The sequence below is a fragment of the Camellia sinensis genome, chromosome 2 (genome assembly GCF_055761805.1).
Source record: "Camellia sinensis isolate YWXY chromosome 2, ASM5576180v1, whole genome shotgun sequence".
NCBI lineage: Eukaryota > Viridiplantae > Streptophyta > Magnoliopsida > Ericales > Theaceae > Camellia > Camellia sinensis.
In genome coordinates, this window is record NC_138962.1 from 98,629,326 (window position 1) to 98,701,414 (window position 72,089).

At 36.7% G+C, this 72,089-nt stretch overlaps 2 long non-coding RNA genes across 2 annotated transcripts; both read right to left on the reverse strand.

The window, feature by feature from the left end:
- Positions 1–38,678: 38,678 nt before the first annotated feature.
- Positions 38,679–42,272, reverse strand: LOC145820220 (uncharacterized). Its single transcript, XR_014361397.1, has 3 exons — positions 41,896–42,272; positions 39,185–39,296; positions 38,679–39,042 (listed from the first exon to the last, which is right to left on the reverse strand). It is a non-coding gene; the product is annotated as an uncharacterized LOC145820220 (long non-coding RNA).
- LOC145820219 (uncharacterized) lies at positions 39,390–41,692 on the reverse strand. Its single transcript, XR_014361396.1, has 3 exons — positions 41,407–41,692; positions 40,431–40,483; positions 39,390–39,664 (listed from the first exon to the last, which is right to left on the reverse strand). It is a non-coding gene; the product is annotated as an uncharacterized LOC145820219 (long non-coding RNA).
- Positions 42,273–72,089: the final 29,817 nt, after the last annotated feature.

Below are 72,089 nucleotides of genomic sequence, written 5' to 3' on the forward strand. Positions count from 1 at the left end.
AAAAAGACCACTTTTGGCGACTAAAAAATTTTAGTCGCCAATTCTATACTTTTGACTACTAATTATTTTTTAGTTGCTAAAAAATTTAACTTTTGTCGACCAAGATCGGATTTGGTCGCCGAAGATGCACTTTCAGCTACCAAAATTTTGGTCACCAAAAAATTTTATTCCCGCCTTAGGATTTTAGTTCTCCCGCGCTAAAAATGACCACTTTTGGTGACTAAACTTATTTTTTAGTTGCCAATTGTAGACTTTTGGGTACTAAAATTTTTTTTGGCACCACAAAGCTTTACTTTTGGCTACTAAAATTTTTTTAGTCGGTAAAACCCATATAATCAGCTACCAAACTTATTTTTAGTCGCCAATTGTAGACTTTTAGATACTAAATTTTTTTAGTCGCCAAAAAGCTTTACTTTGGGCTACTAAAAAATTTTTAGTCACTAAAACTCATATAATCAGTGACCAAACTTAGTTTTAGTCACCAATTGTAGACTTTTGGCTACTAAAATTGTTTAGTCGCCAAAAAGCTTTACTTTTGGCAACTAATGCTGTTTTGGTCGTTGAAAGCTATACTTTCAGCGACCAAATTTTTTTGGTCAGGAAATTTAGTCGCCGAATATGCTTTTTCCTGTAGTGTATATTGAGTTTAATTCATTTATTTTTAATCATTTACTACATTTTAAAAATTTTAAAAATATATTGGCATTTTTTATTTTTTCAAAAATGTAATTATAAGCTTGAAAAGTTTTTGGCTTAGTGGCATTTTTCAAAATGCTATACAATATTTTTTTATGACACTTTTCACCTAAGTACCATAAAAAGTAATTTCCACCTACCTAGTGTCCTGACATTTTTTAAAAAATGCCATTGCAACTAAAATTTAGTGACATCTGTTGGTAAATGTCACGAACATAATTTTTTGTGTCATTATTTTATAAAATGTCATAAAATTGATGTGACATTTCTATATTGAAATGCCACTAGAGCCTTATATGTTTTGTGGTTCTATGGCATTTTTCTAAAACATTTAATATCAATTTTTATTTTTGTGACATTTTCTAAAAACATGCTACTAGTGTAGTGTCACTAAAGCGTAAATTTGTTGTAGTGACATTTTTGTTGTAGTGACATTTTTGTTGTAGTGAAGTGACGCTTTTTTTAATTGAAATGCCACTAGAGCCTTGTATGTTTGTGGCTCTATGACATGTTTCTAAAAAATGCCACCAAATATTCTTTTTGTGACATTTTTTAAGAACATGCCATTAGTATGGTGTCACTAAAATATGTTTTTGTTGTAGTGTTGTGACACTTGTTCATTAAAATGTCACTAGAGCCTTTTATGTTTGTCGTTTTGTGGCATTTTTCAAAAACGTGCCACTAAATATCATTTTTGTGGCATTTTCTAAAAATATGCCACTAGTGTAGTGCCACTAAAGTATGTTTTTGTTGTACTTTTGTGACACTTGTTCATTGAAATGTCACTAGAGCCTTTTATGTTTGTCGTTTTGTGGCATTTTTAAAAAACGTGCCACTAAATATCATTTTTGTGACATTTTCTAAAAATATGCCATTAGTGTAGTGCCACTAAAGTATGTTTTTGTTGTTAAGCTTAACAATTTATAACAACTTATAAATATGTACTCAAGTGAGAATTATAATTTATAGTAGTGTTATACAAACTAAAAAATTAAACTCGCATTCTACACCTAATAATGTGGCAATTAATTAAAATATTTAAGGCAACTCTCTCTGTTATATTTTTTTAATTATCAACCAATTATCTTTCTTACACATTATTAGATCTATAAAATAGGTCTAAAATTGGGTCTGTATATTATTTTTCTTTTAGAAATTACATTAGTGGAGGAGTTGGATTATCTCCGGTTGGCTAGCTCAATTGGACGGTCCAGTTCGACCCATTATGAGCCTATTATTAGGTCTTGTAATTCAAATTTTTTAATATGTAAGAATCGTCGAGTACTTCATCTCTGTAAAAATTTACATTAATCGGATATCAGTAGCCACCTGATCATATCACATTTGTATGAACAATTTATTTTTCAAATCATAATTACCGTTGATACAGTTTTGATCTAATAAAGTAACTATCTATATCCGATCAATGTAATTTTTTACAAAGATGAAGTACTCAACGAGCTCTACATTTTGATAGTTCAATCATTGATGTGGGTTTTTGTGGACGTGGACTCTGTGGTTAGTCCACGAAATCCTAACAACATCTTCCAGTCCGATTTCAGACAGGAGAAAAACCACCACCGGTAGTGGATATATATGTTTTCATATAGAATTCAAGCAGATATTATTGCCTTTGCCTACCAAAATGGTTTTAATAAATATGTAAGGTAAAGGCTCATTTTTTTAAAAATAAATTTAGAATTGTGTTCTTGGTTCCCCCATTCGAGTGTAAATTAATCATCTAATCTGGACAAACGAGAGGGGCAAGTCAAATTTGAGTTAGACATGTAAGCAGACCCACTGCCACCTAGGCTAGTCCTAAAACAAGTTTTATTAACGAGTGTACAAAGAACATTGACTAAAATAGTTTAAAATAATTATATAATTTTTGTAACATATATATATATATATATATATTTGTAGAATGTTGTAGTTATGTTAAGTGGTAACCATTACCTTATAATTTATTTATTTTTTTGGACTTTTCAATAGTTATGGGTTGCATTTAACCTTATAGTTATATAGTTGGGACTTTCTCCTCATTGTTTGGAGTCTTGATTGATGAGTTAACATGTTGGTTGGATAAGATTAGACCAAGAATGTCAAATTCAATTTTTTTTATTTATTTATTTTAAGTAGTGTTCACTCTTTTGCTTTTTTCTTTCTTCACATTTTGAATCTTGATGTGAGGTTAGAACTATTGAAAAACTTATTTGTGGGACCTCAACTTAGACACAAAATTGACCATATTTCGTTTCCGAACAAGAGAGATACACCTATTTCAAGTCATCCAGCAAAAGCTGTCTAGTCAAATCTGCACAAGCGGATTTCGCGAGAAAGCCATTTTCTCCCTAAGTTGATCCGCACGAGCGGATTTTGCGCGTCCAAATATTGATTTCTATGCCCTTTTCACTCAAATAAGATCCTTCTCTCTCTTTTTGACCATTTCTCATCACTCTCTCTCTCTCTAACTTCTCTTTTCTCTGCCTTCCCTCTAAACTCTCACCAAATTACACATTTTCTTCGATTTATGAAGATCAAACGAGATTTTAATACAAAAATGGCAAGCGTCTCGAGAGCTATGTTTTGACTGGTGGAGACCAAATTCTGGCAAAGTTGATTTTTAGAGTTTTCTCCTCTTCTTTCTTTGAGGTAAGAATTTTTTTGCTCCTTTTCAATACCTCATTATAGATAAACATGTGATAGTTTTTATTGCATTAAAAAATTGATTTGTTGGATATTTTTGAAAAGCATGTGATGAGGGTTAGGATTTTATGATCTAGAGTTAAATCTTGTGTTTTATTGTCAATATATGAGATTGCATATTTGAGGAAAATGTTTAAAAGGATTAGAGTAAGCCCTAATTAATTATTTATGGGTTATGAGAAAGAGGGAAAAATTAATTATTTGATTTTATTTGAACAATATGGGGTATTGTGTATTACATTGTGAAAATGGGTATGTAAGAAAATAAAGAAAGTCATCATGAAATTTAATTTGTGTTAATTGTTATCTATGGTTTTATAATTGTTAAAAAAATGAAATTTTGGAGAAATAAAAAGGGTGTTGATAAATGTTGTGTGTATGAAAGATTTTTGGATTGGTTAATCTCATTTATGAGGATTGTGATGAAAACTCTCAAATCCTTTGGTTATTTATTTGTTTGAGAGATGGGATTAATTTGTCTTACATATGTGTTGGATTATGAAAATAAATGACTAGTACAATTTTGATAATTAATGAGAAAGGTGAGACAATTTGTTGTGGTATTGGGAGTTTGAAGAGAAGGTAATATAAATTTTGGAAATCAATAAAACATTTATATATACTTTTGTGAAATGAGAAGAGAAGCTGGCGATTTTTTCTTTAAAACAAGTGAATAATTGTATTCGTGATGAATTACTACTTGTTTAACCAAATTTGAATATTTTGAATTAAATCATAAAGGCGGGATGGTAGTGATGGAAGATACTTTAATTATAAGTTTTGAAAACAGCGTGAATTGCAAGTTGAATTAACTGGAGTTGAAAGATGAAAGTTATGTAATGTATAAATGTTGATAAAATCTAAATCAAGAGGATGAAATTGAATTCATAGACTTGGTACCTATTATTTATGAGACTGTGTCCTTGGCCATCTGTAAAGGATGGTATTAACGTTGTTAAATAATTTGTGAAACTTGGAATAATGTGCCAATTGTTAAGTTGAATGAAAATGCTCATTGATATGGGTTTCTCTCCCCTCCGGATTTGCGCCCGATAAAGTTTGGTGCTTTGATATGGGTTCCTCTCCTCTTCAGTTCGTACCCGGTAAAGTGTGAACGTGTTCCTCTCCCCTCCAGCTTGAGGTTCGGTAAAGTTTGGCGCTTTGAAATGGGTTCCTCTCCCCTCTGGTTCGCACTCGGTAAAGTGGGTTGTGATGGTTATGGCTTGACGAAGCCGGGGTCCGTTATGTGTTAATTACGCATTGTGTATTTTCATACTTAGGTTGTGATAAGAAGGGATGCATGATTGGTTTTCCGTGCTTGTGACTGGTAAAATATCGTAATGCGTGTTGACATGTCTATTGTTGCTTATATATATATATATATATGTATATGTATTTGTGAAAATTCATTTTACACTTGTGCTTAAGACCATAATATATAGTAATTGCCTTTGTAGCCATAATGAGTTGGAATGTAGGACGAGTATATTGTTTAGATCGATCTTAGGAAATTGTGGTAATGTGATGAATGGTGGAGATTTCTTTTAAATGCAAATGAAAAGTTTTGAAAGGTAATAATTGGCCTTTGTTTCTTGTTATGTTAAAGAGAATCTTTTGAAAAATTGTATTTATGTAAGTATATTTTGAAGGATGAAATGTCACATATCCTATATATATGTGTGTGTGTGTGTGTGGAGCATTCATAATTCTAGCTATCTATATGTTGCTATTGTTTAGGATTATTGGGATTCTTACTGGACCTTTGTGTTCATCCCACGTTGCTAATTATTTTTTAGGTATGGAGTGAAGAGTTGCTCGAGACTTGAATCATGTTAATTGTTGGCCATGGGGCCTTCTAAATACAGGCAAAATGCCAATGTGTTGTAAAAAGGGTTAATCCCTTTTATATATTTCATTATTTTGTAATTGATAACATAACGCCTGTGGGCGTGTATTGTATTTCATTACATGTATACGAGAGAGAACATTGTAATTTATTTCTTCCTAAATATCTTTGATAGTTATTATTATTGAGATAATCTGACTTAAAGAAAAAAGGTAATATTATCTGAATAACAAAAGTTGGGGCGTTACAATGTACAACTAATTTAAACTTAAAAACAAGTGCCAAAAGCAACAATGTTTAGGAAATCAGATAGGATTGACCGGTTCATCTAGACCTCTAAAACCGTTTAATGCCCAAAAATGGTCATATTTGTGAGAACCGAAAAACTCTCTAGTTGAACATGTAGTGGGTCATCACAACCGGCCGAATTTAAAGAATTGAAGATTCAATGCATAAGAAACAAGCACTCTAACTACTAAGCTATCAACACAATTGTTGACAATGTAATAAGTATATATATTATATATTCAATATTATCTTAATTATTTTTATTAAAAATCAATGTATAAAAACATAAAATAAATTCTAAGAAATATTTTTTTTGATAATTGTTTATTATTTATTATTTTGGAATTTTAATATTTATATTTTCTGTAACGCCCTCAAATTAAACCCATTATATGTATATCCTTGATGTGCATTATTTAAAGAAAACAATTTATTCATTCATTCATTAGAGTATTACTAAATGAAAACATTACATGTAACATCAAATTAAATGCCCTATGGGCTTACATCTTTCCAAGCCAACAATTGGACACGAAAATATGAGTTCTAACTCAAATACAATTTAAGCCCTAGGCTTGATTATTTAACAAATAAAAACAAACATCCAAAGATAGTCTTCAACATCCAAATCCTTCCAAGCTAAGTTCTGGGAGGTAGCTTATCACCTGGACCTGAAAATGATGTTCCCATAAAGGGTGAGCCACAGCCCAGTAGAAATATACTAAACCAATTATAAGCAATGAATAAAGCTAGGGTATTCAATAGACGGTTAACCAAGATAATCAATTACATCATTATACAGTTTCATGACACCAATGTCTAAGACATGTTTTACTTTCCAACATTATCAATATGGCTCAGAACCTGGCCAATCTTACAACAGTGAACCATACATAATATATTCACATTCATCCAGTGTCAACAAACAGTTGAGACTCAGGCTCAAATCAAACACTTCATACTTCCAGTTTGATACACATTTTAGTGCTGTATCAATAAAACACTTCAATATAGATAAGCACACACAAAAGTGTGGCTAATGGAGTTCATCCCCTATCTCCTCCCAAACAAAATCCGGTTTAGAGGTCCATCACCTATCTTCCCCTAAACCGTGGAGTACATCCCCTATCTCCTCCCACACAAGCAATGTATGCAAACACATAACATATACAACACACAATCAATACACACAATGTCTGTATTAATTCAGCAGTCAAAATTGATGACTTAATCAATGATTAGTTTCAGTTATCCCTAATCCACATGCAGTGTCTACAACAAGCACGACTATCCTCCACCGATAGCCCAAAACAGTTATTTCTAGACTTGGAAAATAAATATACCAACAATTCAATAGGCGAGTGATTTACCTTATCCAACTACACCATTTAATCGATAAATTCCCCAATTTCATGGATTTAACCAAATTCCCCAATTTCCTTAAATTAATTACTCAAATCAATTTATTAATTCAACTAGGGTTTTTCCAAAATTTCCAAAGTGTCCCCAACCTATCAAAATACCAAAACTTAGAACAAAGCGTATAAAATGGAGTAGGAAATCCCTACCTTGAAGAAGATAACCCGAATGGAGAAGACGGAGATGATGACCCAAAGCCCAAGTGCTCCAAAACAACAAACTCTCAGATTGAAACGAAGCTCTCGACTCACTCTATCTTTTTAATAAAGCAACTAGGGTAGAAACACCCTATAAGGTGATGAAACCTAAGAGAGAAGGTGTGTAGGGAGAGAGAGAAGACGGTTCTAGGGTTTTAGAATCAAAAGGGAGATGAAAAATGATCCAGAAAGTCGTTTCTCGAATTTTTATACCAGTCGCCTGCTCGAGCGTGGAAACCCCCGCTCGAGCGCCACTCACAGACTCCCGCTCGAGCGGCCAAACTCCCGCTCGAGCGGCGAATGCACACTCCCAGAAGTTTTTGCAGACAGGTCCCCGCTCGAGTGCCCAATTCCCCGCTCGAGCGTCACTCACGACTTCCCGCTCGAGCGTCCAATCCTCTGCTCGAGCGGCCAACACTACACAAGACATACTGGATGGGTGTATTCCCCGCTCGAGCGTCCAAGCCCCCGCTCGAGCGGACAAGCCAAAATCTGGGTAACTAGACTTGGTTCCAAAGCTCAACCAACCTGCTCCAAATCTTCCCAACACAGCCCAAGACTCAAAATACAAAGAGATTAAAGGACAACAACAACCAATAAATAATGACAGGATCCACGGAACCTAAGTCCGGATACAATAATCTAAAGAGAAAAGACCGGGGTCGCTATAACCTCCCCTCCTTAAAAGAATTTCATCCCCGAAATTAAGCACAAGGTTTCGAAAACAAGTTTTCTCAAATTCCAACAATATGATAACTCAATAATAAACAACTTGACCCAACACCGGCCATTCCATCTCTTAACAAAGAGGCATGTCACAATATGCAAAGTATACATATATTTCAACCTGCATTAACACTATGCAATTTTCTTTCAATTTCAACGATTTTCAATATATTCAATATATACAATGTTCTATTAAACTTCCATTTCGAGGCAAGTTCCAAAATATCTCCATTAACCAAAACATTCTCATGTTTTACAGCTTAAGACATATATATAAAGCTCTAAAGTTCGACAATATTACAAAATCTACATACAAGATTACAAATCGATAAATATGTCCGGATATTTCTCGCGGACTTCCAACTCACGTTCCCAAGTGGCTTCCTCCACACCATGATGTTTCCACAAAACTTTAACCAAAGGAATGGTCTTGCCTCGCAAGACTTGTTCCCGCTTATCCAAGACCCTAATTGGTCTCTCCTCATACGAGACATCCTCGTCAACTACTAAATCGGTCCAATCTAACACATGTGATGGATCCGGCTCATATTTCCGAAGCATACTCACATGAAACACATCATGTACCCCGGACAACTGTGGTGGTAAAGTTAAACGATAAGCAGCCTCGCCAATCCTCTCAAGGATCTCAAAAGGACCAATGAACCGAGGGGACAACTTCCCGCTCTTCTCAAACCTCATTAATCCCCGCCTTGGTGATATATTCAAAAAGACATGATCAGCCACCTCAAACACCAAAGGTCTCCTCCTACGGTCGGCATAAGATTTCTGACGACTCTGGGCTGTAACAAGCCTCTTACGGATAAGCTCAACTTTCTCCGTCGTTTCCCTCACCAACTCCGGACCCAACAGAGGTGCATCACCCACCTCGGCCCAACAAACGGGAGATCTACACGGTCGGCCGTACAAGGCCTCAAACGGTGCCATACCGATACTAGACTGGAAACTGTTGTTGTAGGCAAACTCCACCAACGGCAAGTGCTTCTCCCACGACCCACTAAAGTCTAGAACACAACCCCGAAGCATATCCTCAAGGATCTGAATAGTACGCTCGGACTGCCCGTCAGTCTGAGGATGATAAGCCATGCTAAAGGTCAACTTAGTGCCTAAGGCACTCTGCAAACTCTGCCATAGCCTGGCAGTAAAATGAGGATCTCTATCTGAGACGATCGTCACTGGGACCCCGTGCAACCTCACTATGTCCCGAATGTACAAGTCGGCAAGATGTCCTACCGAATCTCTCACGCGCATCGGAATGAAGTGCGCCGACTTAGTCAACCGGTCTACAACCACCCAAATAGCATCACTACCCCGCTGAGTTCTCGGAAGACCCACAACGAAGTCCATAGTGACGTGTTCCCACTTCCACTCGGCAACAGGCAAGGGTTGCAACAAACCCGCTGGCCTCTGATGTTCGGCCTTCACTTGCTTACAAATAAGGCACTTAGACACGAAAGCTGCCACATCTCTCTTCATACCCCGCCACCAGAACTGGCGACCCAAATCCCGATACATCTTAGTGCCTCCCGGATGCACCGCAAGGCGTGAATGATGAAACTCTCGGAGTACCTCCTCTCGGTAGGACTCCGGCACAAACAGACGGTCTCGGTATCTCACACTCAGGTCGGAATACACCGTCAAACCCTTCTCAACCTTCCCACCGAAAATCTTCTCACGGAGTGATTCTACCTCAAGGTCACTCCTCTGAGCCTCTAACACTCGATTCACAAGTGTTGGCTGTGCAACAACAGAAAACAAGGCCGCAGCCTCAACGGATTCGCCCAGAAGTAAATCAAACTCCCCAAGTGCACCCAACATCTCCCATTCTCGGATGGCTACACTAGCTATGTCACCAATAGGTTTCCTGCTAAGGGCATCGGCCACCACATTGGCCTTTCCCGGGTGATAATGCAACTCAAAGTCATAATCCTCTATGAACTCCATCCACCTTCTCTGCCTCAAGTTCAAGTCTTTCTGTGTAAACAAATATTTCAGACTCTTATGATCCGAGAATACCTCGAATCTCTCACCATAAAGATAATGCCTCCAGATCTTCAAGGCAAATATCACAGCTGCTAACTCTAAATCATGCGTAGGGTAATTCTTCTCATGAACTTTTAACTGACGTGAGCCATAGGCAACCACTTTCCCCTCTTGCATCAACACACAACCGAGACCCTCTCGTGAGGTGTCACAATAGACTGCATAACCCAACCCTCTCTCTGGAATAATCAACACTGGAGCGGTGGTCAGTCTAACTTTCAACTCCTGGAATGACTTTTCACAAGTCTCACTCCATACAAATTTGACTCCCTTCCGAGTCAATCTAGTCAAAGGCGAAGCTAATCTGGAGAAATCTTTCACAAATCGACGATAATACCCAGCTAACCCCAGAAAACTGCGGATCTCAAACACACTCTTAGGTTGTGCCCAATCTTGCACCGCCTCAGTCTTGGATGTATCAACGGACACTCCTTCCCCAGAAACTACATGGCCTAAGAACTTGACTTCTTCTAGCCAGAACTCACACTTCCCAAACTTAGCATAAAGCTGATGGGCTCTAAGTAAATCAAGCACCACTCTCAAGTGTTCCTCGTGCTCTTCCTCTGAAGGTGAATAGATAAGGATGTCGTCCACGAAGACGACTACAAAACGATCTAGAAATTCCCAAAATATCCGGTTCATCAAATCCACAAATACTGCCGGTGCATTGGTGAGCCCAAATGGCATCACGAAAAACTCATAGTGGCCATACCGCGTACGGAATGCCGTCTTTAGAATATCCTCCTCCCTGACTCTTAACTGATGATAACCCGATCTCAAGTCTATCTTTGAGAAACAACAGGAACCTTTCAACTGATCGAACAGATCATCTATACGAGGCATAGGGTACTTATTCTTAACCGTAGCCCGATTCAATTTCCGGTAATCTATACAAAGTCTCAAAGCACCACCTTTCTTTTTAACAAAGCGGGCCGGTGCTCCCCAAGGCGAAACACTAGGACGTATATAGCCTTTATCTAGCAACTCCTGGAGTTGGATCTTCAACTCAACTAACTCGGCTGGGGCAAAACGATAAGGTGCCATAGAAATCGGCGCCGTGCCGGGGACTAGGTCAATAGAGAATTCAATCTCCCGATGCGGTGGCAAACCAACAAGATCCTCGGGAAAGACGTCCGAGTACTCACAAACCACCCTTGGCAACACAATCGGAGTCTCACCATCCTCACAAATCGAAAGGTTAGCAAGTAGACCACTAAGCTCACTCCGTCCTCGCGGAACATACCCCGGTGGCAATACATTACCAACCCGGTCCCCCAGAAAATGAAAATACTCTCCGCTCACGGTACAACAAGTGACTCTCTGGCGGTAGCAATCAATAACTGCCCGGTATGACGATAACCAGTCCATACCCAAAATAACATCGAAACCTCTCATAGGCATAATTATGAAGGAAAATGGGATTCTATGATAATCAACCTCTATATCACAACCCCTAACACCTTGTTTCAAAATTAATTCACCCCCAAGAGGTGACACTACACAAATAGGAGATGCTAACTGTGCTAACTCCAACTCCAAAACAGATGCAAATGCAGCAGACACAAAGGAATGAGATGCACCCGTATCAATCAAAACATCAACAACCGAGTTGCAAAACAAGAAAGTACCTCTCACAACAGATGGAGCCGGTACAAGATCCTGCGCAGTAACAGCATACACGCGCCCAGACGACCTCTGATCAACCTGCTCACCCCTAGGAGCATAAGACTGCTGCACCGACTGGGATGATGAAGCCCCCTGATTGGCCCTCGAGGCCTGAACTGACTGAGCTGGCTGCTGACCCTGAATCTGCCTCAAACCAGATGCACCAGGTGTGCCACCCAACTGTGGGCAATACCTCTTCATATGCCCTGGCTGACCACACTGATAACACGAGAGTGGCTGGCCTCTACCCTGACTCTGGCTCTGAGATCGAGCCGAAGATGATGCTGTTCTCTGCACTCCTCCCCTCTGAGGAAAAACTGGAGACTTGTGGCCCAGCTGGCCACACTTGAAACAGGTAATGTCTCCCTGGCTGCCTTTCCCCGAACTAGCACTCGGCACGGGAAAAGTCGATCTAGAAAAGCTACCCTGAGACTGCTGAGGATTAAAACCCTTTTGTCTCCTACCATCACTCTGACCATCCTGACTCCTCTCGGAGCCCTTCTGTCCTTCCTCCTCTTCCTGCATCATGATTTCCATGTGGGCTGCAGCATCAACCAAACGCCCATAATCCCGAATCATAGTTCCCCCAACTCTCAGCTTGAGGCCACGCCTCAACTTCTTCTCAAACTCAATACAACGGCGTTCCTCAGACGCCACCAATTCAGGTGCAAACCTGGACAAACTAGTAAATGCAGCCTCAAACTCGGCCACTGAAGAACTCGACTGCTTAAGCTGGCAGAACTGGTCTCTCAGCTTCTCCCTAACTGCTGGAGATAAGAACTTCTCCTGGAAAGCATTCACAAAAGCCTCCCATGTACCTCCTATACGACCCTTAGTGAACTTCCACCACTGACCCGCATCCCCCTTCAACTGGAACGATGCCAAGGTCACCTTCAACCCCTCGTCTTCGATGCCAAGCATCTCAAACGTCTTCGTTGTCTGCTCGAGCCATTCATCTGCTTTAAGCGGCTCTTTAGGATCACCCACAAATTCATCCGGGTTAGACCGGAAGAACTCCCTCTTCAGAAAGGAAGGTCTTGCATCTGCAACAACATCCCGAGCTTGATTCTCAGCTCTGAGAATGCCTATTGACTCCCTGAACGCCCCTGCTATCTCTCGGGCTAGAGCGCCCATAGCCTGCTGGCCTACTGGTTCGGCCACATTGGCCTGGCCCATTCCCTCCTGAACTGCCGGAATTTCCTCTGGCACAGGCACCTCCTGCCTACCTGGCCTACCACGCCTACCGCGTCCTTGTCCTCGTCCTGACATCCTAATAAAGGAAACAAAGACGTTAGCACATTAATAAATGTGCCGAAGCTAAACACTCGCGTCCTAATGCATTGGACAACAATAATTCATTCCACGTAAGCACATAATCACATAAGCACCTACGAATTTCATTCCTGGATGATGATAGTCCCGAAGCGTTACTATAGTTCCGGTTGGAAGCAGCATTGATCAAGTGTCTTTCCAACAAGACTACTAGAAACTCAAGGGTCCAATCAACATCCTAGAAACTACATTCCATACCCACATAATCACATAAACATGTTATCACATAAACATATAACATTACACTAAGTCTCTATCAAACGAGACGAACCCAATGTGATACTAATCACTTCCCACGTACCCAAAGTATTCAAACCCGGTACGCTCTGATACCAAGTTGTAATGCCCTAAAATTAAACCCATTATATGTATATCATTGACGTGCATTATTTAAAGAAAACAATTTATTCATTCATTCATTAGAGTATTACTAAATGAAAACATTACATGTAACATCAAATTAAATGCCCTATGGGCTTACATCTTTCCAAGCCAACACTAGGACACGAAAATATGAGTTCTAACTCAAATACAATTTAAGCCCTAGGCTTGATTATTTAACAAATAAAAACAAACATCCAAAGATAGTCTTCAACATCCAAATCCTTCCAAGCTAAGTTCTGGGAGGTAGCTTATCACCTGGACCTGAAAATGATGTTCCCATAAAGGGTAAGCCACAGCCCAGTAGAAATATACTAAACCAATTATAAGCAATGAATAAAGCTAGGGTATTCAATAGACGGTTAACCAAGATAATCAATTACATCATTATACAGTTTCATGACACCAATGTCTAAGACATGTTTTACTTTCCAACATTATCAATATGGCTCAGAACCTGGCCAATCTTACAACAGTGAACCATACATAATATATTCACATTCATCCAGTGTCAACAAACAAATGAGACTCAGGCTCAAATCAAACACTTCATACTTCCAGTTTGATACACATTTTAGTGCTGTATCAATAAAACACTTCAATATAGATAAGCACACACAAAAGTGTGGCTAATGGAGTCCATCCCCTATCTCCTCCCAAACAAAATCCGGTTTAGAGGTCCATCCCCTATCTTCCCCTAAACCGTGGAGTACATCCCCTATCTCCTCCCACACAAACAATGTATGCAAACACATAACATATACAATACACAATCAATACACACAATGTCTGTATTAATTCAGCAGTCAAAATTGATGACTTAATCAATGATTAGTTTCAGTTATCCCTAATCCACATGCAGTGTCTACAACAAGCACGACTATCCTCCACCGATAGCCCAAAACAGTTATTTCTAGACTTGGAAAATAAATATACCAACAATTCAATAGGCGAGTGATTTACCTTATCCAACTACACCATTTAATCGATAAATTCCCCAATTTCATGGATTTAACCAAATTCCCCAATTTCCTTAAATTAATTACTCAAATCAATTTATTAATTCAACTAGGGTTTTTCCAAAATTTCCAAAGTGTCCCCAACCTATCAAAATACCAAAACTTAGAACAAAGCGTATAAAATGGAGTAGGAAATCCCTACCTTGAAGAAGATAACCCGAATGGAGAAGACGGAGATGATGACCCAAAGCCCAAGTGCTCCAAAACAACAAACTCTCAGATTGAAACGAAGCTCTCGACTCACTCTATCTTTTTAATAAAGCAACTAGGGTAGAAACACCCTATAAGGTGATGAAACCTAAGAGAGAAGGTGTGTAGGGAGAGAGAGAAGACGGTTCTAGGGTTTTAGAATCAAAAGGGAGATGAAAAATGATCCAGAAAGTCGTTTCTCGAATTTTTATACCAGTCGCCTGCTCGAGCGTGGAAACCCCCGCTCGAGCGCCACTCACAGACTCCCGCTCGAGCGGCCAAACTCCCGCTCGAGCGGCGAATGCACACTCCCAGAAGTTTTTGCAGACAGGTCCCCGCTCGAGTGCCCAATTCCCCGCTCGAGCGTCACTCACGACTTCCCGCTCGAGCGTCCAATCCTCTGCTCGAGCGGCCAACACTACACAAGACATACTGGATGGGTGTATTCCCCGCTCGAGCGTCCAAGCCCCCGCTCGAGCGGACAAGCCAAAATCTGGGTAACTAGACTTGGTTCCTAAGCTCAACCAACCTGCTCCAAATCTTCCCAACACAGCCCAAGACTCAAAATACAAAGAGATTAAAGGACAACAACAACCAATAAATAATGACAGGATCCACGGAACCTAAGTCCGGATACAATAATCTAAAGAGAAAAGACCAGGGTCGCTATATTTTCTATATTTATAAATTTTAATATATTTATGACATCATGGTTCAATTCTAATTCACCCACAATTGAACCAATGACTTGTTTGCTCGGTCACTTTTTCGGTTTTCTCACTAGTCTGATTTTCAAAATATTAAAAAGCAGTCGTTAACAAAATTCTTAAGATTATGATAATAGTTTAATTAAGGGTTTGTTTGAGAAATAACTTTTTTAGTGATTTTTTAGCTAAAATATAAGGTGTAAAAAATAAAAAATAATAATATTTGAGAATGACTTTTTGAATTTTCGAATCTTTAACTTTTTTATGACTTTTTGATATTTTTTAACTTTTTAATTAATTTAGCAACCTCTCAAACAAGGCCTAAACAATAAAGTTCACTTACCTAAATCAAACAATTTCACTAACCATTTAAAAAAAAAAAAGATTTTTGAAATTTTGACTGTGCTAGACTTACCCTTTAATTTATGAGGATTGACTTAATAGTGGTATGGTATTACCATTTTTGGGGGAAAACATTTACTAGTTAATACTTAAAAATACATTACAGTATGTTGACCAGCTCACATATGGTAATTTTGCAACAAAAGGCATTATTATAGTTACTTGTGTTTTTTAATGGATAAAAATGACTTCTTAAGTCTATAAAAAGAGCAAGAAAACCATTGTCTAATTATCTACAAACATGGGAAAACTTTTTGCCTTGTGCCTTTTGCTCTCCCTCCTCCTACTCTTCATCTCTGGTAATTATTTTCGATTTATTTCTTAGAAAAATTATCAATAAATTGTATTTTACCCTTAAAATTATTATCTAATTTTATTAAGTCTCAATATAGACAAGTCCTATTTTTCATAAAATATTTTTTAAAAATTCATTACTGCATAATGGTGTATGTTATGGCAATTGAACCCCTCATTTAATATGAACAACAATTTCATAAATTTTTTAATCCAAGTAAAATCATATTTGTAATTGTAAAAATCATGATATTGTAAAAAAGAACATTTATTAGAAAATCCTCTTTTAAGTAATCGTATCCCAGTAAGTCCATAAGATATTTTTATATTCCAATAAATGTTATTATTTTGGATATTTGATACACCAAATCCTAATCCTCATATTTAAGATATTTTATGAACAATTTTATCCTTACAAATATTTTTTTGAACTCTTAGTAACTTGGTGATGTGAACATTCACATTAGATAAATTTGGCAATGCGAATGTTCATGTGGACAGTGTGAATGTTCACATTGCTAATGTGAATATTAATACGCGCTTCACCCTATTATTATTAGGGATCTTTTGATAACTATGTCACCTATAAAACTTACTGAAACGTAAGAAAGTAATTTGGATTAAGTGGAACATAAGTAGATGAAGAGGAATTTATGAATAAATGCCCTTTAAAAATATCATAAAGCACAATAAAAAATTACTAATAAGTTCTATTTTATTTTCAAAATTACTATTGAATTATATCACGTTTCAATATTAATTAATAAGTCATATTTTCTTTTTTATTTTATAAATTGTTATAAAAAAAAGTTCAATTATTCAAAATAGTATGTTTTATTTTATTTTTATTTTTCTCAATAAAATATGAACCAAAAATTTTTCATAAATAATTTTAATTTATTTAAATTATTATAATAAAATATTTTTAATTCTTGAAATTAAATTAATTTTCATAAACAAAAGTATAAGTATAAGATTCATCAACTATCTCATGCAATGAAAAATATATAAATTTATCATAGTATTATTTGTTTATAATTTTTTATAATTTTAATTGAATTTAACCTTTTAGATTGTTTACACTACTACAAAAATTCATAATTTGAAATAACAAAAAATTATAAATTTTATACTATAATTGTTTTGATTCAATTGTTATTTATGATTTTTTAAACATAATAATAATAATTCTTACAATTAAATTTTTTTGTTTTAATTATGTTAAAATTGTTGTTCATATTAAATGAGATGGGTAAAATTGAGATAAAATACACCATTATAAAACAATGAATCTTTTTGGAATATTTTATAACAAATAAAACTTGATTGTCCATATTAAAATTTGATAGGACTTGATAATAATTTTGAGAGTAAAATACAATTTAATTGTAACTTTTCCTTATCTCTTTCATTTATCCTTTTTATATGCTTCATATATAATTTTATGCCCTCCATATATAATTTCAATAGTACACAAGATCACTTTTAGCACAAAAATAAAACAACAATGCTATAAATTCAAAAAAATCATTCAAAAAATATCTAAAATTTTAAATGCATGGTCAAGATTCGCTACATAAGTAGTCCCACAACAATTTCAAATATACATCATTAATCTATATCATTCTGAGTGAATTTCTAAAAACATTTTTTGGTACCATAACCAAAGAAGAAAAACATAAAACTTACATTTTATCTTCTCACACAACTCAAGCACTCATGTCGTAATAACACAAGCACACACCAACTTTACTAGCACACACATCACACTAATAGCTTAGACTCTATGTTAAATATTCACTCGCACAATTTATTTGTCTTCACTTTCACACATCACTCTATATATATCTATTTCTCACAGTTGTGAATTATACAGATGAAAAGATGGTGGTCATGGTGAAAGCAAAAAAATGTGATGCAGGTTGGCAATGCAAGGGTGAAGACCGTTGAAGGGAAGACTGTAAAACTCGTTACAATGGAATAGGGCGGTGCGATGATATCACTGCACCCCTAGTTCCGAAGCAATGTTATTGTGTTTATAATTGTTGATCTCTCATCTCCATATCAATGGAATGTCAAATTATTGGAATCAATAATAAGAACTTAATTTGGTAAAAAGTATTACAGTATTTCATGAACTTATGAGATGCAAGAATGGTGATATAAGTCAATTTTTTCAATTTTTCTAATTTTTTTTTTTGATGAGAATACTTTTTGACAATATTATTCATATAACTAACATGGTTAATAAACTGAAAAAGTGTCAGAGTCAATCATTTTATTTTAACTAGAAAGCAAGATAGATTAGAACTTATAGAATGGTTATTTAGTAACCAACTAGGCCTAACCTAGTTGGCCACCATGCTTTCTTTAGGGTTTAGTCCCTAGGAAGGTCATGGATTCAATTTCCCTTAGAGGAGTTAAATTAAGAAAGTGCAAGTATTTAGCTACTTTGCCATGAGTGAGGAGGTTTTCTCCCATAGGTGATAATCTAACAATTAATATTTGCCGATAAAAAAAAAAAGGTTATTTAGTAGTGTGATGACCAAATACAAGGTGGTGAAAACAAAATCAGTTCCTACTAAAGGAAAGAGAGAAGAAGAGGCATTTTACTACAAAACAAATCAACCTTAAAAGAGCAAGTCACAACATGAATCCACTAATGGAAAAATATATAAATATATATATATATATATATCAGAATTGAGACTAATGTATTTTCCTTTGCACAAAACCTAAATATATAGTAACCTATTTTGAGCATTGTATGCACTTATACAACTCTTTTCTAACTTACAATTATTATTATTATTATTGTACAATCGATAGAAGGGGGTAGAGAAAAGGTAAGTCACATTGCATAATAGTAAAACTTGAATGCAAGTAGCATGTCCTCAACCACCTGAAAACCCTTTGTCTTTTTTAACTCACAATTTACAAGTTCAAAAAAAAGGGAATATATATATATATATATTAATCTACTATTCAGTTGTTGAAAGGGAAAATAACGTTGTGTATGATGTCATTGGTTTTTGGAAAAATTATACTAGTAGTCCCTTTAATTTTTCCATTGTATTAATTTGATTCCTATAATTCCAATTACTCAATTTTGTGCTTTAATTTTTTAATTTGTGTCATTTTGGTCTAAATTGACGCAAATACTCCAAAATGACAAATATATATATATATATATATATGGGTTAGATAAGATTAAGGAGCTTTAGGCCAAGTTTGGGAAGACTAAAAAAGTGTACTTTTTGTCTTTTTGGACTAAAAAATTGAGGTTGAAAATATGGATGTTTGGGTTAACTTTTTGACTTTTTATTGAAAAATGTGTAATAAAAAATTGTAAAAATTGATTTGTAGGGAAAAAATTGAATTGGGAGTTGTGCAGCCGTAATTGTTGACTTTTGGTGAATAGTGTTAACTTTTTAGCTTTTTGAGTAACTTTTTGACTTTTTAGCTTTTTTGGATCTTCCCAAACTTGGCCTTAATATATTTTTGTGTTATTTCGGGAATGTAGGAGTATTTGAGCGGAGTGCAAACAGCTGCACCCAATTTTTATTGGGAAAGTAATTGAAAAGGTAACACTTTCATATATTTGAACATCCCAAATCTAGTACAGAAGCATGACAAACCAAGGTTCACAAGTACGTAAATAAAAGACGAAAACGGAAGTGAAAGTTACCTGAAGCATAAAAGAGGCAGCAATTTAAACAACCAAACAACTTTTTACATTTTCTCACATTTCTTCCCTCCTTTCTTCTCCTTCTTCTTTTTTTTTTTTTTTTCTCATTCATATCTGGTAATTTTGCATCCTCTAATGGAAAAAAGGGGTATGTTTTTTCAAGTGTTCAATTCTCACATGTGCATATAAGCACTCTTTGTTGAGTCTTCCCATAACAAACCTCCATATCATCGTGCAAAGTCATGACCATCCTCAAAAACTTCCTGCAATATAAGGAAACAAATCCATAAGTTGACAAAGGATTGAAAGTAAGATACATGAAATGCAATTGTAGTGGAAATGAGCTTGATTTTTATCCGAGAGGGAATTCATCATAAAGATGAGCTGGTGAATCATATCCAATTCTCACAACCTAATCTGTTAAAGAGGATTGCATTTCAAATAATTGTCAAACAGATTAAGATATAAAATTACTCGGTAAATGCTATCATTTAAAAACAGGATATATATGTCTTCAAAAACTTGGTGGTTGACAAAAATAACATAACCAAATTTCACTTTCAATTGAGAGCTGACATGTACTAAATATTAAATCTGAATTATAGCATTAATATGTAGGTTTGTAAATGTATCTGAACATTACAGAGGGTATTCTGTCTGCAACACGAGGCTATGCATTCCACTGAAGAAAAGAAATTGGGCATTCTGGTCAAGAAAATAAATTATATTCAAATAGAAGAAACAAATAAAGAAAGACACAAGTAAAGGACCAAACTTTGTGATTTCAATAACTATTCTCTAAAGTCTTGGCTACTTTATCAGGTAAAAGATAAAATGATTTCTTCAAGTGTTCAATTCCCTTCTTGCAAATTACACACATAAAATGATTTCTTCAAGTGTACATTGCAAATGCATAGTGAGCTGAGTTTGATTTTTACCCCAGAACTCATCATAAAGATGAGCTGGTATCATCCCAACCTTTCATATCCGATTCCCACAACTTAATCTGTTAAACAAAGTTACATTTCAAATCATTGTCAAACAGATTAAGATAAAATTCACTTGGAAAATGTTATCATTTAGGATAAATGTATTCAAGAACTTGATGATTCACAAAAACAGCATAACCAAATTCACTTTTGATTGAGAGCTGACATGTACTAAATATTGAATCTGAGTAGTAGTAGAAATATTTGGGTTTTTAAATGTATCTTTTAACATTGAGAAAAATATAAACCTGATTAGTAACATTTTAACATTTTTCTGGTACCGAGGCTATTCTCTCTACAGCATGAGAATCTGCATTTTCTGCCGAAGAAAAGAAATTATCTGCAGATACAATGGCGGAAATTTCAAAGAAGAAAATTATATTCTTATAGAAGAAACAAACAAGAAAATCTGAAAGTATATTTGATGGAACATACAACATATACGAGCAACAATATTCACATATTACATTTAAGTGGTAAAGATAGTCCTACATAACGATCCAAATCATCCATATTCCGATAGGTCAATATTTCGCTCTTAATTATAACTTGATAAACACTGTTTATTATCAACACCTCCCATCTCCCCTCCATTTCCCCTCCATTTCCCCAAACACACACACACAAGAAGCATGGATACGAACACGCGACACGACACGAACACGCTGACACGCTAATTTTCAAAAAATACAGAACACGACACGTGGGGTACACGCATAAAATATATAATTCTATAAATATTTATTATATTTTATATATATGGATATATCATTCAAAGATAATGAAAAATGCAATATAACACTAACTCCTATAAATTTATATGGTTTTTGTTTTATTTTGTATCTTAAATTATTTTGTTCAAACTTATAATTAGTTTAACCTGTGTCTAATTGATGGACATGTATGTTTAAGCGATAAACACATGTGTCCTCCAAGTGTCCAAAGAGTGTCCGGATCTTTAAGAAAAATTAAAAAACAGGACACGTTTTGAGGAGTGTCCGACACGTGTCGGGGAAGTGTCTGAAGAGTGTCGGTGTCCAACACGGACACGACACGGATACGTCACCTTTTTAGAAGTGTCCGTGTTCTTAGACACACACACAAACATACATACCAAAAAAAATAAATAACAAAAAACCACCCACAAAAGAAAAACAAAAGAGAATTATTTATCAAAAGAAGAAAACAAAACAAAAGTTGTCGATAGAATATTTGAATGAACATGACGGGGATGGCTTTTTAAAAATAGTAGCATTGGTCTCTTTTAATTGAGGGTCCTAGAAGAAGACTGGAGAATCAGATAGGCCTAACCTTCAGCATTATTTTTATAAAGTGGCTGCTCTCAATTTTGAACCTTCGTTCTCACACTTAGCACCCTGAGCATTTATCTCTGCACCAAGCAATGCCCCAATATTGGCTTTCAAAGCACCCAAGGCTGCAGGCAAGAGATTCCTATGCATTCGCAATGTACACTTGTTTCCTATGACAGAATATCCAGAAGTCAAGAGAATTTGCTTAATAACAAATAAAATGAAATTAGTAACCAAACAAAAGCTTTTTTAAATAAAAACACCAGTAAAGGATCAACCTTTATGATTCCTTTTACTATTAGTGTAAATTAAGCTACTCTATCAGGTAAAAGATGAAATGGTTTTTTCGAGGGTCCTGCTAATGATAGCCCTCAGGGCTGTCAATAAGAAGCACATAAGGCTAAAATATTTATAATCTCAATACATGTTTCACATATCTCAAAATTTTTTTACATATTTTTATATACCTTTTACACATTTCAATACTTTTTTTTATACATTTTTTAACATTAACAACAACCCAAGGTTTTTTTTTTTTTTTTTGCATTTTTTTTTTTTTTTTTGCATTTTTCTTTCTTAAAAGGTCCCAAGAGATAGCATGGAGTTGCAGACAAATAGGCATTGATGCTTGCCTATTTGGCCATAATGGCATTTTTTAAAGCATCATACAAGCTTCCTTTGTAGTTACAGCTACAAAAAGATTTGGAAGCTGATATTCTACCCTGTATTTTTAGCACAAAAATTGATCCTTTCGTCAATGAATGGCAAATATAAGAATAAAATTTTAATGAATATGAACAATAAGCAATCCAAGCTGGTAAATGGCAAATGATAATGACTTCATTTTTTTTTTTTTTTGATAAATAAGACAATTTTATTAAAACAACATCAAGACGATGTCAAAGAACACAAGAACCAAAACAACCAACCAAACAGCTAGCCATGAAGAGTGCCTACAAAATCTAGAAAAGAGTTCAGATCCAAAGCAACTCGCCCCGAGACCCAACTATACAAAATTCCCAAAAATCAGCTCTTCAAATAATATAATGACTTCAAAATTTTTATTTTTATTTTTAAAAATATCCAATAATCTAGTAAAATAAATATAGTCTCTCATCCCAAACATTTTTTTCTTACCATTTCATGTTTTGGGGTGTGCTAGAAGATTTTTGAATTTTATCAAAGATTAGAGACCACCTTTTACTGTTAAATGAATTTCCCCTTTTGATTTCTTCTTGTTCTTTCTCTACTGCCCACTTCATGACGAGTTTAAACAGATCAACATGTAAATTTGAAGAAATAAAAAAAAAAACCTATGAGACTATATGGTATAACAATTTCAAAATAGTTTCATCTCTTTTTTCAATATATGCATTGGATTTGAAATCTAAATAATACTCAAGTAGGGTGGGTGGCTTCTTAAACCTAAATCCCTCCAACTGCAACAAATTGCCCACATGGATTTTGACCAGACTAGGTGGCTTCCTAACTGTCAAATGTAGTCTAGCATGCAAGGACAAGGTATAAAAACACATCATGATACAAAGTTGTCCTTCTTGCAAGGCATGGAAGTTTAAATGATCAAAAGTCTTGCTTAAGAAGAGTGTGCAATGGGGAGGTTTTTCCAATTGTGGTTCGTGGAAATGACTTCTCAATTTTCTTGACAAATATATATATCTTATTCATTGATTACTTACGAGAGTTTTCATCATGATTAGATAAAAGCAAATCAATAAAACAGACTGTAACGCCCTCAAAATAAACCCATAATAACCATAACATTAACATGCATTTATAAAAGAAAATGAATCATTTGAGTTAGTCATCAGAGTATTCTTATTGACAGACTTTACTTGTAACATCCTGCAACATCAAAATAAATGCCCTAAGGGCTTACATCTTTCCAAGCTAGCACTTGGACACAAAAAGGATGAGTACTAACTCATCTACAAGTTAAGCCCTAGGCTTGAATGTTTACATGAAATCCCAAAAATAACAAAATAAAACATATAACTAAAGACAAGTCTTCGACATCCCAAACATCAAATCTTTCCAGGCTAAGTCCGTGGAGGAAGCTTATCACCTGAACCTGAAAATGATGTTCCCATGAAGGGTGAGCCACAGCCCAGTAGAAAAATACTAAACCAAATATAAGCATTGAATAAAGCTATAGCATTCAATAGATGGTTAATCAAGATAATCAATTTTATTATTAAACAGTCTCGTAACACTAATGTCTAAGACACATTTCACTTTCCATTATTATCAACATGGCTCAGAACCTGGCCAAACTTACAACAATGAATTATATAACATAATCACATTACTTCCAATATCAACAAAACAAATGAGACTCATGCTCATATCAAAACACTTCATACTTCCCATTTGATACACATTTTAGTGCTGTATCAATAATCATGTAGAAACACTTCAATATAATAAGCACACATAAAAATGGTGCTAATGGAGTCCATCCCCTATCTCCTCCCAAACAAAAATCCGGTTTAGAGGTCCATCCCCTATCTTCCCCTAAACCGTGGAGTACATCCCCTATCTCCTCCCACACACAAAACAATGTATGCAAATGCAATGCTCAATCAATACACGTATTTTCTATATTAATGCAATAGTCAAAATTAATGACTTAACCAATGTGATTAGTTTCAGTTATTCCTAATCCACATGCAATGTCTACAACAATCATGACTATCCTCCACCGATAGCCCAAAACAGTTATTTCTAGACTGGAAATAAATATATCAACAATTTAATAGGTGAGTGATTTAAATCATCCAACTACACCATTTAATCAATAAATTCCCCAATTTCATGGGTTTAACCAAATTCCCCAATTTTCCTTAAATTAATTACTCCAATCAATTTAGCAATTTAACTAGGTTTTGTTCCCAAAATTATCAAAGTGTCCCCAACCTATCAAAATACCAAACTTAGAACAAAGCTTATAGAATAGAGTAGGAAATCCCTACCTTGAAGATCACAACTAAAATAGAGAAGATGGAGATGATGATCCAAAATCCAAAGTGCTCCAAATCCTCTCTTTTTCAGATTAAAAGAAAGATCTCGTGAAGCTCTACCTTTCTTCCAAAGGAATTAGGGTAGAAGACCACCGGAAATAGATCAAATCTAGGAGAGAAGGTAAGAGTAGAGAGAGAGACTCTCAAGGGGCGGTTTTTAAAAGTTAAGAGATGAAAAGGTAGGTCAAAAAGTGATCAGAAAAGTGAAATCACGGACTGATGTAGTCGACTCTACGCTCGAGCGTAAAAAGCCCCGCTCGAGCGTAAGACACAGAATCATGCTCGAGCGTGAAGAAAGCCGCTCGAGCGTCGATTGCACCCTTTCAGAAGTTTTGCAGGCGCTACGCCCGCTCGAGCGTCAAACTCCCCGCTCGAGCGGAGGAACAAAAACAAGGGATCACGCTCGAGCGTAAAAACTACCGCTCGAGCGGAAGAACTGCAGAGCAAAATACTGGGAGATGGAAAATCCCGCTCGAGCGTCAAAACTCCCGCTCGAGCGGAGAAGCAACAACGAAGGGCCCGCTCGAGCGTTAAAACCTCCGCTCGAGCGTGAAGGCCAAAATCTGGGCATCACCTATTGGCATCACTATCAACCAACCTGTAACAGACCCGTCCAACACAACCTATAATTCAAATACTAAGAGATTAAAGGACAACAACAACCAATAAGTAATGACAGGATCCACGGAACCTAAGTCCGGATACAATAATCTAAAGAGAAAAGACCGGGGTCGCTATAACCTCCCCCCCTTAAAAGAATTTCGTCCCCGAAATTAAGCACAAGGTTTTAAAAAAAACAAGTTTTCTCAAATTCCAACAATATGTTAACTCAATAATAAACAACTTGACCCAACACCAGCCATTCCATCTCTCAACTAAGAGGCATGCCACAATATGCAAAACAAACATATATTTCAACCTGCATTAACACTATGCAATTTTCTTTCAATTTCAACAATTTTCAATATATTCAATATATACAATGTTCCATTAAACTTCCATTTCGAGGTAAGTTTCAAAATATTTCCATTAACCAAAACATTCTAAATGTTTTACAGCTTAAGACAAATATAAAAAGCTTTAAGGTTTGACAATATTACAAAATCTAACTACAAGATTACAAATCATTAAACATGTCCGGATATTTCTCGCGGACTTCCAACTCACGTTCCCATGTGGCTTCCTCCACCCCGTGATGTTTCCACAAAACTTTCACCAAAGGAATGGTCTTGCCTCGCAAGACTTGATCCCGCTTATCCAAGACCCTAACCGGTCTCTCTTCATACGAGACATCCTCATCAACTACTAAATCGGTCCAATCCAATACATGTGATGGATCCGGCTCATACTTCCGAAGCATACTCACATGAAACACGTCATGTACTCCGGATAACTGCGGCGGCATAGCTAAACGATAAGCAGTCTCACCAATCCTCTCAAGGATCTCAAAAGGACCAATGAATCGAGGGGACAACTTCCCGCTCTTCCCAAACCTCATCAATCCCCGTCTTGGTGATATCTTCAAAAAGACGTGATCACTCACCTCAAACACCAAAAGTCTTCTCCTACGGTCGGCGTAAGATTTCTGACGACTCTGGGCTGTAACAAGCCTCTTACGGATAAGCTCAACCTTCTCCGTCGTTTCCCTCACTAATTCCGGACCCAACAGAGGTGCATCACCCACCTCGGCCCAACAGAGGTGCATCACCCACCTCGGCCCAACAAACAGGAGACCTACACGGTCGGCCGTATAAGGCCTCAAACGGTGCCATACCGATACTAGACTGGAAGCTGTTGTTGTAGGCAAACTCCACCAAAGGCAAGTGCCTCTCCCACGACCCACCAAAGTCAAGAACACAACCCCGAAGCATATCCTCAAGGATCTGAATAGTACGCTCGGACTGCCCGTCAGTCTGAGGATGATAAGCTGTGCTAAAGTGCCTAAGGCACTCTGCAAGCTCTGCCACAACCTGGCAGTAAAACGAGGATCTCTATCTGAAATGATCGTCACTGGAACCCCGTGTAACCTCACTATGTCCCGAATATATAAATCGGCCAGATGATCAACTGAATCTTTAACACGCATAGGAATAAAATGCGCCGACTTAGTCAACCGGTCCACAACTACCCAAATAGCATCACTACCCCGTTGAGTCCTCGGAAGACCCACAACGAAGTCCATAGTGACATGTTCCCACTTCCACTCGGCAATAGGCAAGGGTTGCAACAAACCCGCTGGCCTCTGATGTTCGGCCTTCACCTGCTGACAAGTAAGGCACTTAGATACGAAAGCTGCCACATCTCTCTTCATACCCCGTCACCAAAACTGGCGACCCAAATCCCGATACATCTTAGTACCTCCCGGATGCACCGCAAGGCGTGAATGATGAAACTCTCGGAGTACCTCCTCTCGATGAGACTCCGGCACAAATAGACGGTCTCGGTATCTCACACTCAGGTCGGGATACACCGTCAAACCTTTCTCAACCTTCCCACCAGAAATCTTCTCACGGAGGGATTCTACCTCAGGGTCGCCCCTCTGAGCCTCTAACACTCGAGTCACAAGTGTAGGTTGCGCAACAACAGAAAACAAGGCCGCAGCCTCAACGGATTCGCCCAGAAGCAAATCAAACTCTCCAAGTGCACCTAACATCTCCCACTCTCGGATGGCTATACTAGCTATGTCACCAACAGGTTTCCTGCTAAGGGCGTCGGCCACCACATTGGCCTTTCCCGGATGATAATGCAATTCAAAGTCATAATCCTCTATGAACTCCATCCACCTCCTCTGCCTCAAGTTCAAGTCTTTCTGTGTAAACAAATATTTCAGACTTTTATGATCCGAGAATACCTCAAATCTCTCACCATAAAGATAATGCCTCCAAACCTTCAAGGCAAATATCACAGCTGCTAACTCTAGATCATGCGTAGGGTAATTCTGCTCGTGAATTTTCAACTGACGTGAACCATAGGCAACTACTTTCCCTTCTTGCATTAATACACAACCCAGACCCTCTCGTGAGGCGTCACAATAGACTGCATAACCCAACCCTCTCTCTGGAATAATCAATACTGGAGCGGTAGTCAGTCTAACTTTCAACTCCTGAAACGACTTTTCACAAGTCTCACTCCATACAAATTTAACTCCCTTCCGAGTCAGTCTAGTCAACGGTGATGCTAACCTAGAGAAGTCTTTCACAAACCGACGGTAATACCCAGCTAACCCCAGGAAACTGCGGATCTCAAACACACTCTTAGGCTGTGCCCAATCTTGCACTGCCTCTACCTTGGATGTATCAACAGACACTCCTTCACCGGATACCACATGGCCTAAGAATTTGACTTCTCTCAGCCAGAACTCACACTTCCCAAACTTGGCATACAGCCTATGGGCTCTAAGTAACTCAAGCACCACCCTCAAGTGTGCCTCGTGCTCCTCCTCAGAAGGCGAATAGATAAGGATGTCGTCCACAAAAACGACTACAAACTGATCCAAGAATTCCCGGAAGATCCGGTTCATCAAGTCCATAAAGACTGCCGGTGCATTGGTGAGCCCGAATGGCATTACCAAAAACTCATAATGGCCATACCGCGTACGGAATGCCGTCTTCGGAATATCCTCTTCCCTGACCCTCAACTGGTGGTAACCCGATCTCAAGTCTATCTTCGAGAAACAACGGGAACCCTTCAACTGGTCAAACAGGTCATCGATACGAGGCATAGGGTACTTATTCTTAACCGTAGCCCAATTCAATTTCCGATAATCTATGCAAAGTCTCAAAGCACCACCTTTCTTTTTAACAAAGAGGGCCGGTGCTCCCCACGGCGAAACACTAGGGCGTATAAAACCCTTGTCTAGTAACTCCTGGAGTTGGATCTTCAACTCAACTAACTCGGCTGGGGCAAAACGATAAGGTGACATAGAAATCGGCGCCGTGCCGGGCATTAGGTCAATAGAGAATTCAATCTCTCGATGCGGTGGCAAACCAACAAGATCCTCGGGAAAGACGTCCGAGTACTCACAAACCACCCTTGGCAACACAACCTGGGTCTCATCATCCTCACTAATCAAAAGGTTAGCAAGTAGCCCACTAAGCTCACTCCTTCCTCGTCGAACATACCCCGGTGGCAACACATCACCAACCCGGTCCCCCAGAAAATGAAAATACTCTCCGCTCACGGTACAACAAGTGACCCTCTGGCGGTAGCAATCAATAACTGCCCGGTATGACGATAACCAATCCATACCCAAAATAACATCAAAACCTCTCATAGGCATAACTACAAAAGAAAATGGAATTCTATGGTAATTAACCTCTATATCACAACCCCTAACACCGTGTTTCAAAATCAATTCACCCCCAAGAGGCGACACTACACAAATAGGAGATGCCAACTGTGCTAACTCCAACTCCAAAACAGATGCAAATGCAGCAGACACAAAGGAATGAGATGCACCCGTATCAATCAAAACATTAGCAACCGAGTTGCAAAACAAGAAAGTACCTCTCACAACGGATGGAGCCGGTACAAGATCCTGCGCGGTAACAGCATACACGCGCCCAGATGACCTCTGATCAACCTGCTCACCCCTAGGAGCATAAGATTGCTGCACCGACTGAGACGATGTAGCCCCCTGATTAGCCCTCGAGGCCTGACCCGACTGAGCTGGCTGTTGACCCTGAATCTGCCTCAAACCAGATGCACCAGGTGTGCCACCCAACTGGGGGCAATACCTCTTCATATGCCCTGGCTGACCACACTGATAACACGAGAGTGGCTGACCTCTACCCTGACTCTGGCTCTGAGATCGAGCCGAAGAAGATGCTACTCTCTGAACTCCTCCCCTCTGAGGACAAACTGGAGACTTGTGGCCCAACTGGCCACACTTGAAACAGGTAATGTCTCCCTGACTGCCTTTCCCCGAACTAGCACTCGGTACAGGAAAAGTCGATCTCGAAAAGCTACCATGAGACTGCTGGGGATTAAAACCCTTCTGTCTCCTACCATCACTCTGACTATCCTGACTCCTCTTGGAGCCCTTCTGCCCTTCCTCCTCCTCTTGCATCATGATCTCCATATGGGCTGTAGCATCAACCATACGCCCATAATCCCGAATCATAGTTCCCCCAACTCTCAGCTTGAGGCCACGCCTCAACTTCCTCTCAAACTCAATACAACGGCGTTCCTCAGACGCCACCAATTCAGGTGCAAACCTGGATAAACTAGTAAATGCAGCCTCAAACTCGGCCACTGAAGAACTCGACTGCTTAAGCTGGCAGAACTGGTCTCTCAGCTTCTCCCTAACTGCTGGAGATAAGAACTTCTCCTGGAAAGCATTCACAAAAGCCTCCCATGTACCTCCTATACGCCCCTTAGTGAACTTCCACCACTGACCCGCATCCCCCTTCAACTGGAAAGATGCCAAGGTCACTTTCAACCCCTCGTCTTCGATGCCAAGCATCTCAAACGTCTTCGTTGTCTGTTCGAGCCATTCATCTGCCTTAAGTGGCTCTTTAGGATCACCCACAAATTCATCCGGATTGGACCGGAAGAACTCCCTCTTCAGAAAGGAAGGTCCTGCATCCACAATACCAGCCTGAGCTTGATTCTCAGCTCTGAGAATGCCTACTGACTCCCTGAATGCCCCCGCTATCTCTCGAGCTAAAGCGCCCAAAGCCTGCTGGCCTACTGGCTCGGCCACATTGGCCTGGCCAATTCCCTCCTGAACTATCGGAATCTCCTCAGGCACTGGCACCTCCTGCCTACCCGGCCTACCACGCCTACCGCGTCCTCGTCCTCGTCCTGACATCCTAATAAAGGAAACAAAGACATTAGCACATTAATAAATGTGCCAAAGCTAAACACTCGCGTCCTAATACAATGGACAACAATAATTCATTCCACGTAAGCACATAATCACATAAGCACCTACGAATTTCATTCCCGGATAATGATAGTCCCAATGCGTTACTATAGTTCCGGTTGGAAGCAGCAGTGATCAAGTGCCTTTCCAACAAGACTACTAGAACTCAAGGGTCCAATCAACATCCTAGAAACTACATTCCATACCCACATAATCACATAAACATGTTATCATATAAGCATATAACGTTACACTAAGTCTCTATCAAACGAGACGAACCCATCATGATACTAATCACTTCCCACGTACCCAAAGTATTCAAACCCGGTACGCTCTGATACCAAGTTGTAACGCCCTCAAAATAAACCCATAATAACCATAACATTAACATGCATTTATAAAAGAAAATGAATCATTTGAGTTAGTCATCAGAGTATTCTTATTGACAGACTTTACTTGTAACATCCTGCAACATCAAAATAAATGCCCTAAGGGCTTACATCTTTCCAAGCTAACACTTGGACACAAAAAGGATGAGTACTAACTCATCTACAAGTTAAGCCCTAGGCTTGAATGTTTACATGAAATCCCAAAAATAACAAAATAAAACATATAACTAAAGACAAGTCTTCGACATCCCAAACATCAAATCTTTCCAGGCTAAGTCCGTGGAGGAAGCTTATCACCTGAACTTGAAAATGATGTTCCCATGAAGGGTGAGCCACAGCCCAGTAGAAAAATACTAAACCAAATATAAGCATTGAATAAAGCTATAGCATTCAATAGATGGTTAATCAAGATAATCAATTTTATTATTAAACAGTCTCGTAACACTAATGTCTAAGACACATTTCACTTTCCATTATTATCAACATGGCTCAGAACCTGGCCAAACTTACAACAATGAATTATATAACATAATCACATTACTTCCAATATCAACAAAACAAATGAGACTCATGCTCATATCAAAACACTTCATACTTCCCATTTGATACACATTTTAGTGCTGTATCAATAATCATGTAGAAACACTTCAATAAAATAAGCACACATAAAAATGGTGCTAATGGAGTCCATCCCCTATCTCCTCCCAAACAAAAATCCGGTTTAGAGGTCCATCCCCTATCTTCCCCTAAACCGTGGAGTACATCCCCTATCTCCTCCCACACACAAAACAATGTATGCAAATGCAATGCTCAATCAATACACGTATTTTCTATATTAATGCAATAGTCAAAATTAATGACTTAACCAATGTGATTAGTTTCAGTTATTCCTAATCCACATGCAATGTCTACAACAATCATGACTATCCTCCACCGATAGCCCAAAACAGTTATTTCTAGACTGGAAATAAATATATCAACAATTTAATAGGTGAGTGATTTAAATCATCCAACTACACCATTTAATCAATAAATTCCCCAATTTCATGGGTTTAACCAAATTCCCCAATTTTCCTTAAATTAATTACTCCAATCAATTTAGCAATTTAACTAGGTTTTGTTCCCAAAATTATCAAAGTGTCCCCAACCTATCAAAATACCAAACTTAGAACAAAGCTTATAGAATAGAGTAGGAAATCCCTACCTTGAAGATCACAACTAAAATAGAGAAGATGGAGATGATGATCCAAAATCCAAAGTGCTCCAAATCCTCTCTTTTTCAGATTAAAAGAAAGATCTCGTGAAGCTCTACCTTTCTTCCAAAGGAATTAGGGTAGAAGACCACCGGAAATAGATCAAATCTAGGAGAGAAGGTAAGAGTAGAGAGAGAGACTCTCAAGGGGCGGTTTTTAAAAGTTAAGAGATGAAAAGGTAGGTCAAAAAGTGATCAGAAAAGTGAAATCACGGACTGATGTAGTCGACTCTACGCTCGAGCGTAAAAAGCCCCGCTCGAGCGTAAGACACAGAATCATGCTCGAGCGTGAAGAAAGCCGCTCGAGCGTCGATTGCACCCTTTCAGAAGTTTTGCAGGCGCTACGCCCGCTCGAGCGTCAAACTCCCCGCTCGAGCGGAGGAACAAAAACAAGGGATCACGCTCGAGCGTAAAAACTACCGCTCGAGCGGAAGAACTGCAGAGCAAAATACTGGGAGATGGAAAATCCCGCTCGAGCGTCAAAACTCCCGCTCGAGCGGAGAAGCAACAACGAAGGGCCCGCTCGAGCGTTAAAACCTCCGCTCGAGCGTGAAGGCCAAAATCTAGGCATCACCTATTGGCATCACTATCAACCAACCTGTAACAGACCCGTCCAACACAACCTATAATTCAAATACTAAGAGATTAAAGGACAACAACAACCAATAAGTAATGACAGGATCCACGGAACCTAAGTCCGGATACAATAATCTAAAGAGAAAAGACCGGGGTCGCTATACAGACAGTGAAATACATCCTAAAGTTTGTTTCCACAACAACAAATGCTGGAGAACAATAAGGTACTAACAACAATAGTTAGTAGATTACATATCCTTTCTAATATTTTTTTACCTGCATAACACTGATAAAATATAGAAAAGTACACTTTTACAAAGCTGGGGAAAAAAATCACATGGTATTCAAAGTCACAACTGAGTCAGGAAGTTGTCCTCTCCAGGGCAAAAAATAAAAAGTAAAAAAAATCAGCATTTGAACAGAGAACTAATACAAATTATTGATACATTATGTAGCCAATCCACTACATGTCAACATTTCAAATGTTGATGTAACAAATTGTTATTCCAAAATATATTCCAACTATGCTGTCTCTGGCAGATTGGCATTGTTTTATGTTGATGAAACTGCGAAAAAACTTATGTCTTAGTGATAATGATGAGATGGAGATCACACAGCATATACTGACCCATAAAATAAAACTGCAAAAATTAGAAACGATTGAAATGTGCGCTTTTATGATTGGTTGAAAAGCGCACATTTCAATCATTTACAACAAACTGGAACTTTCTTGTGATAAGGCCCAAAAGAATTAGAAAGTAAACCCTCTGTTCTGATAAAAATCTTAGACGATATTAGTATTGAGAAATAAATAAATAAAAATGGAACTTGATTGGATAGGAGAGGTTCTTGCATTAATGACCTTCCCCTCTTGTACCTACTAAACTCCCTAACCAAGTCCTTTGATTGTAATGGATTAGAGCCTAAATTAAATGGAGTTAAATGGTTTCCTACCTTCCCATAAAAAATAGGTGGCAGCTCTTTTATGTGAATCGATCTATTTTGGCAACTTGTGGGTCAACGATACTGTGGGATAAACGATTTGTTGTCATTATAGATCTCAATGGTTCATACTCGATTTTGAGAAAGTCTAATCCGACATGTGGGTGCATCAAAATATGTGGTATCCACAGGAGGTCAGTGTAATTATGTAACATATATAAGATTATTAATTGTATTTTCTTCAAGCCTCAAGGAGATGAGTAAATTTACCCTTATAAACGTATATTGAAAAAAAAAATGCTTAAAATATAAATTATATAGATCAAAATCATGTGTACCTAAAATATACTCTTGGCCTTTGTCTTTGCCTTGTTTACATTTGCCTTGTGTCTATTGATAAATAAGGTAAAAGTAAAAGGCACTAGTAGACATAAGATGACTTGTGCTCAAAATGGCATGAAATTTGTTCAAGACATTAAAAATTTCATGACGATCAAGACCCATCAGTCTTGAATGGCCTACAATGGATTTTGGGCGAATTCCAAAATTTAGGCCTTTAGCTTCGCGATGTTTCATTTTTAGAAGTAATTGATTCGTCTATAACTTGGTCTATACGAATATGATTTTGCCTTGATTTTTTCCAGTATATTTCCTTTTTTGGTAATTTTTTTTATTTTATTTGATTTTGGCTTGGTTAGCAAGTACTCCCTCTGTCCCAAAATATTAGTTCCTTATTCCATTTTTCATTATCCCAAAATATTATTCCCTCTTCAAAAATCAAGTACAAAAATAATATAAATTTCCTATTTTGCCTTTCTTTTAAATTAATAAACAATATAAATAGTACAATTCTGACATTGATATTCCCAAAAAATGTACTATCAAAAGGGTAATTTTAAAAAATTAACTTTTTAAAAATGCAATAATTGTACTACTAAAAAAAGTTGGATTCCCCCAAATGGACTATTATTTTGGGACAGAGGGAGTAATTAACCTAGGATTTAGTTTACCTTTTTTCTTTAGGTATTCTCTAGTATAAATTGACATGTATGCCTTAGGGCAAATGAGTTTTATTTTGAAGAATTAGCATTATTACAAGAGAGACTATCTTTTTTGTGTCTAATCCGTGGTTGTTCAAGGGTTCAAGTGTTCATTCCATTACCTTCCTTGCATCACCATTTTTTTCTTTATCTCTTTTTCACTCATTTATCCTACTCATGTCAACACGCATAACTGCCTACACCATAACTGCCTTTGTAATACCCCCAACTTTTCAAAATATAATTATTTCGGTATTAGCAAAGCCAAACTAAGTAAAAGGCAGCTCTTTCTTGGTCATCGATAGGGGTGTTTCTTTTGCCTTTGTATATTTTAATAAACTCAATGTAACTCATGTCAGTGTTAAAGGTGAAAGTTACTGGTGGGGGTTCTAGTAAGCACTGATTTCTAATCCTAGAATGGGGAGTCCAATTAAATAGGCTACGTCTAGGATGGTTGGAGATATCATGCCAAACCGTAGGAGCATTGAGTTGCAAGATTGTGACCAGAAACAAGCAGTAGCAGCAATTAACCACTTATTCATATCAAATTTGAGGGTCAACAGACGAATTACCTCACTAATGCCTAGATGTTTCCATACATCTGAGTCATAAGCTTCAATTCGTTTGGCCCAGCTTTGCCAAGAAGAATCTAGTTGTCTCAATGATCTAAGAGAGTTTTTGTTGTTGTCCCAATTTACCCAATTGAATTTTGGTTGGTTGGGATGCAGAGTTTCGCTATTAGCAAGTGGGCAGTATGGCGTTAGTTCATCTAGGAAATAGGCTGTAAAGGTAGGTTCTAGGGTTGCTTTGGCTACGGTGGTGGTACTTGGAATCAAAGTTAAGTCCAGCATTAGAGAGCTGGTGATTTCCCTAATGGTTTTGGGGAATCTAAGATGTTCATCATTGGTTTCATCTTCTTTCATGGATTTCAAGAGCCATTGTTTAGAGTTCTAAGTTGTTTGGTGTTCTAATATGGGAGTTTCGAAAGAGAGAGAGAAGATTGAAATGAGGTGAAGTTAGAAGGTTTAAGCTTTTATAGCTTATGGTGGGCCCAGTGTTTAGATTTGTTCAAATTAAGTACATTATTTATCTGGCCCAGGAATGAATTTGTTTAAGTTAAAAATCATTATTATTTATTTAACTTAAATAAGGGGGTATTGTTTGCACCCATTTTTGTGAAATTTCTATCGACAAGTGTATCAATCAGATAATGACACATGGCAGAGTCAAAGTGAAAGTCCTTCATCAATCAAAGGGACAGGTGGCATGAAAAGTTTGAGCACGTGCATAGAATGATTCAAGTGATGGAGCAATTATCAGGCTAAGTTATGAACTTAGTGGGTTGTTTTCGGAAAGGAATATGTACGAGATGGAAGGCGTTACCCTATCAATGTGGTGCTCGAAGTGTAAAGGGACATGTGGCAACATGGAGGAGAGATGGTTTGACAAGAAGATTTGAAGGCTTGGTAGAGTTTGAAGACTTAGAAGTGGGGAGGAAGTTACCATGGCAGTTGGCAATCGCAGTTGCAGGTTCAAATGAGTCATGCAATCATGGGCCAAGAAAAGAGGAAGAAGATATAAGAGCCAAGGATTTGGTAGAAAGGAGGTCATCAACAACACAACAACAACTTAGCTTATATCTAGGAGTAGTTCTTTCAATTTAGGAGTAGTTTTCTCTGTAACTTGTAACCTTTATGACCTTTGGTGGTTTCATTATAGAATTACCTATTGTTTATTTTGTTTACTTTGTCGATTGTAATTTTGTTCCGAAGAAGTCCTCATTCTGTTGAGGCATTTAAATCAAAAGCATAGTCGTCTAGTTTCTTTGTTTGATTGTTTGTTTAAATTGTTGCTCAATTTCTGTCGATTGGGAGTGAGCATAATTTTTACTAACATATTCTTGGAAAAAGGACTTCCAACTTGGATCTTTAGGTGGTGATACTAATTACAAACGCAATGGAGATGTGTTGTTGTGACTGTAACATTGTGTAATTGTATTATTAAGTGTCAATGGCACCATGAAACATGTTTTTCACAAATTTCCGGTGTAGAGGTTGTTAGATGGACTTGCGGCATAGGCCAAAAGATTTAAAAGTGCTAGTTTTAAATTGAGATTGGATTTAGGTGTTATTTTCGTTGTGATGTTTTCTCTGTTCTTGAACACTAATTCCTTTTAGTAAAGGTAATGAAGGCCAGAAGAGTAATTTTACTTTCTTTCTTTTTGTGTGTTATTTGAAATGATTGTAATATTCTCAAATTGGAAAATTCTTTTTACACACTACTAAAAACAACATAGGGGTGTAGTCTACCCATTCAAAGATTTTATATATAAAACCACAAAATACTCTTCACACACCATCATCACATATAGACATATAAACATCCAAAATAAATTGGTTTTGAAGATTTAATGTATAAGAATATTGAAATCAATTGGTTTTAAGGTTTAAGAACATTAAAATCAATTGGTTTGGAAGATTTAGTGTTTAAGAATATTGAAATCAATTGGTTTTAGGGTTTAAGAACATGAAAATCAATTGGTTTTGATGATTTAGGATTTAAAAATATTGAAATCAATTAGTTTTGAAGAGTTGCACACCATGGATAACACTGAGATTGTTGATATCGAACAATGCAACAATAAAAATGTCAATTTAATACTTAGGTTTTTTATTTTTGTTTATCTCATTCGTATAATCGTCGGGAATATGACTTTGTTCGTCACGTGTTCGGAAAATCAGAGTTGAACTTTTACATAATGTTTGATTACTTTTATTCGAACAAAACAGTTTTGTTCAAATTATTAAAGTTGACCAAATTACAAATGTTCATACATAAAAAATTGAACAATTTAATTCCTTAAGAATTTCATTTCTTAAATTTAATTTATTTTTGGTATATTTTCTTTTCTTTTTTAAAAAGTAGATGTGTTCAATATTTACAAAAATGATAATAATAATAATAATAATAATAATAATAATAATAATAATAATAATAATAATAATAATAATAATAATAATAATAATAATAATAATAATAATAATAACATATAAAATTTAATATATTTTCAACACGTCTGAACGAATTGAAATTCTTCAGCATATCAAGTATGAACGTATTTATTTTATTCAACATAAATATTTTGAACATATTCAATTTGTTCAAATTTTTTTTTTTTTTCTACAATGATATTGTATCTCCACCCAATTAGATAATCTTGAATTGCCATACCTATGGATAGTAAGTCATCCCAAAAAATTGTGAGGCCTTATCATGTTAAGCCTATCACTCTCAATTTTGTCATTATGAGGATTATGAGAGTCATTACATTGTAGTGATAACTCTTTTAACTTCTCCTTAGATATTAAATTTACATCCCTTGCATCCTTAGTAGAACTTACATTCTCCAGGTTTGATATGTGTATTACCCTACAAATGTGTGATAAGTTTTCCAATTCTCCTATTCTATGCCCACTACATTTACTCTCGATAAAATTTGACAACATTTGTAGCTTTGTTAATTTACCTATCTGTAGCGACATCTTTTCTAATGATAGTTTCGCATTAGTCATATCAAAATGGCGTAGGTTCACCAGGTTTCCCATGTTTATAGGCAACTTTTCTAGTTTTTCACAAAATTTCAAGAACAAGACTTGTAAATTGTAAAGGGTTACCACCGACTTAGGTAGCTTTCTAATCTGAGAATGGGATACATTGAGGTACCTTAGATGCCTTAGATCTCCAATAGAATTTGTTAGTTCATCTATCCCAGAACTACACAAACGCAACTCACGTAAGCACTTTAACATTGGCAACAAGTCATGAAGCAAGTACCCCATTATGTAGTTCCTCCTACACGGTGAAAACTCTAAGAAGGTTTGTAAGCATCTAGCATCATCGAAAATTTTGAACTTTTTGATTCCGTCATATTTGCTAGCAACACAAGATGAATGTCGAGCTTTATTTGAAATTTTCTTCTGCTTGTCATCCTCTAAATAATTCTTCAACCAAAAATAGATGTCCTCTGCAATTGCTTGAGCCAAATCATTGATGAAGTCATGCATTATGAATAGCAATTCATTATGACTTAACGACTGAAAAAACCCTAAATTTCCCTAATTCAACACCACTGTTGTCCTCAAACCATAGATTATCCAAGTCCTTACCCAAATCAACGGCTCTTTTTGCCTCTGTACAACCACCATTGACGATCATAGTCTCGACGCCGTTGATGACGTCGATTTGAGGTAGAGAGTCCTTCGTAAGGGTATAAAAGTCCTCATGTCACACCCCAAATCCGGGCATGACCGGCCGTGGCCCACAGGGACTTAGCCCAAGGCACACGTAAGCCTAAACACGAATCCAATCACATTGAACAACTAAACAATAGTCCAATAATAAATAACCAAAACTCAATCCAGACATGCCACAATTATAAACGGCAAAATCAACCGTAATCAAAAGCCATCCAAACTTATGGGATATAAACAACCCACATATCAAAAATAATCCTAAATGAACTTCGATAAGAATAAATATGAATATGCACAAACTTGACATAACACTCTAAACTAAAGGAATGCCCTAGAGGTCCATGCAATTGAGTCCCCGCTACGCCATGAGTCCACTCTAAGTCCTTCTAACACCTGGAAATGGTAAACAACTAAGTCAGCTGATAGCTCAGTGAGTAGCAACATGGATAGTAAATACAGTTTTGAAAACAGGGTTCAATTCCAAAATAAGTTATATATCACAGAAACTAGATTGGCATACAGTTTGGTAAATACAATCTGTTTCAAAAAGAAGGTTCCACAAATCAACACTTAAAATACTCATGTCTCGCAAGAACATGATAAACGACATTTTCCACTTAAAACAGATTATAACATGAACACCAATAATTTTCTGGGTACCAATAAAAACAAATAATCTGCCACACATTTCTCAGGCTATAAGCCCCGTTGGATCCAAAACCGAACTAAGAGTCATCCTCAGGGTGGCACCTGGGCCTTTTCTCAAAGACGATCCGATTGAAGGTCACCTAGTTGTTTTTAAAGGTCTTTTCCTTACAATCGTTGAGCACTAGAGTCATCGCGGCCCAACCCGGATCTGTTCCCTAGTGGCCAGAGTCACCACACACAGTGGAATAATTTCCCTGGACTAAATACACACATGGTCCCAATAATCAATACACATCAGTTTTCGCAAAACATGGTGGTTCATCATTATAAACATGAGACCAAAACAAATAGTTTACAGTATGCCAAGTTCACACATGTTTCAGAAATAATTTGATTCAATTGATAATATAATAATTTATCAAAACAGTTTAGTCTTGAAACAACAATTTAATTTTCCAACAGTTCAGGGTAGGGGAACATTTATAAAAATACGTAGCATGAAACTACTCACCTGGAACGAAATAATGTAATCCTCGAATAGAGTATGAAAGTCCAACTAGTGCCCTGAACCAATATGAAAACTACACGTCACTGCTAATTTAAAAACACTAAAGAATACGAACTGAGTAACCCCAAACTAAAGCGCACTAACACGGCTCAACCCAACTCACCGTTACTCTTAAATATTACCTAAGTTCATGTTCTTCAAGGTCTAAAATCACCCAAGACATAGGTTCCGATCGAAACTTAACTAAAAATAACTTTAAGATAAAACAGTGTTTTAAACTAGTTTTCCCAATCTATTCGCTAACTTTGAAAATTTCAAAACCCACTCCACGCTATTCGAAAAATTCTAATAACCTCCAGATATGATCTAATATATCCTAATTTTCAAACCCAATTGGTTTCACTTGATTTGCTTATCAAAATAATTTTCTACAATTAATTATATCCAAACAGGTTGTTTTCTGCAGCACTTTAAAGAAATTGACGGTTCTCTTAATATACACGAGCAATCAATGCAAGGCCAAAAACATACGAAACTAGTCTCGTAACCGGTTCTAATGACACTAATTTGATAATTTTTGGATTTATACCCAAAGAGAACAACAATCCCGAATTTACTGTTTCGGACTGGTTTCCTGGACAGATTTGAATACCTCAATTTATATGGATTTCGACTCCCAAAAATTATGAAAAAATTCAGATATGCAATTCAATGTGTAATTGATCTACTGTAAAAATTTCAGATTAAAATTCATCCGTTTGATATGGTTTCTTGATTTTTAAAGTTTGCGATTCTGTGCAGAATTTTTTGGACTGAAAATTACACCCAATCTTTACACATAAATTTAGCTCCTCAAGTTTCTTAATAGGATATCTATATACACAATACATAAACCTACAACCTCTCCATCAATGAACAAAATAATTATAGAATAAGGATGAAGAACAAAAAGAAGAGAAGAAAACCAAGGAGGGCTAACCTTTGATGATCACACACAACACAACACACCCAAAAGTTCTTTGATTGCAACATCTTCTTCTTTTTTTCCTTCTCTCTAACCCTCTCCCGTGGCTGCTGTTGTTGCCCTATGTGGTGAACAAATAATAGAGTAGGGTTTGTGTTTATTTTATTTTATACTAGTGGTGGGCACACATAGGTCAAATAAATAGAAAAATATACAAAACATATGTATAAGTTACATGCAACTCAAATGGTAGGAGTCTTATATATTAACCTTGTGGTCTAGAGTTCAAGTCACACCCTCCTCTCTCTCTATATATATATATTTTATAATAAATCTTGCCTCTAACTTAAATGCTTTCACCACAAATTTTTTTTAAGTTTAAAATTAATTAAAACATCCTCCAATAATATTTAATTTGCACCTTAGAATTCACCACAAAAATATTTGAGATTGTAATATTATTATTTAATTATTTACTTAATTTTTATATTCGGGTTCTCACACCTCATGGGACGTAGTCTCATCTCTTGAACTCTCTGACGGAGACACCATGACGATCATGGTGGGGGAGGGGCTCCGACGATTGCAATTCGGCATGGAAGATCGACGATTTAGTAGAGAAAGGAGAATTAGGGCATGGTCGAAGAAGATCTTCTTGGGACGACGTCGTGTGGCAAGATCGGTGATGGTGTGATTTGATTGTCAAAGACAAATCTTGATATGACCTTTCACATTGCTGGTGTCGCCATTAAAGTCTCGTTTTCTTGCAAGAGGGTGGAGATCTCTTGATGCCGCCCTGTTTTCGCCGGCCATAAAGTCCTTGTCGAAGAGGTAGAGAGCAGATGCGCTCTTCAAGAAGACGGAGCTGCGGCAATCAACAGTCAGAGGAGAATCGACTCAGCACTGGAGAAGAGAGAAATGAAAATGAGAGAAGACAGAAATGGAAGGGGTGATTAAGAGAGAGAGAGAAGGGTGATTAAGGGCCAATTTCCCTGTTTGGGGCATTTTGAATATTTTAGTCCGACTCTACGTTGTGTTTTTTATTTTATTTTCAATATGGGGTGAAACGGGTTTACCAAAACCATTTTCATTAAAATGACATTGACAAAGTCGTTTTTGATGAATAAAAAAATAATAAAATTTTCCTTCATAAAAACAGTTTTTGTAAAATTGTTTTTACTTAACACTTAATTAATATTAAGTTTATATAAAACAATTTTTCTAAAACCGTTTTTATTTTTATTAATTTTTTTTTTTCAATTTATAAATATTGTTTGCCTAAAATAATAATTTGAAAATAAATAGAAAACGGTTTTTGTAAAACCGTTTTTATTTTTAATAAATTTTTTTTTTCAATTTATAAATATTGTTTGCCTAAAATAAGAATTTTATCATAAATGGTAAACGGTTTTCGGAAAGCCGTTTCATTTTACACAAAACCCATCTCCTTCTCCCTTTACGAAAGTTGTTTCTTCTTTTCCAGCCCATCTTCTTCTCCCTCACTCAGCCGAACTCTGAAGGGAAGACCGACGACGAAGAGGAAGCAACGAACAACGGCCAACAGTACACCACCGGAAAAACGAGGAACACCTTCATCAAACACCCACATTCAGGTTTGTCGCATAAATGAGGGTTTTCATTTCAAATTTGGGATTTTAAATTTCGAAATTAGGGCATTAAATTTTGAAATTTGGGGTTTTCATTTCATTGCTGAATCTAGGGCATTGAAAAGTTACAAATTTTGTTATTCGTAGGATATAGCTTACGATTTTTTGTATCTCAGTTCACTTTTCTAGGGCACTATACGATTCAATGTATCTCAGTTCACTTTTGTGGATATTATACGATTTTCTAGGGCATTGAAAACCCTCATCTGTTCACTCCTTTTTTGTTTATCATATAATATCCTTATTTTCCTCTTTTTCAATACACTCTTAGCCACAAGATGTAGTGGAATTTTGAAATATTGAAATCTTGAGACATAATCTTGTGTTTGGAAATGTATTGGGAATATAGGGCAAAATTTTAGAACAAAAGTAGGAATAGCAATGAAGTAGAGTGGGATTAGATTTGTGGTGTTCTATTCCTACACCATTCCTAGTTGGGGCAATACTACTGGCCTTGGCTCATTATTAGGATCCTTGGGGCATCTCCAATGGAGATGCTGAGCACATTACACACAGATTTATACAAGTATACACACCACACGTTTGGCCATAAGCTAATACACCTAAAAAATCAAAATTTTATATATACTAGGGTAATACACCTAAAAAATCAAAATTTTATAAAAATTAAAATTTTATATATACACCTAAAAAATCAAAATTCTAAAAATCAAATTTTTTTAATGCATAGTCGTATGTCTTGTGAGCATAAAATTGAAAATTAGATAAGGTAGTTCATGTCTCATAAAATGAACCCATATATATATATATATACTAGGCAGGGAGGCCATGGCCTTCCATGGTTTGTGTGCATGTGGTACTCACCCTGATGGACTTTCAGGATGGTATAGAGTTTGAGTTGGAAGTAAAGAGAGTTTGAATTGAAAATAGCAAGTTCACAAGAAGTAAAGTTCGAATTGGAAGTACGGAGAGTTTACCATTGCTTTGTTAGTTTGGCCAAATGATGCCTTTGGCCTTCAAATCTTCAATTAATAGTCTAGATATATATACAAATATCAACAATCCAATGGTGTGGGAACTATCTAATTCTTCCATTTTATAACCAAATGATTGCCTATTATATATTTTAATTAATAGTCTACATGTGTATAAATTTCAATGATCTAGTAGTATGAAAGCTATCTACATCCTTCCACCACCTTATGATGAATAAATTCTACAATTATCTACCTAATTATAGGGATTTCTACAAAATTTTACATAAATCTAAAATCGAATTCGTAACTCAAATATTTGATAAAATTCCCAAGTTGTGACATTATTCCCCGCCTAATACGACCACATCCTTAATGCAAATTCCTTGTGAAAGCTTTTGATCTTCTCTTCGAATTGATGCAAGAGTTTTGCTAACTCGCTAACTCTCAACTTGTCAATTTCAAGTAGTGCATCTATTTTACTTGGTATTTTTAACACATCATTGGAGTTCCTAGTGATTCCAAACCTTTAAAATATCCAAATTCAACCTTTTAAATCTCCACATTCAAGACGTATTAGTAGTATAATTTTCTCTCAATAAATGCAAATTATACAGATAGCATTTTTAAGCAAGAGACTATCTTATTTACGATTGACCCATATAAACACTAGCTTTATAGTCAGTCAGTAAAGAGATGAGACATAAGCAAAAGAGTGGACTTTATGATTTCTTCTTCTTCTTCTTCTTCTTCTTCTTCTTCTTCTTCTTCTTCTTCTTCTTCTTCTTCTTCTTCTTCCCTTAATCCCACTGTCCACTACGTTGGGATTGATCTCTCATATTAGTTAGTCAATACAGCCGGATACCAATCCAAATATATATGTATATATATATATATGTATTTTTGAGATCATATTAGTCAGTCATTACGGCCGGATACCAATCAAAAAATATATATATTTTTGTAAGTGGGTTGAGGAAAGATTAAAAACAAAGGACAACAATGAGTTGCTTGGAGTTTTTGGTGATTGAACATCACATTGTTGTCCTTGAACCCCCTACGGCCATTGATGGAGACTTGGACTTCATAATTTTCTGAGACTTTACCTCTTGAATGATCAACATGCAATTAATATGCCAAATGACCGAGGAATGGAGGGGCATATTTTAGAAGATTTAATTTTAATTGCTACATTTGGATTTTAAATTTGTCAATAGAAATGGCAAGAAAAAAAAAGAAAAAACAAGATAAAAAAGTTCATAATTCTAAAAGTTTGGGAATAACAAATGCCTTCAAATAATAATATAATAGGTTTGAGAAAACTTCACAACAAACTTAACATATTTTTCCTTGTATTTTAATTACATTTTTTTTAGTACATAAAAAGAAAATTATAAATATGTGCAAGAAAGATCCTCAAAACAAATATAAAAAGAAAAAGCCCACATCTAATAAGGGAATCAAACCTTTTTTGAAGAAAGGAAAATCCTATAATTCAGAGCCTCTAGATATAGAAGTCTGGCCCGTTTTGACCAAGCCCTACAATAAGCCCACAATTTTCTTGTATGAGCCCACAACCTAGCCCAACCCATTACATCGTGTGCAATAACAATAGATCTAAATTGACGTAACAAAAAATGCTGCAACAAAACCATAAACTTTTACATCATGCATAACCTAACTACAAATTGGCATAATAAAAAATATCGTAACTAAGCCAAAAACTTTTACATCATTAACCACAAAATTTTGGACATTTTATTATGCTAATTTGTAACGAGATTATATATTTTGTTACTGATGTTACACAATTTTATGGTAAAACCATATTTTTGTGATAGAGTGCAACCCTTTAGGGCCAGATATATAGATACTAGGGTAAAATGCCCATGCCTTGCACGGGGTTACAGGTACTATTGTGATAAATTTAAATTTAAGAAATACACACATTCTAATAGAGTTTAGAAATTTTTAAAAAAAAAAGAAAAAAAAAGAGCTTTTATTTTTATCTTCATCTATTTTTGATTTTTTTTAGATTTTAATTAAAAATCTATTTATTTTGATGCACCTAATATAAATATACTTAAAATTTTAATATTTATGAGAAGTCTGAAAAAAATTTCACTGAAAAATAAAAAATATGAAAAAGTGCTTATTTTTTCTTCTTTTTATTTTTATTTATAGTAAGCTTTTTTTTTCCTTTTTTCTTTGTTTGTTGTTAATTTTGGCTAGTACTTTGTTCGGTGGTACTGTATGGGTGTGCATATGTGATGTCAAACTTGGGTTATAAATTGATGTTAAAGAAATCAAATGTTGTTATTAAAATGTGATAATTTTCCCGTCTTCTCTAATAGGATCAAAATTTCGTTTCCGTACGTTCTTTCGGTTAGGTTGGAAATGAAAATAGAATTGGAAACTTTTCAAACTTTTCGAAAACATGAGAAATAACAAAAGGATTTGAAAGTGTATGAAAATATTTAGGAAACAAAACAAAAACTTTTATTGATGTTAATAAATTCTTAATAGTTAATTACTTGAACATGTTGAGTGTTGTGAATGCTTAGTTGGATAAAGGGGTTTTCCATTTTAAGAAAAATAAATTAAAAGAAATTGCGAAATTCTTGTAACAGTAGGCATGGAAAAATAAACAATCGGTGCATTGCTCCTTAATGGATTCTAGACTACGAGCACAATTGGTAGCTAATTTGTTATCACAATAAAGTCTCAAAAAATCTTTTTTGGTTGGTCTTAATTCTTGTGGTGATTTTTAGTCAAAAGAAGTTCAAAGGGTCTATGTGTCATTGATTTGCACTTGATCTGACATCTATTTGACTAGCATTTACTTTACCAAGTTGCAAAGATAACCTCTTTATCAATGTAATTACCCCAATCAAACGGAGTTAAGAAAACAAATGTTTATTCAACAATCCTCAGAGCTTCTTCTAAACTGAGGTGTTGTAACTCCATGCGTGAATTGATTAGCTGTAGCTACATGAATCTATTAGATTAGCGATTGACCCAAAAGCTTAATGTGTTTATGTTTTTAGAAGGCAAGATACTTTTTATTCTTCATGGAAAGTTGGAATTTCAATATTTTATACTATTGTTTCAGACTGAACAATTGTGGGCATGGTAGTTTAGAGTTTGAACTTGTGAACAGTTTAGGATTTTCCTGTTGGAAGTTCTTAGGTTGTTATAGTATGAAAAATTAGGGCTTGTAAAATTAGGTTCTTATAGTATGAAGAATTAATTTAGTAGAGTTTTTCTGTATCAAAGGCCTATTGGTTATAATGTCTTGCATGGATGGTTCAATACATGAAGGTGAAATGAGAAATTATGGCGCGCACAGTGAGGTTGTGGGAAGAGTTCTTACAGTATGTGCATGCTATTTCATAGAATGTGAAATTAAAAAAATCAAAGTATGAAAGCAACTACATGCGAAACACATGACGAAAACGGGTTTGATAAACCTAAACAAAATATCAATTAAAGATATGGAAAAGGTTCTTTCAAAGCATTTGAAAACACCCACCCATGAAAGCCCCAAAAAAAGAGTTTTAATTGAAAAAATTATTTAAAAAAATAATAATAATACCAAAGGGAAGGCATAACAACATAAAACAAAGAGTAAAGGAAAACATAAGCTCGTAAGAAGGGATGAAGAAATCATGACAAATCACAACAAAAGAATTCAAATGTTAATTCATGATAATTGGAGAAATGATCCCGCACATGATTTTTTGTTTAAATGTACAAATAGATAATCCTTCTAAATAATACAAGAAATATAAGTCATGTAGGATGCTATTATATATGGAGCAAATAACTTTCATTTCCATGTTCATGTCGATATGCCACTTAAATATTTTGTAATACCAAAAGACCCATGCCTAAAGGCACTCCTGTGTAATATATGTGGTGTTTGCTCTCAAATGTGCTTACTTTATTATTTTGAAATAATTGAGTTACTTTGAATGCAAAGTGTAGGTATGGAATTTGTGAGCATTATGTTCTATTGGGGTGGAAAGATTTTGCGCAATCGCGATGAAGGTGTGTCGTACGGCATCGAACCTCAGGGGTTGTATAATGTGCACAGGGGGATAACATTGGCCGAGTTGGAGGCTATGATGGTGCCGAAGGTTGGTACGCATGGGGAAATAATGCGATTAGAGTTTAAATGTAGACTCCCATATCGGGGGAAGTATAGGTTGCTGCCAATCACAGATAATGAGACCTTAAGTAATGTCTTAGAGCTCCCACATAAATTAGGCCCTGATTATTTTTTGGAAATCTACGTGGAGAAGGAGAGCAATTTTGGTGGCACAGAGATGCCAATTCCGGTGGGTGGGACATTCACTCAAATGTTGACACAATCGCAATCCCCTGACAATACACTTATACAGTCTGCACACATGTTCCCTGAAGATTACCCTCCATTCAATCATTCTCAGAGTTATAATCAATTAAATGCATCACAGAATGTAGATGGTTATTATAGTGCCGGAGCAGGTCTAAGTGCTCCGACAACGTATAATCCGATGGTTCTTACAACCCCATATCCCCACTAGAATGAAGAATGTCCACCGGTTTGTAATGTTCAACGTACACTGGAGACGGCTGTCCAAAATTATGCATACTCCGATGATACAGTGCCATTCTTTGACGAGGTTGGAGTAAGTGATGAAGATTCCGTGGAAGATTTGGATGGTGCATGGGAAGGTGCGGACAATGACTCCGATGATGACGAAGTTGGAGGGCATCATGATATGCAGGAGGTACACACAAATGTCCATATCCCTTTCTACCATAATTTGCATTTCGACAATGATGGTTCCATCACTAGCCGTGATGTTGTCAAACGTTGGCCATTGTGGGACTTCGAAACTGCTAATTTGGAGAAAAGAATGATATTTACTGATAAGAAAAGACTAGTGCACGCTGTTCAGTTGTATAACCTGAAGTGCAATCGAGAATGCAAGGTCGTAGAATCCAAAGGAAATAGTTGGGTGGCCGAGTGCAAGCACGGCTGCAACTGGAGGGTTCGGGCAACGAAGTTGAAAGACAAAGATTTCTTTCAAATTAGAAGGTTTGAAGTGTCGTATCAGTGTGTGTACCCTAGAATGAATAGGGACAATTGCAACCTCAAGTCCGAGGTCATTGCTTATTTCATCAAGGCACAAATTACGGTAAGTGCCATGCTAGATACATTATTGTTTTTAAGATTTCATTATGACTGTAATGTATTCAAATATAATGTATATTTGCAGATATCACCAGAATTGCCTCTTCCTACCATAATTGAGGTCGTGAAAGAGAAGTTTCAGTTCACTATATCATATAAGAAAGCGTGGCTTGCAAGGACGAAGGCAGTTGCAATGGTGTTTAGTGCCTGGGACGAGTCGTACCGAAGGTTTCCTAGATATATGGCTGCATTGCAGGCATTCAATCCAGGCACAGTTGTTATATGGGACATGATTCCGAATTTGCACGCTACCTCAATCGGAACTGAAATGTACATGAACTATGTGTTCTGGGCATTTAAACTTGCAATAGAAGGCTTCAAGTATTGTCGTTCAGTGATATGCATTGACGGCACACACTTGTACGGGAAATACGAAGGGAAGATTGTTGCGGCCACTGCAGTGACTGCTACGGACAAGATTATACCTCTTGCTTTTGCCGTTGTTGACAAGGAGATGATCGAGAGTTGGGGTTGGTTCATTACTCTGCTTAGGCGACATGTGTGCCATGACCGAGAGGGGGTCACATTGATATCCGATTGACACACAGCTTTGCTTAGTGTCGTGTCAAGAATTTGGGACAATCCAACAGTTCAACCAAGAGGGTACCATAGGTATTGCTTGCGACACATATGTAGCAATTTCAATGAAAGATTCGGCAATACAGTGGCAAAGGATCTTGTGTGGAGAGCTGGTTCTGCACGACAAGTGCGGAAGTTTAACAAGATTATGGACGATATCTACAAGCTCGAGAAGAATGTTGAACGGTGGTTTAGATGGATGAACCCTATTCATTGGACATTGTGCCATGATGGTGGTTGTCGTTGGGGCATATTGACAACAAACCATATAGAGGGCTTCAATGGTGTACTGAAAGGCGCACGCAGTGTTCCCATTACAGCATCAGTTGAGATAACTTTTTATCGGCTCGTGAAATATTTTGACGAGGGCAGGACCATTGCTAAAAATGCGAGTAATCGGGGTCACTTGTAAACGACTAATGTTCAACGATGGATTGATGAGCACCAAGCTAAAGCGAGTGTTCATATGTTGGTACCGATTAATAGGTAATTTTTATTAGATACACCGAATTCACTACACATTAACATTTCGCACTCGTCGATCATTGATGTTAGTCTCTATTTAAACATATATGCATATTAATCCACGTACATACATTTTTCCTGCAGGGGAATAGGGGAATATGAGGTGAGAACAGCACCGCATGGGATGGGGGGTGGTGCTCGTCAAATAGTTAGTCTCTGACCACCGAGTTGTTCATGTGGGAAGTACACATTATTTCACTTGCCATGTTCCCACATGCTTGCTGTGACAGCAGACTTGGGCGATGGTGCATAGGTTGGAAGTCCACATGCGTATCTTCGCGCAGAAGTTTAGGCCCATGCCGCACGAGCAATATTGGCCTGACAATGATTACCCAACTTTGCTTGCTATTCCAGCTCGACAACGTGAAGTTAAAACGGGTCGTCCTCAACATAGCTGTATCCACAACGAAATGGATACTTCCAGACAAAGTGGATTGCACCATTGTAGTTTGTGTTTGCAAAGAGGGCATGATAAGAGAAAATGTCTAGCGAGAATCCGATCGATTCGACAGTAGTTTTTTGTCTTCTTTACATATTAGTTCCACACTACTTTCTTTGAATTGGAGTCAATGTAATATTCAATGAATCAGTATTCAGTAAATTGATAATGTATTTACGACTTCAATTACTAATGACATAGATTTGGTCAAATGTGGCAAATCTCTTCAATTGCTTTAGTTGTTGCAAGTGTCCTTTGTGCATTAGATTCTGCAGACTTTGGTGCGTTGATGGTCGATTGTGTCCTGACCTCGATGGACACCAGTTTATCTAATGTTAGAAAAATGCAAATATTCACAGAATGAATTGATAATCACCAATATAAATGCAGTTTATATTCAATGTTTTGCCACATTTTGTTATGTGGGAAACTAATTTTTTTTTATTTTTTTTTTCCAAAATCCATTACGTGGGTGAAGGCCCATTTTATGAATTCAATAATTTCTCGGACATTTACTACGTATTTGTCTATGCTTAGTTCTTGTAAAAAGTTTGAGTAATGTATTTCAAATCTACATGAAACCCTCTTCAAACCTTCGTACTTCTTTCCAAAAAAATGACAACTCCTTTAAAGTGAAAGCACGTTTTTTCATGTCATACAGGTTGACGTGACAACACACTGACAATAACTTTAATCACATAGGTACCATGTGAACCTTATCTCCTATGACAATAATGTCAAATGAATTACTAATCACTAATATAAATGCATGTCATATTTAATGCGTTGCCACATTTTGTTAGGTCATGAATTGTTTTTTTAGTTTCCAAAAATTCATTACGTGAGGGAAGACCATTTTATCAATTCAATCATGTGTCTTAAATTTAGTACATATTGGTAAATGCTTAGTTGTTCTAAAAAGTTTTAGTAGTGGATTTGAAATCTACTTAAAGCATGGGTTTTCATGTCATAAAGCTTGACGTGACAACGCGCTGACAATATCTTTAAACTCACAGGTACCATGTGTACCTTATCTCCTATCACAATAATGTGAAATGAATTACTAATCAACAATATAAATGCATGTAATATTCAATGCGTAGCCACATTTTCTTAGGTGGTGAACTGTTTTTTAGTTATCAAGAAATTTTTCCAGGCAACCCTTTGTTTTTGTTTTCCCTAACTTGTTGCGATATACTGTCAGGTCGTATCGTAATTTTGTCAGCATATGTATGTACTATTGTCAAACTTCTTGTTATCGGATATCGATTTCATATATGAAAACTTGTGCAGGTCTATGACTCATTTACCAGAGGAGATCCCATTATTGATTCATCAACATCAAGCCGATACGATATGGCGTCAGTTGGTATGAATTATTTACTTATAATCGATATTTGAATACTACACAAACACTGTGGTTATTACATAATATAATGAATGGACTGTAAATGTTAGTCCATGGATCATCCTATTTGGACATTTCAATGGTTTAGACAAATTTCCCCAAGTGTAAACGTTAGTCCATAGAGAGAGAACGAAGAAGATTATATTAAATAGACCGCTAGCTTAACCACAAAAAAAAAATGGTTAAAAAGTTGATAATCATCAAGTTTAACAATTACCCCAAGTTCACGCTTACGATGAAATAAAGGACTTTCAAGTACAATTCCTAAAATAAAAGAAGAAATAAATATCACAAACAAAATTCTTTTTTATAGAGGCTGAATTCATAATCTTATAGCACAAAATAATATTATATAATCATCAAATCAGAAGTCCTAGTTCATCACCCATTACCTACTCAAAAAATTATTAAATAATCCAATTTCAGCGACTCATACTACCATCGTAGTGTGGAAAACTAGATTTGTCTACTTCCTTACTTGAACAACATTATTTCAATTGATAAATTTCAATAAAAAATTTTAAAAATAGGTGGAGTTTGCCCTTTCAAAAATAGTTAAGTGTTGTAACAGCGGGAACCACCCGCTGGTTTTTGGAATTCATAGTACCAACTGTTTTCACACTATTAACCCACATTCACTTTTTCAATTTTTATGAGACGATTTTCAATATAATTTACATGAATTGTTTGTAGTTTTTTTTTTTAATTATAATTTCAGAGTTGCGTATTAGCCTGTTGGTGCAACTTTTATTTTTAAATAAGTTGAAAAAGTTAATTACCATAATGTTAGAGAAATAATGCTTTCAGCGTCTTTTTTATTACTAACCTTTAACTTACAATAAACTGTACCAAATAGACACATGAAGGGATTCGTTTGGGATGTGGGTTGACTTTTTGGCTTTTTAACTTTTTGCCTATTTTAGCCTGGGGCTAAAAAGCCTCACTTGGGATAGGCTTTTTGGCTTTTGTAAAAGAAAAAATGAAATGAATGTTGTTTAGATGTAACATTTTGTGTTATTGGCTTTTTAGCCTATTTTGTCTTTTTGCCATGGCGAACGAAGGACCAGTTGTTCATTCCTTGTCTTTTACCTAGTTAATAAAGTGAGTCAACATTATTTCTTGTAAAAATTGTCATCACGTAAGTAGTTGGGAACATTAAATAAATAACACCACATAATACTCTAGGATGACTCAATAATTATCCTTGCTAGCTGGCTAATTATGTAGTACTCTAGGAGAAAAATATGTTGATTCACTTTTGTTAAATAATTAAGAAATAATAAATAATTCACTTAATACGTTATGATTTCTCATTTGTTGATTCATTAGTGAAGCGTTTTGCCAATTCCGAATAACATATGTATGTTTTGCCAATTCCATGCATGTCTGTATGTATGTATTTATAATCTTCACTATAGGAGCCTTTTATTTCTATGTCATGACACTACAAATCTGTGTCTGTATGTATTTATCTTTGTACATTTACACCACTTACGCACTATGCACCACTAAAATGTTGGTTATCTCACCCACTGTTTCAGTTAATAGAAGATGGGTTCATTATGAAAATTCAATTGTTATTTGTACAAGCATTATGTCTCTTACACACAACGTTGTCTTGTGCAGGCGAAAGATCAGCCGAAATTGAAATGCCGACGATCTGATTTGGGCATATGGGACACCGCCTTGGACCATAGAGTCCTACGTTGCTGTAATAACCCTCACCCCTGTTTACCGATAAACTACTGATTTCTGCCAAACTGAGACTGATTACAATTGGTAATTGAACTGATTAAAATACAGAACTGACTGACTGAAATCTGAAACTGATTGATTGACTGTATCTGTTTAAATGCATTGTCTATCTGTTGACTGTTTGATTATCTGTCCATGTCTTTGTGTTTAAATTACAAATTAAAGGCCTTATCGGCGGCTGAACCAGAAATTGATTGATGTTTTATGATCATTAGGATTTATGTGAATTTAAGGCATATTTATTTAAAATATGATTTGGTATGATTAAATTAGATTAAAAAAAGTTAAATTGCATAGTTTGGCATATTTACCATTTTGCCACAATAGTGGCCCACTATCACAACACTTTGATCTTCATATTACACTTAGATACAACATTTCTTCAGCCCTTTTTCTTGAGCTCAACCGAACTAGAGAGAGAGAGTTAGGAGAGAGTGTGATTTCATCTCTAATTGGCTTGGAAACTTGGTAGAATTGAAGTGTAGATTGCAAATTGAGCTCCTTGATCTTGCATTGGAAACTTAAGGTAGGGATTCACCTTCTCATTCTTATGTTTTGAATTGATTCTTGCATGGTTCATGTCATATTGTAGAGCTAAGTTTAGAATTGGTTCTGTATGTTGAATTGTAGCATAAATCATGCATGCATGCTTATATCCTAGCATCTTGAGATTGAATACATGGAAATTGGTACATGCATGTTCATATTTTTGCATTGGACCTTGAACTCATCTTGGTTTTGAAGGAATTGGCTCATTTGAGCTAGTATTGGAAGCTTTGAATTGATTTAAACTCATGCATGTTCCATGTTTATCTTGTTCATGAAAATTGGTTTGAATTTGGATTTAATTGAACTACCGTTGGGCCTTGATTTTACAAATTGAGCTTTAAATCACGTCATACTATGTATTTATAAGTGTTTTCCAGGAAATGGGCCCAAAGGAATCGAATTTGTTACATTTGGAGTTGAATTTGAGCTTGAGGTTCAAATCTGGGAATTCCAGATTTTGAACTCACGCTCAAGCGGGGTGACTGGCGCTCGAGCGTGAAAATCGTGCTCCCAGCTTTTGGTTGTGTTTTGCAGTTCGCTCGAGCGGAAGAATTGACGCTCGAGCGGGACTTTGTGTCTCAAGCTCGAGCGGGTGTCGAGCGCCCAATCGAGCGTGATTTCCGCCTATCCAGCACTTTTGACTATTTTGCAGTATGCTTGAGCGGGTAAGTCTACGCTCGAGTGGAAACATTTGTCTGCATGTCCACTCGAGCGGAGTATTATACACTCAAGCGGTACCCCCTGTTTTCTGAAAATTCTGAAAATGTTTTTAAAGTGCATCTTTGCATCCTCATCCATTCTTAGGCCTAGTTTAAGGCATCTTAATGGGGATATAGATGTAGAACACACCGAGGCAAATTAGGGATTAAGTTATTATCTTTCCCAACTATGTAGCTTAGTGTGTGTTCGTCCTGTAAACTGTGTAGGGTTGGCGACTGGTGACGCGCTCTAGCTTTACTGTAGCCCAGAACTCTGTGAGTAACAACTGTGTAAAGATATGTTCAAAAATGATTATCTTCTAAACAATTGAACTGTACTGTTTCTGAATTGATACTGTTAACTGAATGAATGTATGTCCTCTATTCTAAACTATATTGTGGCATCCTTAGCAACTACTATTACTGACTGTTACTGTTACAGAGATCTCTGTCGGTTCCTTTGTTGGAACCACTACTGTTTACTGATTGATGGCTATCATTGACTATTCGGTCTTTCAAGACCTACTATTTACTGTACTGTTATGCTAATGGATGTACCACATATGACTGTATTGACTGAACGACTGAAATACTGATTTAATGAACTGTTTTCATTATTGTAAGGGCATTCATTCTTAACCTCTTTATGCATTATGTATTCACTGGGTTTTAGCTCGCTGCTCATATATATATGTAGGTGTTCAGGCACCAGACCGGAGCTAGGAGCGTGGATTAGGCTCCCTTTTTTGTCAAGCCAACCACTGTGCCTCACTGCGAGGTTCTGAGCTTGTCTAGCTATGGCTTAGGGGTGTTTTAATTTCGCCCGTCTATCTCTGTAACTGTTTTGTTAACTGTATAAACTGAATGTTTTGCATTATACTGTTCCAATGGGGATTAAGTCCCTGCTCTGAATAACTGTAAATGTTGTACATACTGTTTTGTACTGTTCATATATATATGTATGAAAAGTCTTTTTGCATACAGACTGTCACAGCTCATTGGACATTGTTTATTTACTGTTTTGGCTTCCGCCAGGCCCCTGTACTCTATTCTACTATATTACTATTAAGCAGGCCTTCGGTAATCTCGGATTACTGGCCGGTTACGGTGCTAAACCCATAGGGACGGGTTTGGGTCGTGACAGTTGCCTACTCCATGCGGGGTTCTATGGGGTGTATTGGATCGGACCTATTCGATTGGACCACCATCTCATTACAACTCTCGTAGAGAGGTGGCACATAGAGATGCGCACATTTCATTTTCCTGTTGGAGAGTCCACAGTTACATTACAAGATGTGGCTATTTTATTTGGCCTACTGGTTGATGGACACACAGCCACTGGAAAAGACCCAGGAAATAAGTTGGATGATTTGATAGCGCTATGTGTGGAGTTGTTAAGAGCAGCACCTACACAAGAAGACTTTATAAGATCATCGCTTAAGTTGAAATGGATATCAGAGCATTTCCGTCACCTTCCACATGATGCATCCGATGAGACGGTTCATCATTATGCTCGAGCCTATATTATGTGGCTTATTGGGGGGGTGCTCGTCCCCGATAAGTCACAAAATATAGTGAAGATGATGTTTTTGCCACTACTTAGAGACTTTGACCGTATCCAGGAGTAAAGCTGGGGTGGTGCCACATTGGCATGTTTGTACAGGATGTTGTGTCAGGCAACTAAGGCTGAAACAAAGGAGATAGCTGGCCCACTTGTGTTGTTACAAGTGAGTTGCAATGACTTGTAGTTTTATCTTATATTCTCAATTGCCATGTTTTCTAAAGTGCCTACTGTAATAAATTAATAATGGCATCATTCATTGTAGGTTTGGGCGTGGGAGAGATTGAGCAGGATCGCCCCTAGTCGAAAGTCGAACATTACTGCTGGCGAGCGTGCCATAGGGGAGGGCGACCAGTTGTTACCACCTGGCCCGCGAGCTTGCAGGTGGAGGGTTCCCTTCAGCCATGACCAGTTCGACCGCATGATGGAGGGGGAGGTTTGTAATTTGTTCATGTGAATTTACCCATTTTTTTGTTTGTCAACCTCCATTGTACGAATAAATCTCTAAATTATTGCATTGCTATTGCAGTTCATATGAGAGCCTTACGGGATGGAGGATGACATCATGACCAGCTTTCCATCGTATTGTACCATTGGTCGAGACATATGGATGGCACAAGTGCCACTTATATGCTTCGATATCATTAACTGGCATCTCCCCGACCGGGTACTTAGACAATTTGGACGAGTTCAGAGTGTGCCTGATCGCTTTGACGCCCACTTGGCTATGCATTTTAAAGATAGGCGTGGCAAAATGGCCATTGATTGGGCAAAGGAATACCAGACATTTATTGGTGAGTGGAACAACCGACGCAGCACCATTGTCCATGCTGAGAGGAGCAATGAAGTGCTTACATCTTCGGACCCATACATGTTATGGTTTCGCCATCATACACGTCTAGTACTTAGTAATCCGAGTGACATTGCTGCCTTTGGATACCAAGGCGTCGGGGGTAGTTTAGAGGGATTGGTAAGTTCTTTATATTCTCCAAAACAACATTTGCTTAAGTTTGTGTATGTTTGTTATTTGGCATTGATGGTTATGTAACACAGCTACGATTACATTACAGGTTCGTAGAGTTGCGAGGGCATATCACATGGCAGACGCTGCCCATATTACATGCGATGGTAGAGAGGGATTGGATGCTATTGCCGAGATATGGGAGTTATTGTACGATGGTTTGCAACAGGCACACCGACATGACCGACTAGATTTCGGCCACTTTGGTGAGGATCCTTATATGGGGGTAGATATTACAATGACATCAATGCTGCACCTGAATATGCCATCCACTGAGCCATTGACATCAATGCCATCAACATCAATGCCTCCACCGCATTCTACCGCACGTCATGCACATCAATCGGACTATCTCTATATGGAACACTTTGGTGAGGGGCCTTCCATGGTCCTGTCCCCTCATGGTCCATCTACAGCAATGCAGACACCGCAGACTTCCCCACCTGAATGTACCAATTACACATCCCAGTTTGCCCCTCAGGTAGATCCTCTAATGTCTAAACATACTTCCACACGCCATGGCCATATATTGGACCCCTCCTGGTCACCACGCCCATATAGGACAACGGTTGGTACCCCGGTGACTCCCTTGGTGCCACTGTCTACTACATGTCTGTCTACTATGATTCCCTCTGCGTCAACATTGACCGCACCCGACCCTTTCACAGTACCATCATCTCCTACCCCACCATCATCTCTTACACCACATATGACCTTCACCTACCATGTTGATCCACTCATTACCCATGACCTCCACATTGACGAGGAGGGAGAGGGCCGGGTCCATGCACCTACCAGAGGGACAGGTAGGGGTAGAGGTTGTGGCGGCCGTCGTGGTGTAAGTAGAGGGCGAGGGCGAGGGCGAAGGCGACGCCAAGCAATAGACCATGACAATAATGCAGCGGATGATGGCGTTTCACAGCTTAGTGCCGTATGTGAAGGTGTGCCGGAGGTGGTATCAAATGATTGTACTGCAGCCATTGGTGATGTGCAGCCAGCTTCTACAGAAGCGGGCGAGGGAATCGTACGTGCAGCAGCACAAGATATACAGAGAGTATATAGTAAGAGACCCAGGAGACAAACCCATGGAAGGGGTTGCGGAGCAGGGGGAAAATTAGGACATTAGGAACAACCAACATTGGTAAGTATATTCAAACATTATCTTCAGGTGGTGTTTTCAATTGGATTAGTCTACATTGTTTAAGTTGTGGCTTATTATATAGTTCTGGCTTTTGGCTTATCTTATCTTGTAATTGTGGCTTATTTTATAAGATTCTAGATGCTGTTGCTGCTGCTATTTTGGTTGCTGGTTGCTGTGTTGCTGGTTGCTAGTTGCTTGCTGTTGCTGCTGTTGCTATTTTTGTACTACTTGCTGTGTTGTTGGTTGCTGGTTGCTTGCTATTTCTTGATTCTGGTTGCTGCCGGCTGTGTGTTGCTGCTGCTGGCTTCATGCTGTTGTGGATGCGTCGTGATGGTGTTCATACAGTTGGAACATTTACTTTGTTATTATGTTTGAAATAGTTATTGTGATACTATATGTATTTCCTGGACCTAATTTTCGCCTTCCATGTGGGATGTACATGGTTTATTCCGTAAATAGGTCTTGTTTATATTTGGTTGTACTTAGTGTTGGGTTTGTTCTTGCTCCCCATCTGCTTCTGTGCTCACACTACAAGAAATCGCGCCTTTGGCGAGCATTTTTGGCGACTAATTTTAGCATTGTTAGCAACCTAATTTTAGCATTTTTGGCAACTATAGTGCTTGGGTAGGAAAAATGTTTATTGCTCGGCAAGGGAAGAAATTTGATTATGATATAACATGTGAAATTGCTCTCAAATATAGTTATTCTTGCAGTTAATTTTCAGTGGATGTAGTTCTTATTTCTAACAAGACTTTTCTGTGGAAAATTATGATGTCTTTCAGCTTCGCTTTTCTGGTGATCTTCTAATGGAACTGGGTGCTGGGATAGAATTGGTAACTGCAGCTGTGCCACACCTTTTTTTGCCTTTAGCTTGTGTTGCCAATGTAGCCAAGGTTTAACTTCTCTCTCTCTCACTCTCCCTCTCTCTCTCTCTCTCTCTCTCTCTCTCTCTCTCATCCCATTTTATAAATATGGTCAATGTGTTGAATTAGCTTTGTAGCTTTACATTTATATTTTATTTCTTGTAGAATGTGGGTGCTGTTACATCAACATCTACTCGCACTCCAATCTATAAAGCCTTTGCTAAAGAAGAAAACATTGGGGATGTTACTGCAAAGGGAGAATGTGTGGGCAATATTGCCGATCTAGTATGATTCTCCAACTTCTTTTGCAATTTCCAGAAGCTTGTGTTTGCTGTGAGCTGGATGTTTAAGCCTTTTGAATTGAGTCTTTTAATTTATCTATACCTGAAACCCCAAAATTCTTTTCAAGAGATTGAAATAAATGCATGAGCTATTGTAACCATGCTGCATCCATTGAATTTTATATGAATTTCAATTCCGGAGAAAACATAATCAAGTGCTTGCAAATACAATTGATAATGTGAGGGGCCACTAACTAAGGTTTATAGGACAAATGACATTTATATTAATGCAAATTTGACAGTTATTTGGACATTTACCACACAGGTCACTCTTTATTAGATAGAAGAACTCACTAAGGAGAATTGGTTATCAAAAATAAGTAAAATTAAAATAATTAAAAGAAGAAAAAAAAAGAAATACACAATTAAGAGTAATATTGTCATTCTTTTGTTATTTTGGAGATCATTAAAAAAATTCTTATGTTTCATTTGGATAAAACTTGCAAATGACTAAACAAAAAAAAAAAAAAATAGTATTTTTTGCTAAGTTGAGTTTCTATTTACTCTTCACTCTGTTACTACCAAATTCAAAGTGCTTGATCTCTGAGGCAAGCATAAAGGGTACTATACAAAGAAGTGATCTCTACAATTAGTCCAATATGAGCCCCTTATCTTTTAATCTAGGTGCAACAATGTGCCTTGTTTGACATCTTCAAATCTTATCTCCTCCTGTCAAAAGATTATTGTCCAAATATGCTACCTTTCTTATAAAAGAATCACCAAGGGTGCACAAGCCACACACACACAAATGTTATATCACTGTTTTTTTTTTTTTTTTTTTTTTGAAGAAGTAATACACTAGTGGAGCCAATTGAGTTTCTACTTTTGAACTTCTGCGTATTGTGAGAGTAATGACACATTGATGGGCATCACACCTTTTCATGGCAATATGTTATTTCATGTTAAATAAAAGGAAAAACTGAACTACTGCAGCATTATGTTGTGACATTTCTACTTTGGCACTTGATGGTTCTTGGATCAGTGAGCTGAGAATTGGGTATGAATTTTATGGTCTTTTGCAGTGTGCATGATGCACATACTTATGCATTAAACATTTTTACTCAGAGCTAATGTTGCTGAACCCTTGTTTTTTGAAGCTTGGAACTGGGTTGAGCATCATTATGGCAAAAACAAATCCCTCCCTACTCACAACATTTGCCTTCCTTTTCTGTGGATACCTTTGTAGCTCCTACCAAGAGGTTGTCTGTTGTATATTAGTAATAAGTTTTTGCCCTTTATATACTTTTGTGCCATATGGAACAAAGTGTGTCATTTTTACCTACCAAGTATTCACTTTTTTTGTTTTTGTTTTTGCGCAGGTTAAATCTGTTGTGTTTCGTACACTGAATCAAGCCAGGTTAAATGTGGCTATAGATTCCTTCCTTAAGACAGGTTAGGACAAGTGCCCCACTCACCTGTGCTGATGGGGTTCTGTTGTTTGATCATCTTACTTAATCATCAAGTCCCATATGCACATAAAATGAAGGTCCTTTTCTGATATCCTGTGGCTTAATTGTGTTGTGTATTTATTTTGCAGGGAGAGTTCCAACACTGGAGGAGGGAAATAGGATGGAAAAATATTCAGTTTCCCCTAGTCAAAAGAGAGGCCTGTTGTTCTCAGTATGCAGCATATATATAACAGCACTTGCTGCACATTTTTTGGCGAGTAAAATTAAAATTTGTCGGCGTTGGTTCAAGATACTAGTACGAAAATTTATTAGTCAATAAATATTACTTATTGGCGACTAAATTTAAATTTAGTTGCCAAATATTACTTTTGGCGACTAATATTTTCGTGCTGTTCAGTAATTTCACTATTGCTGGTCTTTTACTATTAATACCATTTTCTCAATTCTAACAGATCAACTTGCAACTATGTTGGGTTATCACAGAGAAGCCATTCACTGACTTACATTGGATGCATAAAGAAAGGACCTGTGATAACTGACTCTAAACTGAAGTGGTAGATATGAAAACTTTTACCCCTCCCTCTCCTTTAAATATATATTTTTGTGTTTTTTTGTTTATGCAATAATGTATATATTTGATGAAGTGTGTATAACTATTCGCAACCTAATTTTTGAGTTTTTTCTCTATTGCAAATATTTCCAGGTATGAGAAATCAAGACATCTGATTGGTAGTGAATACGTCTTGCATGCTTATGGTCCTATCTATGTTCTTTCTGTGGAGGTGGTAGCATCACTGGCAATTGCTAGAAATAACAGGTCTGTCGATAACAATATGCAGTTTATTTTGCATGATCTCTTTATTGTGGTTTATATATACATATATATATTATGTTTGTTTGGTATTGTTCTAGTTAGTCATGTTATCACATTGACATTCATTTGGTGAAGTAGGTTGGTTTCTTGGGTTTTAGGATGTCTAATTGAATGCTAGATGACATTTTATGGAAGAGTTCACATTCTAAGCTTTGAGCAAGGTTTTGTGCTCTTTCTACATGGATTCAAGGTTGAGGCTTACAATTCATTATGGTCATGAGCATGTCTCAAATTCTGGAAATCTATAAGCATATATATTCTGGAAAAAGAGATAACCCGTCGTAATGTGGCCATTCGGACTTTTTCTACCACATATTTGGTGAGGGACTGAGGGTTTAAAACAGAATGATGTGGAAAATTACAATCTTGTTTACTAGAGTCCATTTAAGTACTTTGTAAACCCACTAGTAGGACATTTGTAGCCCTTGTCTTCTTTTTATTTTTTATTTTTTGCTACAGGAAAGCTTGGCCTTCCCAATTATGTGCACTTTTTTATCCTTCCAACTTTTATGGTTTCATATTAATTTTTTAAAGTTGGACAACTTTTTTATTTGCAGCAAATAAAATGTAGTACAGTACATAGTTCCTTAATGCTTACTGTGTTGTTACCTTTCATGATTATAATTTAATCAGTTTAAATTCATAAATGATGAAAACGCCTTAAACTTAACCGAAAAATGGCGTTAAGAGGGCGAAATTGCGAAACAACCCCCGAACCACCATTCGGATGTCACGGCCACCTTCCCTGTAACAAATAGGACCTGTGACAACAAACGGAATGTAATTAGCACGTGTATGTTGGGAGTTAGAGCCAAAAACGCCTTAAACTTAACCGAAAAATGGCGTTAAGGGGGGAAAACTGCGAAACAGCCTCCGAACCACCATTCGGATGTCATAGCCACCTTTCCCATGACAAATAGGACCTGTGACAACAGACAGAATGTAATTAGCACGTGTAGATTGGGAGTTAGAGCTGAAAACGCCTTAAACTTAACCGAAAAATGGCGTTAAGAGGGCGAAAGTGTGAAACAGCCCCCGAACCACCATTCGGATGTCACAACCACCTTTCCCGTGACAAATAGGACCTGTGACAACAGACAGAATGTAATTAGAACATGTAAGTTGGGAGTTAGAGCTGAAAACGCCTTAAACTTAACCGAAAAAGGGCGTTAAGAGGGGCAAAACTGCAAAACAGCCCCCGAACCACCATTCGGATGTCACAGCCACCTTCCCCATGACAAATAGAACCTATGTCAACAGACATAATGTAATTAGCACGTGTAGGTTGGGAGTTAGAGCCGAAAACGCCTTAAACTTAACCGAAAAAGGGCGTTAAGAGGGAAAAACTGCGAAACAACCCCGGAACCACCATTCAGATGTCACAGCCACCTTCCCCGTGACAAATAGGACCTGTGACAATAGACAGAATGTAATTAGCACGTGTAGCTTGGGAGTTAGAGCCGAAAACACCTTAAACTTAACAGAAAAAGAGCGCTAAGAGGGCGAAACAGCGAAACAGCCCATGAACCACCGTTCGGATGTCACAGCCACCTTCCATGTAACAAATAGGACCTGTGACAACAGACGGAATGTAATTAACAAGTGTATGTTGGGAGTTAGAGCCAAAAACGCCTTAAACTTAACCGAAAAAGGACGTTAAGGGGGCGAAACTGCCTCTAAGCCACTGTTCAGATGTTACAGCCAGCTTTCTCATGACAAATAGGACCTGCGACAGCAGACGGAATGTAATTAGCACATGTAGATTGGGAGTTAGAGCCGAAAATGCATTAAACTTAATCGGAAAAGGGCATTAAGGGTGCGAAAAAACAAAAAGGGCGTTAAGGGTGCGAAAAAGCTAATTGATAAACTCACTTTATTGCTGTATAATTGATATTGTGTGTTATATCCTCATAAATCGTTATTTGCCTATTGTAGTTGAAATCTTTGAAATAACAGTATGTTATGCTAAAAGGAATCATTGACTGATTTTTCTTTATTTAGTCTTGCTATATTAGTTGGTATATTCGTTGTGTTATTCATCTAAATTCAACTGAGTTAGTTATCTAATTTTTTCCTTCTCCATAAGCTAAATTACTTGTTAAATAAATTGAACCATATAATGTTTAAACTGCCAATCAAGCTCTGCATTTTTTATTACTTACCTCACTGGTTTTTGTTGCAGATTGATAATGTTGGCATGGATACAGTGATGTTTTTGGGACAAATTGACGATGTTTGCATGGGCACAATTTACATTATGTTTTTTGTTTATGGAAAACATGTAAAGCTGATATGTTTTGTTATTAATATTTTTTTTTTAGTTTGAATTGTAATTGTTGGTTCGGATAGTATATGTATTTGTTAGATTATACTATGTTTATGGATTCTTATTTTCTTTGATATGTACGGTTAATAGTTAAGTTGTGTATATGGTTGAAAATTGAATGCTACAGGTTGTGGAGAAATAGTTTTATTCAATGGTTGAGAATTGAATGAATGAATGGATGGATGAATAATTTTATATATGCACAGGTTACAGGTGACAGAGAGTATTATTTCTTGTAGTGTTATTTGATGTTTGAACAGGCGTGTTGTTTTTTCTTAATGGGTTGAGCTTCCCAAAAAAACTCCGAGTTAATGTAGACTTGTATTGGGTTGTTGTTATATAGTTTTTTTTTTTTTCATCTTACTCAAATGGGTGAATATAATATTTTTACTCACCAAACATACAAATAGATTTGTATACAAATTTTTTTTTTTTTTGGGGAGTGCTCTTTCCCTTACAATTCTTTATTAGTTCATCACTTTTTTTATTGAATTGCAATGAGTTAATGAATGTTCTGGATTAATGAATGGACTCTCTCAAATATCTTTAATGCTTTGGAATTTTCATGTTCGGTCTTTGAATTTTCAATAATTAAATTAAACATTAATTAGAGATTTCCACCATAAATTTATTTTAGGTTTAAAAATTAATTAAAAGACCTTCTAAATATTTAATTTGCACTTTAGGATTGACCACCAAAATATTTGAGATTGTAATAAGATTATTATTTAATTATTTACTTAATTTTTATATTCGGGTTCTCACAGAGCAGGTAGCTCAGTCAAAATTTTTCCTCAATAAAGGCTCCTAAAATAGTGACCTCTACGTAAAGAATTTCAATCTCCATCGGGAAAGAAGAAAGAGTCACCTTCAAATTCCTGGAAGTCCAGTCAGAATGATGAGTGTAGTAAGGAATGGGGGGTTGACAGAAAACTAAACTTGGGGGCTGGACAAACATTACCCAAAAACAAGTGGTTGGTCCAGTTGGGGGACTAATAAAGTTCAGACAGACGAACTACCGCCTTCAATAACACAGAAAACAGAACAGGTAGCTCAGTCAAAAGCTTCCCTTAATTGGGGCTCCTCAAATAGTGACCTCTACGTAAAGAATTTCAATCTCCATCAGGAAAGAAGAAAGAGTCACCGGACAATTCCTGGAAGTCCAGTCAGAATGATGAGTGTAGTAAGGAATGGGGGGTTAACAGAAAACTAAACTTGGGGGCTGGACAAACATTACCCAAAAACAAGTGGTTGGTCCAGTTGGGGGACTAATAAAGTTTAGACAGACGAACTATCGCCTTCAACAACACAGAAAACAGAACAGGTAGCTCAGTCAAAAGCTTTCCTTAACTAGGGCTCCTCAAATAGTGACCTCTACGTAAAGAATTTCAATCTCCATCAGGAAAGAAGAAAGAGTCACCGGACAACTCCTGGAAGTCCAGTCAGAATGATGAGTCCAGTAAGGAATGAGGGGTTGACAGAAAACTAAACTCGGGGGTTGGACAAACATTACCCAAAAACAAGTGGTTGGTCCAGTTGGGGGACTAATAAAGTTCAGACAGACGAACTACCGCCTTCAACAACATAGAAAACAGAACATGTAGCTCAGTCAAAAGCTTCCCTTAACTGGGGCTCCTCAAAATAGTGACCTCTACGTAAAGAATTTCAATCTCCATCAGGAAAGAAGAAAGAGTCACCTTCCAATTGTGAGAAAAAATAAAATTTCATATATATTTTGTAAAAAATTGTTAGCCTATCTAACAAACTAGTTCTATTATTTTATAGGACTCTATCTATCTAAACAAACACATAATTTTTTTTCCTTTTTCTTTCACTTTTCTGTATGATTGCATTCACTTTCTTTTTTCATGTATTTTCTATTATATCCAAACAAAATGTTGCAGCAATGCGTATTTTTTTTTCTTTTCTTAAATCTTCTAAGCAAATGGCAGAGAATTTCTTTTCTTAAATCTTCTAACCAGACACAAGCAACAGAGAATTGATAGTGATTGAGCGAAATAATGTCTTAAACAATGTCGTATGTTGTGTCGTATCTTCGTTACTGGAGTGTAAGACAATGTTGTTGTTCATCTAGCTTACGGATGTATTTCAACTATTTATTATATGAACCTGAAGTTTATGAAATCACTACATTTATAAGTACACAAATCCATTCATTGAACTATTTGTAGAATTACAAGAACTATTCAAAAACAATTGAAATATCTCCCTTCATTGATAAGTCGTGGATAAGCATTACAAATCCATTACAAGATAAATGGTTTGGTCATTCATCCAAATAATTTCATTCATTATCATCATCATTTGACATCTCAATATCAGATTCATACATAACATCCATGCTCCAGGCAAAGTACTGGTGTGCATCATCCATTAACCCATCTTCGGCACGCTCATTTGCGGTCTTCATTAGTGAGGACCTTTACAACCGTTGGGTCATGCGATTAACTTCGTCGCGGATACGATGCAATGCCCTTTGCAACAACTGTGGAGTGTCAGTTGGCATATGAATGGCTAACCGGCGAGGAAATTTGATATTAACTTCACGACATAACTGAACGAGAACGTTTGCTCAAGTTATGCGAAATTCCCACTCAGCTCTCATGGTATTGACGGTGGCACGTGAGTAACGCAAATTTGGATTTAATGGGTATTGAAATTCATCTCCATCTGCAACCCAATAGCGACCCATTGCTGAACATAGATCAACCACCGTATATCTCATGATGATATCGCTCGAAATAGCTGTAAAACGTTTGTTGTGGTATGATGCGATATTTATACCATATATACACATGGTAGCTGTATGTATAAAATTATTGTAAACAACTATGCATCAGAGTTGTCACGTCAACTTTTACGACCTGAACAACTATGCATCAACTTGATAGGAGTTGTCACTTCGACTTTTATTTACTACTTAGTGCATATCTGAAGGTTTTAAGGAAAGTTCAAATCTGCTAGGAAATTTTATTAATTTTGCCGCTTACAAATATAATTCAATTTATTTTTCCTTGACAACATATTTAATTTCATTTTTTACCTTACATATTTCATTTAATTTAATTGGAGAAATTTGACCAATTTAATCTGAAGTTAATTATGTGTTGATTTAAGTCGGTGTTGTTCTTGTCTGTAACACTTTCAAGTTCTGTACATCGAAAAACCCATTCATTCTAACTTTACTACAAATTAATCTTCAATCCATTCTAAATATTTCATCTTCAAAGTTTATGAATCTATTTGGGGCTGCATAGGTTGGCTTTTTAAACGCAAAGGGTCTAATTGTTTTGTTATTTTGTTCTAACACCCCCTCAAAATTTTTATGAATTGCATAATTCACATGGGCACAGTAGGTATGGAACGATAATAAATTGTAGCTTGGCACAGTGATACGTCCAACATTTCTCAGTGATGCTCGCCAATGACTTGAACAGACATAATAATTAGGATGCTTTGTTTTTTCCTCAGATGCTATGTGACTTTGTGCAGCAATGCAGTGATGCATGTGACTTTGTACAGTGACACAGTGATGCATGTGACTTTGTACAGTGACACAGTGATGCATGTGACTTTGTGCAGTGATGCAGTGATGCATGTCACTTTATGCAGTCACGCAGTAATGCATATGACTTTCTGACTTTGCCATGCTTGTATACTTTGTGACTTTTGTCCTCACATTACGTGATACATGTGACTTTGTGCAGCGCAACTTACATGCTTTGTTTTTTCCTCACATTTCAGAATTCATCTAAGTCACATTAATACGACCACATGGCAATAGCGTTGATAAACAATTATGTGACGGACTGAAGGAGTGAAGTGTAATTTACCGAATATAAAAAGAAGCAGAAAATGCAAAGAGGAGAAAATGAGATGACTATGAAGTTCATTAAGTGAAAATAAGATAAAATATAGGCTGCAAAGTTCCAATCGTGTTTACATATTAAGTGACCATTTTATTATTTTGGTGAAAAAAACAACAATAGTTTTGCAGGTCGAAGTGAGTTGGACGGTTGTGTATTTACTTGCACTCTGTTTCATAGTTGTTTATGAACAATATTACTTTAAAACAAAGAAAATTAAAGCCGCTGTTTCATTTTATGATTTCATTTATAATTTTTTGAAAACACCAATTTGTACTGAAATCGCCAATTCCAAGTGACTACTTACTGTATTAAAAGAGTAAGCATGAAAAAATAGTTTCATGTGGCGATGTGACAACTCACTGCATTTTGTTTTATTTGACAATTCACTACTCGAATATGAAGGGATTGCATTGTGATCCTCTGTCCTACAATTATGATTTTATCTGACAACCACATCCGTGACTATATCACAGGTACACAAAGTCACGGCTACTTAGGATTTGCATGAAATGAATAACATAAAATAATATCACGGGTATCACTTCTTCCAGTGCCCCAGCATGCATTATCGTCACTAGATCATCTCTAGTTAACTCCCACTATGATGTCTATAAATAGTGATACCCCCAGTATGATGTTTGTTCAAGTCATAACAATAGTAATATATCTACAATTACTATTATTATTTGTTTGTTTATTTTATGAACAATGTCTTCAAGAGGTGCAGGAAGTTCATGCCGGCAAGGAAATCCGAAAGTGTGGCTGCTACCTCCATTTACTTATGACTACAAGAGCAGAAAGTACTTGAGTCCGAAGGATTATTATGCTGGTATCCAAGCAGAATGGGCGTTCAAGGTAACGAAGCAAGAAGGATTGTTTAATGATCTACGTAACTTTGGGGCCACCGGTACCTCATCGTTGTTCATTGACCATGGCTACTAAATATGAGTGACTATGAAAAAGCAGTTAGCAGAATTAAGAAGGAGAACAACAGAATGTTGATGCGGAGATGTCAACATTTCATGCTTCAGCTAGCCACCGAAATAGCAGAAGCAAGCAACAGAGATTTGACAGTGATTGAGCGAAATAATGTCTTAAACAATGAAAAATATCTCTCTGACTACTACATGTCAGATGAGGAATGAGAAATCAAACACCTTTATCTTTCATATATGTTTGTATGTTGTGTCGTATCTTCGTTACTGGAGTGTAAGACAATGTTGTTGTTCATCTAACGTACGGATGTATTTCAAGTATTTGTTTTATGAACCTAAAGTTTATGAAATAACTACATTTATAACTACACATTTATTAGTTCATGACTTTCTTTATTGAATTGCAATGAGTTAATGAATGTTCTGGATTAATGTATGTTGAATTATGTGAATACTTAAAACACATAAAACAGAACAGGTAGCTCGGTGAAAAGCTTCCCTTAACTTGGGCTCATGAAATAGGGATCCTCTACGTAAAGAATTTCAATCTCCATCAGGAAAGAAGAAAGAGTCGCGTTTCAATTCCTGGAAGTCCAGTCAAAATGATGACTTTGGTAAGAAATGGGGGGTTGACAGAAAACTAAACTTGGGGGGTTGGACAAACAAGGTCAAAGCCAAGTGGTTGGTCCAGCTGGGGGACTAAGTTTAAAACCCAATTGGTTTTACTTGATTTACTTGTCAAAATCACTACTTACAATTAATTATACCCAAACATATTATTTTCTGCAACTTTTTGAAGAAATTGACGATTCTCTTAGTATAGAATAGCAATCAACGCAAGGGCAAAAATGTAAGAAACTAGACTTTTAACCAGTTCTAATGACACTAATTTCATATTTTTCGGATTTATACCCAAAGAGAACAACACTTCCGAAATTACTATGTAACATAAGTTTTCTGGACAGATCTGAATGCACCAGTTTTCTGGACAAATTTGAATACACCATGATATTCACAAATATTGGTGGCCAAGTACTCTTATCTAACCCACGTTTCACTCACAAGATCCACCATTATTTTAAAGTTTATTTCAAAAGTTGAGATTGTAAATGTTTCCCAAAATATTACAAATTGAATATTCAAAAGTTGATTTTAAAATAATTCCAAATGACAACAAAAATTCAAATAGTCATATTTTTCAATGAAATACAAATAGTTGTCGTAACAACGAATGATGCATAGCTAAGTGAAACACAACATTGCCTACATAAGCTTCATTTTTTATTACAGTGACAATTCAGAAAGTCACATGGCAACAGTGAATTCACTGATTTACCTTACAGTGAGCATACCCTTATTTTGTCCGTATATGCAGATGGATTGTCAAGTCATGTGACTTGGTGCACAGGCTTTGATTTTCTCGATTTTTTGCTCGATTTTTTTATTACAGTGACAACTCATCTCTTATTGATATATGTGAGATTCTTAATTCAGAAAGTCACATAGCAACAGTGAATTCACTGATTTACCTTACAGTGAGCATGCCCTTATTTTGTCCGTATATGCAGATGGATTGTCAAGTCATGTGACTTGGTGCACAGGCTTTGGTTTGCTCGATTTTTTTATTATAGTGACAACTCATCTCTTATTGATATATGTGAGATTCTCAATTCATAAAGTCACATGGCAACGGTGAATTCACTGATTTACCTTACAGTGAGCGTGCCCTTATTTTGTCCGTATATGCAGATGGATTGTCAAGTCACGTGACTTGGTGCACAGGCTTTGGTTTTCTCAATTTTTTGATCGATTTTTTTATTACAGTGACAACTCATCTCTTATTGACATATGTGGGATTCTCAATTCAGAAAGTCACATGGCAATAATGAATTCACTGATTTACTTTACAGTGAGCATGCCCTTATTTTGTCGGTATATGTAGATGGATTGTCAAGTCACGTGACTTGGTACACAGTATTTTCTTTACTCTGTTTTTTCATTCTAGTGACAACTCATACCTTGTTCGTATATGGGGGATTGTCATGCAGAAGCATCTTTCTAAAGCCGTTCATAACCAACTATATAAACGACTAAAGGTGAAGACACAACCTTACAACTCATTTCGCCCTACGAAATTATCATTCATTTTTTTTAAAAAATTAGCATGGCTACATGGTTCATGGGAGGGAGTGGGAATCATAGAGGTGGTAAGAACTTGACAGTTCACGACGAGGAGGGGGAAGGGGAAGTGGCGATGCTGAAGATGAAACACCATTTACTTTGTTAGATGCCTCTTGTGCTTATCATGATAGGTTTGGGAAACAACATTTTGTCATGCCCAAGTACTATCGAGATCCATGTGGTTTGGTGGAGGATCAATCAGATAATCAAACAGGATATGTTTCAGCAAACGCTAGACTTCTGAAGTGACCCGCACTATTTATAGAGCGAGTGCAAATGGAAAGATTATGTCGGGAAAATCGACTGAAGGTACCAAAAGCACGTTCTGTTGAGATCCAAAAGGAAGATTCTGATAATGT